Source organism: Tasmannia lanceolata, unplaced genomic scaffold (genome assembly GCF_043159265.1).
Source record: "Tasmannia lanceolata isolate RefF3 unplaced genomic scaffold, GAP_Taslan_0.1 ptg000006l, whole genome shotgun sequence".
Lineage (NCBI taxonomy): Eukaryota > Viridiplantae > Streptophyta > Magnoliopsida > Canellales > Winteraceae > Tasmannia > Tasmannia lanceolata.
The window spans coordinates 29,395,105-29,467,193 of NW_027518683.1; the positions used below are offsets into that span (position 1 = coordinate 29,395,105).

The 72,089-nt window shown below is 42.4% G+C and overlaps 1 protein-coding gene and 1 long non-coding RNA gene across 9 annotated transcripts; both read right to left on the reverse strand.

Annotated features, from left to right (window-relative positions):
- Positions 1 to 38,485: 38,485 nt before the first annotated feature.
- KT2 (potassium transporter 2) lies at positions 38,486 to 52,944 on the reverse strand. Of its 6 annotated transcripts, none has more exons than XM_077383030.1 (11): positions 52,699 to 52,944; positions 51,519 to 51,619; positions 50,923 to 51,157; positions 50,598 to 50,843; positions 50,456 to 50,509; positions 46,998 to 47,258; positions 46,504 to 46,556; positions 46,311 to 46,431; positions 44,538 to 44,792; positions 39,503 to 40,132; positions 38,486 to 39,150 (listed from the first exon to the last, which is right to left on the reverse strand). In XM_077383030.1, the coding sequence occupies exons 2-11, from the start codon at positions 51,555 to 51,557 to the stop codon at positions 38,702 to 38,704; spliced, it is 2,343 nt and encodes a 780-aa protein (XP_077239145.1). In that variant the 5' UTR covers positions 51,558 to 51,619; positions 52,699 to 52,944; the 3' UTR covers positions 38,486 to 38,701. The 6 variants fall into 6 exon arrangements, with proteins under 6 accessions (XP_077239145.1, XP_077239146.1, XP_077239147.1 ...); XM_077383031.1 differs by lacking the exon at positions 52,699 to 52,944 and adding an exon at positions 52,235 to 52,593; XM_077383032.1 differs by lacking the exon at positions 52,699 to 52,944 and adding an exon at positions 51,756 to 51,868.
- A 3,173-nt stretch (positions 52,945 to 56,117) lies between these two features.
- Positions 56,118 to 62,933, reverse strand: LOC143880217 (uncharacterized). 3 transcript variants are annotated; one of them, XR_013251594.1, is made up of 3 exons: positions 60,128 to 62,445; positions 59,923 to 60,002; positions 56,118 to 59,181 (listed from the first exon to the last, which is right to left on the reverse strand). It is a non-coding gene; the product is annotated as an uncharacterized LOC143880217 (long non-coding RNA). The 3 variants fall into 3 exon arrangements; XR_013251595.1 differs by lacking the exon at positions 59,923 to 60,002 and having other exon boundaries at positions 60,128 to 62,933; XR_013251593.1 differs by having other exon boundaries at positions 59,923 to 62,933.
- Positions 62,934 to 72,089: the final 9,156 nt, after the last annotated feature.

Genomic DNA, 72,089 nt, shown 5'->3' on the forward strand with positions numbered 1-72,089 from the left:
CAATGTGCTTTTCATCCATAGGACTTGAGCACAGCAAGCTCCAGCTGCCACATATTCTGCTTCTGTTGTGGACAGGGCTACTGAATTTTGCTTCTTGCTAAACCATGAAACAAGTGATTTACCCAAGAATTGGCAAGTCCCACTAGTGCTTTTCCTATCTACTCTACATCCAGCAAAGTCTGCATCTGAATATCCGATGAGAGTGAAGGAAGATGATCTTTCATACCACAGTCCTAGACTTTGGGTTCCTCTTAAGTACTTGAAGATCTTCTTAACTGCTGATAGGTGAGATTCTTTAGGATCCGATTGAAATCGAGCACAGAGACAGACAGTAAACATAATGTCTGGTCTGCTGGCTGTCAAATAGAGCAAACTACCTATCATACCCCTATACAATTTCTGATCCACAGATTTGCCAAATTCATCTTTTTCTAGCTTAGCAGTAGTACTCATGGGAATTCTTGATGTCTTACTGCTATCCATGCCATACTTCTTTAATAACTCCTTTGTATATTTTTCTTGATTTAAAAATATTCCATTTTTGTATTGTTTAATTTGGAGTCCTAAGAAGTAGGTTAACTCTCCCATCATGCTCATTTCAAATTCATTTTTCATTAAGGTTGCAAATTCATCACACAATTTTTGATTAGTTGAGCCACAGATGGTATCATCCACATAGATTTGGACAAGGAGGATATCATGATTTTCCTTTTTGATAAATAAGGTTTTATCCACCTTTCCCATCTCGAATCCCTTTTCAACTAAGAAAGTGCAAAGCCTCTCATACCAAGCTCTAGGAGCTTGCTTTAATCCATATAAAGCTTTATCAAGCCTGAAGACATGATTTGGATGTTTGAAGTCTTCAAAACCTGGAGGTTGCTCAACATACACTTCCTCTTGGATATAGCCATTTAGGAAGGCACTTTTGACATCCATTTGATATAGTTTAAATCCTTTATGAGATGCATATGCCAAAAGTATCCTAATAGCCTCCATACGGGCAACAGGAGCAAATGTCTCATCATAATCTATCCCTTCCTCCTGATTGTACCCTTGGGCTACAAGCCTAGCTTTATTCCTAGTGATAATTCCGTTTTCATCCAATTTATTTCTATACACCCATCTCGTGCCAATGACTGGATGATCACTAGGTCTAGGTACTAGCCTCCACACTTTGTTCCTTTCGAATTGACTTAGCTCTTCTTGCATGGCCATCAACCAATATTCATCCTTTTCAGCTTCCTTGATGGATTTTGGTTCTAATTCGGATAGGAACGCCAAATTGTTACTCACACTACGATAGTATGATCTAGTTCTTACTGGCAATGTGGCATCACCTAAAATTTGGGATTCAGGATGATCTACCAATGTTCTCCTATCCCTAGGCAATGAGTCATCAATTTCATTTTCTACTTCCTCACTAGGTAATGTATGACTTGTTGATGCATGAGGAGGAGCACTCAATTTTGGAAAAAGATGTTCAATGGGTTCATCCTCATCATGTGGCATTTCTTGTGATGTTGGCTCTCTTTCATCAAATGTCACATGCATGGATTCTTCTACTACTAGGGTTCTCCTATTAAATACTCTATATGCCTTGCTGTGAGAAGAATACCCTAAGAATATTCCATCATCCGATTTCCTATCAAATTTGTGTAGATTATCTTTGATGTTTAAAATAAAGCATTTACATCCAAACACTCTAAAATAGCTTATATTTGGTTTCAAGTTTTTCCAAAGCTCATAAGGTGTTTTCTTAGAAATTGGCCTTAGATATACCCTGTTTATGATATAGCAAGCGGTGCTAACCGCTTCCGCCCAAAAATATCTAGGGAGATCATTTTCATGCAACATAGTTCTAGCCATTTCTTGGAGAGTTCGATTCTTTCTTTCTACTACTCCATTTTGTTGAGGTGTTCTAGGTGCGGAAAAATTATGTTTTATGCCATGTTCATTACAATAAGTGTCAAAATGTACATTTTCAAATTCAGTTCCATGATCACTTCTAATGTGGGAGATGGCAATACCTTTTTCATTTTGAATTTGATTTCACAATGTAAGAAAGTTTTCATAAGTTTTATCTTTATGTCCTAGAAATATGACACATGTGAATCGTGAGTAGTCATCAACAACTACAAACACGTACCTCTTTCCACCTAGGCTACTAGTCTTCATTGGTCCAAAAAGATCCATATGAAGTAGCTCCAAGGGGTAGGAAGTTGAAATCATATTTTTAGGTGCAAAAGAGCTTTTCAATTGTTTTCCTAATTGACAAGTTCTACAAATGTGATCCTTGATGAATTTGAACTTAGGCAATCCTCTAACACTTTCTTTTGAGGAGAGGGTCGAAATGAGATCCATTCCGGCATGACCCAACCTCCTATGCCATAGCCAAGAATCCTCACTAATGGCATTTAAACAAGTCACATTTTGGAGTCTAAGATCATCTAGTCCAATTGTATAAATGTTATCTCTAGACCCTATGAATTTTACTTCTCCATTTATCTTATTTTTAACAATGCATTTATCGGGATTGAAGACAACTTCAAAACCATTATCACATAATTGACTAATGCTAATAAGATTATGGGACAAGCCATCAACAAATAGTACATCATGTATGGGAGAGGTAGAGTTACCTATGGTGCCTTCACCTTTGACGTTTCCTTTCTTATCATCTCAAAAGGTAACGTCTCCACCATCCTTGAGCGATAGGGATGCGAATTGAGTAAGGTCTCTGGTCATATGTCTAGAGCATCCACTATCAAGGTACCATGTGTTCTTCTTGTTATGGCTTTTAAGGCATACCTACATATGAATAGGCAAGTGAGATCCCTTAGGTACCCAAATCTTCCTAATCTTGCTATGTTCATTTGTTTTCACATTAGAGTTCAACTTAATCTTATCTTGTTTAGCATGTAAGCAAGCAACCTTGTAATGACCTTCTAGACCACAATAAAAGCAAATTTTGGTACCGCTAGAAGAAACCTTTTCAAGTTTAGTTTTATAGTTGGATATTGTGGTGTTCCATTTATGTCCAAGTCCACTTTTGTCACTTGATATTCTTTGAAGATTTACAAGCCTATCCAATTTTAATGAACTATTTTCAAATTTTTCAAAAAGTTTCTTTAGTTCATCATACTCAAAAGATAATCTACCATTTTCATGCTTTAGATTGTTGTTTTCATTTGAGAGTTCTTGTCGGTTTTTATTTAAGATTTTGATAGAAGCATTTAACTCATGAATTTCTACTTTGTATTTTTCATTCTTATCATCTAAAAATTCATGATCCTTTTTCAACCAACCAAATTCTTTTGTCATGTTAGCAAGAGAATTTTCAAGAGATGCAATTTTATCAAATTGAATTTCAAGTTCATCATTTGCATTTTGTAGGGAATCAAGAACTTCTTTTAAAACAATAACATCATTTAAAGTGTTTACCTCATTGTTGTCGTTTGTTGAGGCCATGAAGCATACGTTCATTGCTATCAAGCAATCTTCGCCATCATTTTGTTCGCCTTCGCTTTCAATTTCTTCATCCCACGTGGCGGTCATTCCTTTCTTGCCTTCTCTTCTCTTGAAGCGGTTGTTTGAAGTGGGTTCATTGTTGAGTGGACAATCCGGGCGAATGTGTCCAAGCTTCTTGCAACCGTAACATCGTGGTTGAGAAGATCCATCACCGAGTTCTTCTTTCTTCTTGAATGGAGGGTTTGTCCTTCTATTTCTCATCCCTCCCATGTTCCTTTGCAAGAATTTGATCCTTCTTGTTAGGAGGGCAACTTCATCTTCCATGTCTTCTTTTGCATCTTAATTTTCACCTATATTACAAGCAAAAGCAATTCCTTTTCCTTTTTCGATTTTAGTTTCAATTTCGGGTGCTTTTGTTTTGAAAATCATTTCATGGGTGATCAAGGACCCTATTAGTTCATCTAGGTTCAATGTGTTCATGTCCTTGGCTTCGGTGATTGCGGAGGTTTTGGATTCCCAAGACAAAGGTAAGGACCTAAGGATTTTAGTCACTAAATCTCTATTGGAAAATTGTTTTCCAAGACCCCTTAATCCATTTACAAGATTGGTGAATCTAGTGTACATGTCGGCAATTGTTTCATCGGATGTCATTTGAAAGAGTTCGTATTGCCGAAAGAGATGGTTCATTTTAGATTCTTTTACTTGATTGGTTCCCTCATGGGTGACTTCTAAAGTGTCCCAAATTTCCTTAGCCGAATTCAAATTTGATACTCTATTGAATTCTCCGGGAGATAGAGCACAAATAAGAGAATTCATGGCTTTGGCATTATAATTCGAAGCTTGTTGTTCGGCTTCGGTCCAATCATTTAAATTTCTTGTGGGTAAGATGTATTCATTATTAATTGCTCTCCACATTTGATAGTCTTGGGTTAAAAAGATTTTCATTTTGGTTTTCCAAAAACCATAGTTTGTTCCATCAAAATAGGGTGGCCTAGTGTTTGAATAACCTTCATGGTGTTGAGGGTAGTTTGCCATTTTAGAATCTTTACTCTAGACCGGTTAGGGTTTTCTAAAAATTAGAGACGAGGCTTTGATACCAATAGTGTAAAAGAGTGTAAAAGAGGCTTCATGATCAAGCTGATGCATGCTGTCCTGGTAGCATTTCTTGGATTTTAAGTGAGAAATTCAAGTTTTAAAAATCTGTCTTGCATCCTGAGATTTCTAAAACTTGGAAATATGGGAGGATCTACTACTCTCTTGCAGACGGAAAGAAGGGCGAGAAGTCAAACACGAGTAAAAAAACAACGGTTGGTCCGCTTCTTCTCTTGTCTCTTAGCTACAATTTTGAAGAAATCCCGAATTCTAAAATCCGAGTATCCAAACAGCCCCTTAGTGTATCTTATATATGTCCCACGGAATATGATTTTCGCAACATTATGTTGCCAAATACCAACCCCAATTTTTGGTTGAGAGAGAGTTGAGACCCTCGAAGTTGACTTCTAGGGGACAAAGCAACATGGTGAGCCACGGGGGCAAGGCTTCTTGTCCCTTAAATCTTAGCCATAACTCCATAAGGGCGGCAAAACACTACACCTACCCTACAACGACTTTATTTTCGGCCAAGAAAATTCCTCACATACCCCTTAATTTCTAGGCGAAGTTCAATTGGGACATTACCTTGTTGTCATTCCTAGCTATATTTGTTATAGAATCTTCATTACATGCTTGCTTCGCATGGGCAAGTGTTTATTATATAAATAGTGTTTCTTATAATAGTAAAGAGCATTGTAGAGAAGACATGCTATCAGCTGATACACCTAATTTTTCCCAAATTTCAGTTACTCTTGCTTTGTATTCTACTATTCTTTTCTTTTTAAAGAACCTAGGCGGAATATTTCAACATTTTAAGGGCATTTATGGGAAAGCAATGAATATATCTGTTTCGTTTGTCTTCTGAGGACTTTTGCATGCAAGACACTGATAGTGAAATGGTCGAAGCTGAGATTTCTTTAAGAATAAAGTACATAACAAATATTAATTGATTTTTAGTCACCTATTATATAGAAAGAAAACAATACGAATCAACTAACGATTCCCTTAAAATTGAATATTGATGGCGTCTGGATCCGGGTCTGCGATCGCGCGGTCGGTAGAGGGCCTCCGCGGGGTCTGCAATCACAAACAAAAGGGGGTCAGGGGGTCCGGGGTGGGTCCCGGACGACCACTTCGACACCCAAATCAGATCCTTCGACCAGTCAATATAAAGAACAGCTAGAAAGGGAGGGGGTTTTGATCAGGGTTACCAGGGCCGGTGCGCGGGGACATTTCTGGGTGCATAAATGAGTGAGTCGGAGAGGACTAGCAGGGAGGGCAGGATGGGATTCCTAGCCTCCTCTGTTGTTGCCTCGCCTCTTTTTCCGGTATTGCGGGGTGGAGGATGGGTGAATTCCCTGCTTTCAGGGGCCAAAAAGAAAAAGCTCCCTTTCTTCTTCCTTTCCCTCCCCTTTTAAAGGGAGGTGTGCGGCCCTTTTCATCATTATGGAGGGAAAAACTTCCTTTGCAAGATTGGGCCGTCCCTCTGCCTCGCCGGCGCGCGTGGCTTTGGCGGCCATTTCCTTTCCTAATTTGTGATGACGAGGCCTGGGTGGTGAGAGGGCGACATGTGTCATGAATGTGTGGTCTTTGCCGTTTTCCAACACCCTTCTTCATGATGGTTGGGCTATGCTCGTGCATGGATGACACGTGACGATATCTGGGAGCGTAGCCGTATTTGTGCCCCATCATAACTCCCCCTTACTCCTTTGGTCCATTGAATGGGCCAAGGGAGTAACGTTTTGTTCGAGCTAAGTCATGATGAGGATATTTACGAGGGCTCCGGGGTGCGAGGAGACGTGCCGTTTTATCCGGCGGCTGTCCTTGGGAAGCGGCAGCGTCGTTAGGAAGGCTGCGTTGTCTCGAGGCACCAGGATTTCTTTCCCAAGTTTAAAAGGGGGGAATTACCCTGGTGCCTTTTTGTGGCTCTTCGTCGCTCTTCTTCTTTCCTTTGCGGTAGGGGTTCTTTTCGTATATTCTCCAGCAACTTGTCTGGCTCTTCTTCACGAGTTAGGGGCAAGGCCTGTTTCCTTCAGGAGTCGTCGAGCGACCCTGACTTGTCCTCCGATCCGGGGGAGGATCTCGTGGCTCGTCGGAAGAAGGCTAAGAGGGGCCCGGGCGCTTCGTCGGGCTTCCCCCCCTTCGCCTTTCTTCCCTGCCTAGGAAGGACATATTGTCCAGGTCCCGCGTTGCCCGGGAGTGGTCGTTTTTCTCTCGAGCCTATCGTCAGGGAACGGAACTGTGTGGACGTGTTTCGAAGATGGGTCAGGAGATCGAGGACTTGAAGCGGGAGAACGAGGTTCTACAGAAGAAAGTTCATCTTCTCAACGAGCAGCTGTTGGAATGTGAGGTGGACCCCCTGCTGGAGACCTCTTGGGAGGAGGAGGGGAACTCCTCTGGAGAGGAGTCGTTCTCCGATTAAGCTTTGGCTTTTTATGTTTTCCTGCGTGTCTATCCCCTTCTCTGGCGGGGATTTCTGAGGCCTGCGTGCCCTGTGCTGTTTTTTTTGGTTTCCCTTTATTTTTGAGCGATTGTTATTTTCTTGTTTTTGGCAGGAGAGATGTCTTCTTCTGGTGACGTTGGTAAGGGGAAGGAGGTTGCGGTGGTGACAAGGGGCTTGTCGAGCCGTAAGAAAATTCTTTCTGACTTTATGGCCGCGCCAGGCTGGGTCGGTCGCAAGCGAGGCTCGCAACATCTATGCCTTCCAGTCCCTCTGGTCGAGCGGTTGGAGAGAAGGGGCCAGTTAGTTCCTCACCCCCGGGGTCTGAGCATCCTGCCAAGAGGGTCGCCGGCCGCGTGGCGTGTCCTTCAATCTTTGCGGAGGACGTGCCAAGTCGGATGGAGGGGGCGGTAATGACCAAGCTTCTTCTGGAGCGGGCGGAGCTTCCCCCGCAGAGTTTCCAGGTGCGAGGGGAACTGTTTAAGCCTGGCTGGAGGATTGGTGTTGAGGACAGCGTTCTTGCGAATCCCCGGGTTGGGGTGGAGCTAGGGGTGACAACTGCCCTTCCTTGTGACGAGGCTGAGCTGAAGGGCTACGATCGTAGGGCCCTGGGGGCTCAGTATTTTCAATCAACTTCCTGCGTAAGTAACGGGTGGCCGGTTTTCTGATGGTATTTTTCTCTCCTCGCTGTTTTCGAGATTGCATGTTGGAAGTTTTCTGATAACTTGCCTTTTGCAGTCCCAAAGTTATGCCAGGAGGATGGTGCAGTGCCTTCTTGAGGATGAGGCTGAGATAAGTGCTGCGGGGGAGCTAAACCGGCAGTTACGCGAGGAATTGGACAGAGCCCGGGCGGAGAGAGCGACCTTTGATGACACTGTTGCTCAACTCCGGGAAGATCTCCGGGTAACTGTGGAGGGGAGGAGCCGTGCGTCGGACAAATTGGCGCTGGCTCGGCGAACTCATGCCCGGGAATTGGCGAAGGCACGGGAGGAATTGCGCGACTCTGCGGAGTTTTTTAAGGCTGCGGTTGCGTTCAGCGTGGATATTGAGATTGCTGCGTTTGCTGAATGCCGGCGGCGCGTTCAAGAGGTCGATCCTTCCTTCCCTCTCGATAAACTGATGCATGAGTCTGAGGTTGATCCTTTGCCGGTACCGGCGGAAGTGGTGGAGCCGGTAGGAGAGGAGGTGGCCGCCCCGGTGGATCTCGTAGTTGCCGAGACTTCCGAGGGGGCCCAGTGATGTTGTGAATGCCTCGGGGGGCTTGCTCTTTTCTTTTAATGTTCCTGGTTATTTGGTCTGTAATAACTTTTGAACTACCTATTTTTTTGTTTGGTATGTAACCGTATTGACATCTCTGCATATATACGATGCGCCGCGAGGTTTTCGAGTTCTTGCTGTTGGTCCTCAGGCTTTTGCAAATTTTGTTGGTGAGGGTATTCTTAGTGCACCCCGTAGGGCGTCTGTTTATGGGAGGACTATCTTCCCCTCGAATGATCAGTTCGGGGTTAATGGGTCCCGCCTGCCCTTAAAGGGGGAGGTCTTTTTTTTTTCATGGGGAGCGTTTTAGGGTATTCTCGGGGGGATCGGCCCCGATGTTACCTCTGTCTCACTCCCTGTTTTCTTTCGGGTCCCTCATTTATCGTGGGCCGGAAAGTGGAGATGTACGCTGCTTTTGTAGAAGTGCTTTTCCATTAATTTGTTGACAACAATACATCTTTGCTTCTAGAACACAAAAAAAAGGAAACCAAAACACTTGTCATATTTTTAAAAGAAAGACACGGAACTTACCCTGTCGTTTTACTGATAGAACTTTCAGAGGTTGTCCATGCTCCAACTGCGAGGGACCGGGGTCCCATCGAGGCGTTCTAGTTGGTAGGCCCCGGGTCGAAGTGCTCGAACGACTTTGTACGGTCCTTCCCATTTGGGTGCGAGCTTACCCGTGTTGCGGGGGTCTGATACCTCTGCACGCCGTAGCACCAGATCTCCGGGTTTTACCGAACGCTTTTTTACCCGGGCGTTGTAGTATCGTGCCACCTTTTGCTGGTAGGAGGCGGTTCGGAAGAGGGCTTGCTCTCTTTTCTCGAGCACGAGATCGAGGTTGTTCCGGAGGAGTTCGGAATTTCCCTGCTCGTCGTAATTCGCGGTGCGGAAGCTGGGGAGGCCAATTTCTAGCGGAATGACCGCTTCGGTCCCAAAGGTTAAGCTAAAAGGGGATTCTCCAGTTGCGGTTCGTGGTGTTGTTCGATAGGCCCATAGGACGCTAGGGAGTGCGTCTAGCCAGTTTTTTCCGGCTTCTCCCAATCTCTTCTTGAGACTTTGTAGCAAAATCCTGTTAGTTACCTCGACCTGCCCGTTGGCCTGCGGGTGTGCTACGGAGGCGAAACGGTGTTCGATGCTTAGGCTATCACAGAATCTGCCAAATTCGGCGCTTGCGAACTGGGGACCGTTGTCTGTTACAAGGGTCTTTGGAATGCCGAAACGGCAAACGACGTCGTAATAGAAGAACTTCTCCGTCGCTTTGGAATTGGGTTTCACCACGGCTTTGACCTCAACCCACTTGGTGAAGTAGTCGATGGCGACGTATAACATTGTATGCCCCCCGGGGGCCTTGGGGAATGGTCCGAGTAGATCCATGCCCCACATGGCGAAAGGCAGGGGTCCTGCTATCGCGGTGTACGGTGTAGCCGGTTGGTGGGGGGTGGTTGCGTACCTTTGGCATGGGCTGCATTTTTTGACGAATTCCTTGGCGTCCCTAAGGACCGTGGGCCAGAAGTAGCCGTGCCTTACGATTTTCTGGGCTAGGGTCCTGCCGCCTCCGTGGTCTCCGCAGATCCCTTCATGTACTTCTCGTAGCGCGTAGTCTGATTCGGAGGGTACCAGGCATCGGAGGTACGGCCATGTGTATGACCGTTTGTAGAGCCTGGGCCCGTGGACCACGTAATGGGCGGCTCTAACGGTTAGGCGCCGGGCTTCCAGCTTATCTGCGGGTAGTATACCGTCTTTCAGGTATCGTATGATGGGGTCCATCCAGTTTGGCCCCGGTGGAATCTCCAGAACTTGTATCTCGTCGATGCTGGGGTGGGGCAGGATTTCTGTGAGCACGGTGCCGAAGTCATGGGTCTCTTCGGCGGCCATTCTTGATAATGCGTCCGCTCGGTTGTTCATGTCTCGCGGCACCTGGAGGATCTCTACCTCTCCCATCCCCTGCAGTTTCTCTTTTACCTTGTGGAGGTATTTTTTCATTCTGAAGCCCTTGGCTTCGTATATTCCGTTTACTTGGTTAACGACAAGCTGTGAGTCGCTATAGACTTTCAACTTGCCCGCGCCGAGCTCCGCGGCTAGACTTAGTCCTGCTAGTAAGGCTTCGTATTCGGCCTCGTTATTGGAGGCTTTGAAATCCAACCTGAGGGCATATTCCAGTGTGAACTCTTCTGGGCCGTGGAGGACCACTCCCGCTCCGTGTCCTTTATTGCCGGCGGAGCCGTCAACGTGCAGGATCCAAGGGGTCTCGTTGTTCTGCTCCGAGGAGTCCTGCATCCCATCGTCGCAAACCGTGTGCGCAGTGGGGCCCCCGCCGCTCCCCATTGTTGCTGGTTCTTCGGCCGGGGCCGTGAATTCCACTATAAAGTCAGCGAGGGCTTGAGATTTGATAGCCGGCCTTGGGCGGACTTGTATGTCGAACTCGCCCAGCTCGACGGCCCAACTTACCATCCTACCCGAGGTCTCTGGTTTTTGGAGAATCTTCCTGAGGGGCTGGTCGGTTAGCAGGACTATGGGGTGGGCCTGGAAGTAGGGGCGGAGCTTTCGAGCGGCACTGACGACTGCGAGGGCGAATTTCTCTATGTTCGAGTATCAGATTTCTGCACCGTGGAGAGTCTTGCTCACGTAGTACACAGGGTGTTCCTTTTTGTCGCTTTGTTTGGCCAACACCGCGCTTACTGCCGTGGGGCTGACGGCCAGATATAAAAATAGCTCTTCCCCCGGCTCAGGTTTGGCGAGTACGGGCGGTGTCTGGAGGTATTGCTTCAGAGAGTCGAATGCCTCTTGGCAGGCCGGGGTCTATTCGAATTCCCGTATGTTTTTTAATTGTTTGAAGAGGGGTTGGCACTTCTCTGCTGATTTGGGCATGCATCGGCCGAGGGCCGTGATCCGTCCCGCGAGCCTCTATACTTCTACCGCTGTCGTCGGGGGTTCCATGTCTAGGATGGCCTGGATTTTTTCTGGGTTGGCCTCGATCCCTCTTTGGCTGACCATGAACCCCAAGAACTTTCCAGAAGTTACCCCAAAGGCGCATTTCGCGGGGTTCAGCTTCATTCGGGCTCGTCGTAAGGTGTCGAAAGTCTCCTGAAGGTCGGAGATGTGTCTGGCGGCTTCCAGGCTTTTTACCAGCATATCGTCGACATACACCTCTACGTTCCTTCCAATTTGCGTTTGGAATAGCTTATTCACGAGCCGCTGGTAGGTGGCGCCTGCGTTTTTTAACCCGAAGGGCATGACAGTGTAGCAGTAGACGCCCTGATCGGTGATAAACGCTGTTTTCGGGATGTCTGGCTCGTGCATTTTGACCTGATTGTAGCCTGAGAACGCGTCTAAGAAGGTGAGAAGTTCGTGTCCGGAGGTGGCGTCGATGAGTTGGTCTATGCGCGGGAGGGGATAGGGGTCTTTTGGGCAGGCCCGGTTGAGGTCGGTGAAGTCTATACAGGCCCGCCATCCTCCGCTAGCTTTCTTGACCATCACGACGTTTGACAGCCACTCGGGATACCGGATTTCCCTGACGAATCCGGCTTGTAGCAGTTTTTCCACTTCGGCCTTTATGTGAGTTTGGCGCCCTACTGCGAAGTTCCTCTTTTTCTGCCGGACGGGTTTAAGGGCGGGGTTCACATTCAACTTGTGGACGGCCATTTCCTTGGGTATCCCAGGCATGTCCTTGGCGGACCATGCGAACATGTCTTTGTTTATTCTGAGGAAGTTGATCATCTGGTCTCGCAGGGGGCCTGTTAACATGGAGCTTATCCGGACTTGTCTCTCCGGCTGATCTTTGGTCAGGGGGATGGAGTCTAGCTCCTCGGCGGGCTCTCCTATGATTGCGCGAGCCCGCTGCCGAGGGTCTTCACTGCCGATTGTGAAGTTTTCGGCTGGGGCGTTGGTTCCTCTCAGGCTTGCCGCGTAGCACTGGCGTGCTATCATTTGCTGTCCCCTGACCTCTCCTACTCCGTCCGGAGTGGGGAATTTCATCTTGAGATGGGGGGTGGAGACTACGGCTCCCAAGTCTCTGAGAGCAGGGCGCCCAATGATGGCGCTGTAGGTGAACGGTATGTCTACGACCAGGAAGGTGGTCAGGATGGTTTTCTGCAAGGGGTACGCCCCGAAAGTCACGGGCAAGTCGATCTTGCCGTCTACCTGTACGGATGCCCCAGAGAAACCGTAGATGAAGTATTCCGCGGGTCCCAGCCTTTCCCTGCCCAGTTTCATTTCTTCGAAAGTTTCGAGGTGTAGCACATTGACGGAGCTTCCTGTGTCCACCAAGATTTTTCCTATATCGAAGTTGGCGACGACTAGCCTGATGACCAGTGCATCGTCATGCGGGACTTGTAGCCCGTCGAGGTCTTTGTTGGAAAAAGTGATGATCTGGTTTTCATGGGGCGGATTTGTTCGGGCCTTCTTGGAAGGTATATCCATGGAGAATACCCGTTCCGCGTATGCCCGCCGATCGGCTGTTGTCGGCCCTCCCGCCGCGGGCCCGCCTGCGATGATATTGATTTTTCCTATGATGGTAGGCGGTTGCTCGTGAGCCTGTGGCTGTTCGGGGGGCTCGCCTTTTCGGGGGCGCTGGTGGCGGCTCGTGTCGTGTCTGCTGCGGGATCGGCGTCGGCTTCGTGGGTGATGCCTACTAGGGGATCGGTGTCGGCTTGTGGACCGGCGGCGGTTTGGTGACCGATGCCTACCTCTGGGTTCGTCGAGCGGGCGCTGGGCCTTGCATGGGCTTTTGTCAGAACTCCTGAGGTACTGGTTTAGGTGTCCTTCTTCGGCCAGCCTTTCCAGCTGGAGGCGGAGGTGGAAGCAGTGGTCAGTTTCGTGGCCGTGGTCCCCGTGGAATTCGCAGAATTTCCTGGCGGACCTCTTCTTTGGATCTGTGGCCATTTTCTTGGGGGGGGTCAGGAGACCCTGATCCCTAATAGCTGATAGAACGTGGGAGAGGGGGAACTTTAGCGGGGCGGTTCCCAGCCTTTCGAAGACGGGGACAGGGTTACGGCACGTATGTCTTTCATCGGTTCGTGGCCTTATGGCCCTTCGGTCGTCACTTTTTCTCTCGTCGGGGCCGGGCCGATTCTGTTCTCGAGCGCAGGCTTCTTCTGCTCGGACGAACTTATCAGCCTTTGATTCAAGCTCCTGTAGGTCCCGCGGGGGCTTGAGGGTGAGGTGCAGCTTAAGATTCGGATCGGTGGTGGCATGCTTTAGTGTGGCGACCGCTATCTGGACGTCCATGTTGGAGAGTTGGGCCAATTCGGCGTTGAACTTCAACATGAAGTCTCTTAGGGTCTCGTTTCTGCCTTGGCGGAGGGCTAGGAGGGCGTCCGCAGGATCATGGCGGAGGCGGTTGTTGGCGAACCTTGTGCTGAACTTTCGCCCGAATTCGTGGAAGGATGCGATGGAGTCGGGCTCCAATCTCAAGTACCAGTCGTTGGCGGTTTTTCTTAGTAGGGATGCAAAGGCTCTGCACATGAATCCATCCGACGCGCCTCGAAGCATCATTACTCTCTTGAAAGTCTGGAGGAACTCGAGGGGGTCCGTGCTCCCGTCGTATAGACCGAAGCGGGAGAGGTCTATGCCTGCTTCTGCGGGGGTCTTTAAGACCTCTGAGGTGAACGGGGATGCCGTTTCCCTTTCCCACTCATCGAGGATGCCGTGGGCGTAGGGTTTTTTCATTTCTAGTTTTACCTCTCGGATTTGCCTTTGCAAGTCCGCTATTGGATCCAAGCTGGGCGGTTGTGCCGAGGTTGCAACTTCTTCTGCCCGAGCCAAGGGCGGTTCCCGGAGATGGGTATCTTGGACAGGGGGGGGGCGGCTGTTAGTAACCTGTCTCCCGCTGCCTTGCTGGTGTCCCCCGGCTGCGTGGGGCAAGGGGCTATTTGTTGATGGGGACGGCGTTCTGCGAGTCGGTGCTCACTTTCGCCGGGGATGTCGTTCCCCTGATTGTTCCTCGTTGCCTTCGTCGTAGGCTTCTGTCCGGTCCTGTGTCGTCCAGGGCTTTTCCGAAGCCGGAAGAGGCAAACGCTGGAGTAGTTCGTTGCGAAGTTCGTTGAACATCTCCATGGTGGGGACCATCTGCGGCGTGCTAGAGGAGGGTCGGGGTTGGTCCAAAGGCGGTGAGTTTCGCTCTTGGGAGCTTGAGGAGCTGGCTTGTGCGCGCTGGGCCTGACTCCTGGTTATTACCCCTGTTTCTGGCTGTTGGGTGTGGTTTCTCATCACCATAAGGCGTTCAGTTACTCGACGAGTCCCACGGATGGCGCCAATATGATGGCGTCTGGATCCGGGTCTGCGATCGCGCGGTCGGTAGAGGGCCTCCGCGGGGTCTACAATCACAAACAAAAGGGGGTCAGGGGGTCCGGGGTGGGTCCCGGACGACCACTTCGACACCCAAGTCAGATCCTTCGACCAGTCAATATAAAGAACAGCTAGAAAGGGAGGGGGTTTTGATCAGGGTTACCAGGGCCAATGCGCGGGGACATTTCTGGGTGCATAAATGAGTGAGTCGGAGGGGACTAGCAGGGAGGGCAGGATGGGATTCCTGGCCTCCTCTGTTGTTGCCTCGCCTCTTTTTCCGGTATTGCGGGGTGGAGGATGGGTGAATTCCCTGCTTTCAGGGGCCAAAAAGAAAAAGCTCTCTTTCTTCTTCCTTTCCCTCCCCTTTTAAAGGGAGGTGTGCGGCCCTTTTCATCATTATGGAGGGAAAAACTTCCTTTGCAGGATTGGGCCGTCCCTCTGCCTCACCGGCGCGCGTGGCTTTGGCGGCCATTTCCTTCCCTAATTTGTGATGATGAGGCCTGGGTGGTGAGAGGGCGACATGTGTCATGAATGTGTGGTCTTTGCCGTTTTCCAACACCCTTCTTCATGATGGTTGGGCTCTGCTCGTGCATGGATGACACGTGGCGATATCTGGGAGCGTAGCCGTATTTGTGCCCCATCAAATATAAGTCACCCGTGGGCAAACGGGTGCATTTTCTAAATTCTGCATCTATGTTGCTTTTAGATTAAAAAAAAATCGCATGCTATCTGCTAAAAGTTCTTTCATCTCTTCGCTCGTTCCATGTCTTGCTCTGCTTTCCTTATTGGCCATATGTCTTAAATCGGCCGCCTATGTGTCTTTCTCTCTCCTCTCTAAGTCTGAGGAGAGAGAAAGAGACATTGGGGTCGATTTGAGATATTTGGAGGTCGATTTATCACTGCCCAGAAAATAACCCAAAAACAGAAATAAATCTTTATATAATTAAAAAAGAGGAATGCTAAACTGAAGGGCATCCTTGCAAACACTAGAGCAAGAGCGTCTCCAATGGATCCAAGTCACCAATATGCATCTAAAATAGCACTGTAAAAGGTAAAACTAATGTGATAATAAATGCATTTTTGTGACGTGGATCCATTAGAAAAGCTCTTCCCCATGATTTTTTGCAAAGCGGCCCCACAGTATAGCATTTCTCTTCAAAAAACACTATCTTCACTAGTGACCCATGTCGATTCTCTTTAACCATTGGACTCTGGCCCCTACATAGACGAGATACCAAGGCCAAATTTCTCAAAGCTACGATGGCCGAGAAGGTGTGGAAGCTTTGCTCTCTACTACTTTTAGCTATGGTTTTATTTTCTTCAGGCATTGAATCGAGAGATGCTGCTAGGTTTAGAAAAGGTGAATCTCATCTCCACAATTACACAAATATGGGTTCCAGAAAGCCTCTATTTTCTAGGGTAAAGATGGAGGAAGAAAGCCTAGATGAGGCTTCAGTTGTGCAAAGGAATACTAATTTCATTGGTAAACTTTGCAGTGTTCCAAGTCCTGGTGTTGGCCATTAGAGTTTGATGGCTGCTTGTGGAGATGGACTAGATCAAACACATAGGTATTGATGGGGTATAAAAACAGCAACATGTAACAGGCCGAGACCTGTCCAGGGGTATTATTGTAATTACCTTAGAGTAGGTAAACTCAAACCTATAGCAGGTCGACACCTGTCCTGGAGTAGGTGAACTCAAACCTATAGCAGGCCGCCACCTATCCAGGAGTGGGTAATCCCACGTCACCAATTTTCCCCTATAAAAGGGGATTCAAGGTTCAAACCAATGGGTAATGTAATACCCTCTTCTCTCCCACTCTTAAAATTCGCTCTGCAGTCTTGCTCATACTGACTTGAGTGTCGAAGGGCCTGTCCGGAGTAATACCCCGGGTTGGTCTTCTGACCTCGTTTGCCCCTTTGCGCAGGACTCAACGCCTTAGCTCCCTCACTTCAGCTCCTCGGGTCCTCCAGCTCAGCTCTAACATCACTGCAGTACCTGTTACCGATTTTAGGTCTAACAGATTGGCGCCATCCGTGGGACCACGAACTAAAAGCTGTTCGAATCCCTTTACAAAATGGCAGGACGGAGGAATGCTTGGGTACCTACTGCACGGACTGCCCGCGCAGTGCTGCCTCACAGGACCCGGAGTGAGCGACTCGCCTCACAGGTGGTGGCTACTTCTGCTACACCTGAACAGAGCCCGGCTCGTTCGGACCACCTCAATCCTATTCCCACTCCGGACCAAGTTCAAGCTTTTTTTCAACAGATGACTGCCCTTGTTGGTCAATACCAGCAGCTGCTCCAGGCGCCTCTCCAACCTCCTCCAGAGGCTTCGTGACATGTCCAGGAAAGGTCGTGCGCTCACAGGGAAGAGTCAGCGCGCCATGTTGAAGACCGGACTCACCACTCCACGAGACAATCCAGAGTCCGGCACGCCCGCACAGAACCTCACCGCCACCGGAGATCGCGGTCCCGCTCTGCACGAAAGCATCAAGCCCGGGAAGACCGCGCGCCGCAGGAAAAACTCCGGCCTCATCGCAGGAGTCCGGAAAGCCAGTCCGGTTCTACGGCGAGCCAGTCGGTGGAGGGAAATAGGTCACTGGACCGACCAAACCGCAGGGCTGATCCGATGCTACGGAGGATGGAAGAAATTGACCACCGCATACAAGAGCTGGCAAAAGATCATAGCCGGCCAGAGCCGCGAGCGTTCTTAAGAAGGACGCCTTTCACCAGAGATGTCATGAGCGCCCCACCGCCCAGGGGATTTAAAATGCCAACCATCCCGCAATACGACGGGACTTCTGACCCTGTGGACCATTTGGAGACATTCAGAACAATGATGATCCTCCACGGCACTTCCGATGGCTTCCTCTGCAGAGCCTTCCCAACCACACTGACTGGTGCGGCACGGGACTGGTACTCAAGGATCAAACCAAACTCCATCAGCAACTTTGAGGACTTTGGGGACAATCTGGTCCGCCACTTCATGAGCAACAGTAGGCCAAAGAAAACAACATCATCCTTGATGGCCTTGCGGCAGGAGGACAATGAACCTCTGAAAGCATTCGTGAGTCGCTTCAATAGGGAGGCACTCCAAGTGCCAAATTTAGATCCCTCAGCCGCCACGAACGCGCTCATCGCGGGTGCTAGGTCTAACAATTTTCGCCGCTCAGTGGCTTGCCAAAATCCGCACTCACTGGGGAATCTGATGGCCGGGGCTGAGGAGTATATAGCAGTTGAAGAGACACTGGCGGCCCTGGACTCAAATCGGAGAAGAACCTCTGAGGATAAAAACCCTACCAGGCAGCGTAGGGATGACAGAGCCCCCAGGAAAGAGAAGTCCCGCAAAGGAAGGAAGAGAATTTCACCCCTCTCAACACCTCCCGGAAACACATACTGGCCGCTATCAGTAGAGAAGAGTTCGTGAGGTGGCCGACCAGAATGCTCTCCAAGGGAAACAAGAGAGACCAATCAAAGTACTGTCGATTCCACAGGGACCACGGTCACGACACGGACGAATGCTGGCAGCTCAAGGAAGAAATCGAGCTGCTGATTGGCCGGGGCTACTTGAAAAAGTATGTCCACAGTGACGGCCACAGAGCAGAGCGCAGAGAGAAGAGTCCTCAGGGCCGCAGCCCTCGACGGTCGCAGCCGCCCCCTGCGAAGAACTAATCTCCCCCTCCATCTAGTCCACAACCAGAAGCACACCGATCCCAACCCAGGGGAGTCATTGGCACAATTATGGACGGACCCGCCCCTGGGGGCACATCCTCTGCTGCTCGAAAAGCATATGCACGACGAATCAACCCCGTGCACAAATGCAGCAAGAAGATGAAGACAGAGAACGAGATCTCCTTCTCAGATGTGGATCTCGACAACCTGATACTGCCCCACGACGACGCCGTGGTCTTAACCATGCTCGTCGCAAATTGGGAGTTGAAGAAAATTCTGGTCGACAATGGGAGTTCGGCCGATATTTTGTACTATCATGCTTTCGAAAGGATGATGATAGGAGACAACCGCTTAAGGTCGGCGAACTCAGATCTTTTCGGTTTCTCAGGGGAGGTCGTGAAAGTGAAGGGACACATTGAACTCCCAGTCCTCGTCGGAGAGCCGCCCTGCCAAGTCTTCGCCATGGTCAACTTCCTGGAAGTGAGGGCCACTTCGGTCTATAATGCTATCTTGGGCCGGTGTAAGCCCAAGGGTCTACTCTCCAATCTTGTTTTGATGATTCTAAACATAATTGATTGTGTTTTTTAATACTAATCAATTTGCTTTGAAGTGTTGTGTTTAAGATAGGATTGATCGTTGAAGAAACCAACACTCAACTTGGTCATGCTTAAAGCTGTACCAAACAAGAGCCAAAGGAGCTAAGTGTAGCTCACATCATCACTCAAGCAAGCATCCAAATATGGAAGATCATTTGAAGACCAAAGCTAAAGAGGGATCGAAGATTACATAGGTATCATTGTACATCCTTTCTCTTTAGAGTTTCAAGTCAAGGCAAAGTATTTTTAAAGTGTTTTCAAAATTGTTTTTCAAATAACACTTAAAGATCTTCAACGGTTTAGTGAATGCTTATGTGGTGGACCAACATGTTGGGACCCTCATAAACATTCCAAAATTATCATAGGAGTCTGAAATCCAAGTAGTGACTTGGTTTGGTAACCTAGAGGGGGGGTGAATAGGATGTTTATAAAATCTTTACCTTTTAAAAACTTTTCCTAAGATTTCACCAAAAACTTATCCCTTGTTTAATTAAGTTTGAAATAGTTGAACTTAAACAATATTACAAATTAATATAAGTTCAAAACCCTTGTTGATTAGCAAACTTAATTAGGTAATTTTAATATAGCCTAGTTAGCAAGGTTAAGATATTTAGGTTGATTATCAATGCTAACTACTCGCTCAATTCTAAGCACAAATAATCAAATAAGAGAGTGAGAGGGAGTGAGAGAAATACCAATCACACAAGTGACACAAAGATTTATAGTGGTTCGGCAAACGGCCTACTCCACTCTTCTCAAGGTCGCACTTGAGGATTTCCACTATTGAGACCTCCACGACACCCGGCTCCGAGGCGGTTACAATTCCAAGGGATATTAAAACAAGGATGCCCTTACACCTTTACAAAGACTCTCCTTCTCCGCCGAGTTCTAAGCGGTTGCTCTCTAGGGAATTAAAAACCGAATGCCCTAGCCACCTATACAAGATATGAAGATTGAGTAGCTTGGCTTCTTCTTGAAAGCTTGATGCTCTTTGTAGATCCTTGATTGCTCTTCAATGATGGTTGCAAGTGAAAGCTCTAGAATCCCAACTCAAATAGATTTGCAAGTTGCAAGGCAAGTTTGGGGAAAAACAAAATCTCAAGCAATAATAGGTTGCAAGTTTTCTTTGATGCTCAAAGATGTTTTCAAATGATCAAGAGAGTGAGAAAAACTTCTCTACATATTGTATTTATAGCCTCTCCAAAGAATATGACCGTTTGGGGGTGGAAATATCAAAATACAAGAATTAATTCAAATCCCAACGGCTATATTCTGAGCTGTCGCAGGGTTCTCGGAGTTCCGAGAATCATTCTCGGAGTTTCGAGAATCATTCTCGGAGTTCCGAGAATTCTCGGAGTTCCGAGACAACGGCCAGAAGAAATAAAATTTCTACTGGACCATTTCTCGGAGTTCCGAGAAATTTTCTCGGAGTTCCGAGAAAATGTCCAGACGCTACTGGACCTTTTCTCGGAGTTCCGAGGGAACTCTCGGAGTTCCGAGCTCGGAGCTCCGAGAAAAATTCTCGGAGTTCCGAGAAGCCTAAAAATCCGCAGATTTTGATTTTTATTGCTTGTTTGATTTTTAGCTTTTGGAACTCAACTCCTATGGTTATTTTGGAATGTTTATGAGGGTCCCAACATGTTGGTCCACCACATAACCATTCACTAATCCATTTTAAGTTCTTAAGTGTTCTTTGAAAAAACAAATTGAAAACACTTTGAAAACGTTTTGCCTTGACTTGAAAATCTAAAGAGAAAGGATGTACAATGATACCTATGCAATCTTCGATCTCTCTTTAGCTTTGGTCTTCAAATGATCTTCCATTTTTGGATGCTTGCTTGAGTGATGATGTGAGCTACACTTAGCTCCTTTGGCTCTTATTTGGTACACCTTTAAGCATGACCAAGTTGAGTGTTGGTTTCTTCAATGATCAATCCTATCTTAAACACAACACTTCAAAGCAAATTGATTAGTATTCAAAAACACAATCAATTATGTTTAGAATCATCAAAACAAGATAGGAGAGTAGACCCTTGGGCTTACAATCTCCCCCTTTTTGATGATGACAAACAAAATTGATTATGAGGTGTGTGTGGAGTGACATAGTAGGCAAGTGAATACTGGAACTCCCCCTCAATATATGCACACATATAAATGATACAAGTTATAAGCAAGTGGTGCATATAGTCAATTGAATAGATAATCAATTTCAAACTTCTCCCCCTTTTGGCATTAGCAAAAAGGAAGGATTAAGCATTTAAGCACAATCACATAAAGCATCAAAGATATTCAATGAAAATATGATGCTCCCCCTAACTTCTTATCATGAGTTAGCAATTAAAATCAAAGTATAATCCAAAGTATATATGGCATGATAAGAGACAATCAACATAAGAAATGAATAATCACAAAACAAATCAAGCCTATGTTGGCAAAACAAAGAGACATTCCAATTTTAGCACAAATTTTTAGGGTGTATCTTAGTATATATATAAATCCAATATAAATCTACCCTATGACCCGTAATATAATAATAGATTAGCAAGTTAAAGCTTATATTTTACTTATCATGAAAGAAAAATAAGCAAGTGTATAGTTTAGCATGATAAGCCCCCCTTTTTAAAAAAATCTAATGATATGCAATTTTTAGCATAATTAGTGAGGAAATGTTTGAATGGATAGTGTTAGCATCTTACAATGATCCATATAAACATAAAGATAGCAATAATTAGCTCTCCCCCTTAGTATTTGTCAATGGCCTTAGATAAACCTAAGATTTAAGGCATGACATGACATCATAGGCCAATGATATGACAATGGAATACTTGGCCACCAAAACTTATTCTTGGAATAGATGATATCATATTTGATCATCCAAGATAAGTTACAAGCCTAAAAGGATATGACTCTAAGACCTAGGCTATGGGCTTCTTGTCTTAAACTCTAAAACACACATAAAAGCACAAGACAAGCCCGAACAACTCATGTGGAGCAATCATGCTCCAAATGAGTGTACTTATCATATGTGAGGTGATAACCACATTAAGAATCATATGATAAGTAACTAAAGACAAATTTACCTTTAAGCTCCCCCTTTGAAAATGAATCATGCAATGCATGAATCCAAAGGGATGTCCTTGCATAGACTCCAAAGGTTTTTGGATATATTTTCTAAAAGATACCAAGTTAAACTCAACCCTTGGGCTATAATGACACTTACTCTCCAAGTGTTAGTTTATCATGATAAAATGATAGCCATAGTCTAGCTCATCATGATAAACAAGCATAGCACAAAAGATTTTCAATCTTTGGCTCATGCTCCCCCTAAATGTGATATAATATTTTAAATTCAAGCTTTACTTCCCTAAGTATGTAATATACATAACTAGATAGGGAGATCACATATAAATGTATACCTATTCATGTTTGAGATGTTGGCACAAGGCCAATTTGTTAGATATTTTAATTAATGTGAATGTACCATCTCCCTCTTAGAATCTAAGAAGGCTAAGGGCACCAATTGAGTGACTTTTAAGATTAAGGTTTAACATCTCATATGTGTAGATATTATCAAACAAGGGGTGATAACTATAGAATATGTATAAACCAATTTTAGTTCAATTCTATAGGACCAAGACATAGTGAGCATGGTCGATAAAGTACCATGTCTTAGAGAGACATCCATGATTCATGAAGGTGAGAGTATACCTTATGAGAAAGATATGATCATCAAGGTTTCCATGGATAATCTACCATGTTTGGACACAAAGGACATGACACATAATGTGCATGGTCCAAACATTACATCTACATCCACAACCACATGTAAAATGACAAGGCATTAGGCACGAGGTGCATAAGCCTTATTGAAAACCAAAAAATGTGTGGGAGGTACATGTTCCCATCACAATCTAATACATACAACCACCTTAGTGAATTTTAATTTTACTCAAGTGAGTAAATGCCCAAATATGATTCTAGATTTCTATGATATTTTCATTTCAAGTCATACATTGAATCTAGATTCATGATTTAACTTTCCTATATAATATATATCCTTTTATGAACTTAGGGAAAGATCCAAGGATTTTATAATATATATGTATCAAATGATGCAAACTACCTTGGACACATGTATTCCATTTATGAACTTTCATGACTACTTGAACAAAATACATATAACATATCTGTACATATTAAGGTTCATCTTAGTCATGAGATTATCCAATTAAAGCTCTTTGGAAATACACTAATTTTTAACCCATCTATGATTCTTATTAGATTTGATGAAAATCATTAAGCATGTAATAGAATGGATTTTGATAGGACAACTAGGTGCATGTTCGTTCACCTAGGGCACAAAAAGTTGTCTAAGAAGGGATTTGAAGTGAATTCTTAGACATAGCATCTAATACCTTAGTTTTGCTAGAAATGATATATTAAAACAATTAAATACTCAATTGTCTAGCAAGTGCCATGTTTGTCCAAAATAAAGTTCAAAGAATAGTACTTTGGCATTTTCTCAATTTTTGCTCAAATACTATTTGATTGCCAAAAATAATTTCATTTAAGTTCAAGCCTTAAAACCTATGGTTTCTTTTCTTTTGGTTTTTCTAGAATGATGTGATCAATTAGCCTAACTCATAGCAACTACCAAAACGGGTTCAAATTTTAAAGATGTACTTGAAGCTTTTAATTTGAACACATGGGCAAGAGATGTTGTTGTATATTCTATAAGGATCAATTTATGGTTTTCACATTGAATGCTCTATTGTGGTTGTCATGTGGATGAATGACATATTTTAAGTGTATGGTGATTTTTAAGTATATGTGGGCACTTAAACTAGGAAACTCAAAATGATATTCAATTAGGCTCATCATATCAAAGTCTCAAATTAATTACATTTAATCATATAGAGTTTGAATTTTAAGGTGATATATATAGATATATGTTAAGCAAATATGAGCATATGATATCTATATACACATGTTTTTGAAATGAATTTCAATTTTAGGCACAACATGTATTGATACAAAAAAAATTAAACAAGAACAAGCACATTGTATCAACAAATATATTTTCAAATGATATTCAATTAAAGCACATCCCCTAATCTAAAATAAACACAATATAGATCATGTTAGGGGTTTTGGAACCCAAACCATCTTGGTTCCGAGCAAGTTTGTCCTAGGTGATAAGTCCTTTTTAACCCAAACAAACTTACTACTTTTTACAAGTTTAAAAGTACATTTAAACTTGTAATGTCCAAATCTACCACAATAGTCACAAGATGCATAAGAGTAGGTAGATGGACGGGATGAACATGATGAATTACAAGAGTGATCATGATGGTAATTGAATTTTACATTCTCTTGTAACTTATGATTTTCCAACCTTAATATTTCATTCTTGATGTTTAAGTCATTGATTTCCGTTTTAAAATTTATTAATTCAAGAGATGAAAGCATTTTGATTTTCTCTTCTTCTTCTTTAAGGAGTTGATTTTCCTCTCTTAGTGAAGCAATGGTATTACTTAGTTCAATAAAATCTTTTTTAAAAATTTCATTTTCTTCACTAAGATGTGCATGATCTATTTCTAGTGACCTAAACTCCTTGTGAATACTAGCTAAATTATTTTTCAAGTTTGAATTCTTAGCTAGTTGATCCTCAAGTTTCTTATGTAATTTTTGGACATTTTCAACAAGTTCTTCAAGTGTGAATTCGGCATTATCCAAGGGGTCTTCATTAGATAATCCCATTAAGCACATGTTTTGATTTTGAAGATTTTCAATAGAGTCCAAAACATTTTTAGCATTTTTACAAGAGGATACTTTCTCATAAATGTGTGGTGGTAATGCACAACATGTTGCAATTAGGGCTTTTGTATTTAGTAAAAATAATTTTTTATTATATTCATTTAATCATTTAGATCTAGCATTTAACATAAATCCATTTTCAATTATCTTTATCATATCTTTATCTAGACCTTTTAAGTATCTCTTCATATGGATCAACCATGATCCATAATCCGAACCATCCAAAATAGGTAGTCTAGATCCCATCTTTTAAGTTGCCAAAAAGTTTGATCTTTTAACTCTTAACCGGTTAGGGTCTTAATCAAGAGCCCAAGCTCTGATACCAATTGAAATCCAAGTAGTGACTTGGTTTGGTAACCTAGAGGGGGGGTGAATAGGATGTTTATAAAATCTTTACCTTTTAAAAACTTTTCCTAAGATTTCACCAAAAACTTATCCCTTGTATAATTAAGTTTGAAATAGTTGAACTTAAACAATATTACAAATTAATATAAGTTCAAAACCCTTGTTGATTAGCAAACTTAATTAGGTAATTTTAATATAGCCTAGTTAGCAAGGTTAAGATATTTAGGTTGATTATCAATGCTAACTACTCGCTCAATTCTAAGCACAAATAATCAAATAAGAGAGTGAGAGGGAGTGAGAGAAATACCAATCACACAAGTGACACAAAGATTTATAGTGGTTCGGCAAACGGCCTACTCCACTCTTCTCAAGGTCGCACTTGAGGATTTTCACTATTGAGACCTCCACGACACCCGGCTCCGAGGCGGTTACAATTCCAAGGGATATTAAAACAAGGATGCCCTTACACCTTTACAAAGACTCTCCTTCTCCGCCGATTTCTAAGCGGTTGCTCTCTAGGGAATTAAAAATCGAATGCCCTAGCCACCTATACAAGATATGAAGATTGAGTAGCTTGGCTTCTTCTTGAAAGCTTGATGCTCTTTGTAGATCCTTGATTGCTCTTCAATGATGGTTGCAAGTGAAAGCTCTAGAATCCCAACTCAAATAGATTTGCAAGTTGCAAGGCAAGTTTGGGGAAAAACAAAATCTCAAGCAATAATAGGTTGCAAGTTTTCTTTGATGCTCAAGGATGTTTTCAAATGATCAAGAGAGTGAGAAAAACTTCTCTACATATTGTATTTATAGCCTCTCCAAAGAATATGACCGTTTGGGGGTGGAAATATCAAAATACAAGAATTAATTCAAATCCCAACGGCTATATTCTGAGCTGTCGCAGGGTTCTCGGAGTTCCGAGAATCATTCTCGGAGTTCCGAGAATTCTCGGAGTTCCGAGAAATATTCTCGGAGTTCCGCAGATTTTGATTTTTATTGCTTGTTTGATTTTTAGCTTTTGGAACTCAACTCCTATGGTTATTTTGGAATGTTTATGAGGGTCCCAACATGTTGGTCCACCACATAACCATTCACTAATCCATTTTAAGTTCTTAAGTGTTCTTTAAAAAAACAAATTGAAAACACTTTGAAAACGTTTTGCCTTGACTTGAAAATCTAAAGAGAAAGGATGTACAATGATACCTATGCAATCTTCGATCCCTCTTTAGCTTTGGTCTTCAAATGATCTTCCATCTTTGGATGCTTGCTTGAGTGATGATGTGAGCTACACTTAGCTCCTTTGGCTCTTGTTTGGTACACCTTTAAGCATGACCAAGTTGAGTGTTGGTTTCTTCAATGATCAATCCTATCTTAAACACAACACTTCAAAGCAAATTGATTAGTATTCAAAAACACAATCAATTATGTTTAGAATCATCAAAACAAGATAGGAGAGTAGACCCTTGGGCTTACAGAGTCAAGTTCCAAAAGCCAAAAATCACACATCAAAATATCAGATTTTTTAGGCTTCTCGGAACTCCGAGATTTTTCTCGGAGCTCCGAGACTGGAGCTCGGAACTCCGAGAGTTCCCTCGGAACTCCGAGAAAAGGTCCAGTAGCGTCTGGACACTTTCTCGGAACTCCGAGAAAATTTCTCGGAACTTCGATAAATGGTCCAGTAGAAATTTTATTTCTTCTGGCCGTTGTCTCGGAACTCCGAGAATGATTCTCGGAACTCCGAGAACCTTGCGACAGCTCAAAAAAGAGCCGTTGGGTTTTGATTTAAAAGTTGATTTTTGTTATCTACACCCCCAAACGGTCATATTTTGAGGAGAGACTATTTATACAACATCTAGAGGATTATTTCCTCTCTCTTGATTTTTGAAAAACCCTCTTAAGCACTCAAGCAAACTTGCAACCCTTTTAAGCTTAAGATTTTTGGTTTTTCCCAAACTTGCCTTTCACTTGTGAACCTATTGAGTTTGGATATTTTAGAGCTATCACTTGCAAATCCTTGTTGAAGAGCAATCAAGGAACTACAAAGGGCATCAAGCTTTCAAGAAGAAGCCAAGCTATCAATCTTTCATATCTTGTATAGGTGGCTAGGGCATTCCGTTTTTAATTCCCTAGAGAGCAACCACTTAGAACTCGGCGGAGAAGGAGAGTCTTTGTAAAGGTGTAAGGGCATCCTTGTTTAATATCCCTTGGAATTGTAATCGCCTCGGAGCCGGGCATCGTGGAGGTCTCCAATAGTGGAATCCCTCAAGTGCGACCTTGAGTAGAGTGGAGTAGGCCGTTGGCCGAACCACTATATATCGGTGTGTCATTTCTCACTCTTGCATTTCCATTATTGTTTGGTTTGGCATTTCTTTTTATTTTTCAATTATATTTGCACTAACCAAATATTTAATTAAGTGAAGAAAAATTCCAATTAGGATTCATAGGAAATATTAAAAAGGCCTAATATTGAGATAAATTCAATTCACCCCCCCCCCTCTTGTTTATTTCAGCCGGCCTGGCCAGAACCTAATCCGCGCAGTCGCTTCAGCGTATCACCAGAAGATGAAATTCATAACGCCAAACGGCGTGGGTGAAGTCCGGGGAGACCAACCCCAGTCCAGGGAGTGCTATACTATGGCACTCAAAGGCAAGAATGCAATGGAGTCGCTGCCGATTGAGCTACTCGACCTGAGGGACGAAGCTGAGGGAACTCAGCCCGCCAAAGACCTCATCTCCATCCTTCTGTACGAGGGTGATAATGAGAAAGTCGTTCAGATCGGCTCTTCTCTAAGCAGCAGCGTCCAGCACCATCTCACCCAGTTTCTTCAAGGCAATGCAGATGTCTTTGCATGGGCTCCCGTTGACATGCCCGGCATAGACCCGGAGATCAGCACGCACAGACTTGGTGTTGACCCAACCTGCAGGCCGGTGAAACAGAGAAGAAGGCATTTCGCCTTTGAGAGGCGGCAGGCGATAAAAGAAGAAGTAGAGAGGCTCTTAAGCGCTGACTTCATCAGAGAAATCCAGTACCCGGACTGGTTGGCAAACGTGGTCCTGGTAAAGAAGACTAATGGGAAATGGAGGACCTGCGTTGATTTCACTGATCTGAACAAGGCCTGTCCCAAGGACAGCTATCCGCTCCCAAAAATTGATCAGCTCATTGACGCCACCGCAGGCCACGAGTTATTAAGCTTCATGGACACCTTCTCCGGATACAACCAGATCAGGATGTATGAGTCAAATATACCAAAGACTTCCTTTGTGACAGATCAAGGGACCTACTGTTACCGTGTCATGCCCTTCGGTCTAAAAAATGACGGGGCCACATATCAGAGACTCGTGAACAAGCTCTTCCAGAATCAGATCGGCCGCAACATGGAAGTCTATGTCAACGACATGCTAGTCAAAAGTCGGAGCTCACAAGATCATGTGTCCGATTTGGGAGAAGCATTCCAAGTCCTAAGAAAACACAACATGAAGCTCAACCCCACCAAGTGCACTTTCGGCGTCAGCTCGGGAAAGTTCTTGGGATTTATGGTAAGCCGAAGAGGGATAGAGGCCAATCCAGAAAAGATCAAGGCCGTGGTGGAGCTCACTCCACCAAAAACCATCAGAGAAGTACAACGGCTCACAGGAATGGTGGCCGCTCTGGGGCGCTTCATTTCAAAATCCGCAGAGAGGTGCCTGCCCTTCTTCAATGCCGTCAAAGGACTCAAGACTGCGCCCTGGACAGAGGAGTGCCAGACTGCCTTCGAAGAGTTGAAGCAGTACCTGTCCTCTCCATCACTGTTGGCAAAGCCTGAACCAGGTGAGGAGCTACTCCTGTATCTGTCCGTGAACCCCACGGCTCTAGCAGCAGTCCTAGTTCGTGAAGAGCACCGCTAACAAAAGCCCGTCTACTATGTCAGCAAAGTTCTCCAAGAAGCCGAAATCAGGTACCAGCGGGTCGAGAAATTGGCTTACGCGCTGGGAATGGCAGCCAGGAAGTTGAGGCCATATTTTCAAGCCCACTCAATAAAGGTCCTGACCGATCAGCCGCTCAGGCAAGTTCTCCACCGACCAGACACATCGGGGCGTCTTGTAAAATGGGCCGTGGAGCTAAGCGAATTCGACATCCAGTACGTGCCTAGGCCTGCAATAAAGGCTCAAGTCCTGGCAAACTTTGTGGCTAAATGCACCATCCCCCAGCCGAGCACCGAACCTGAAATTGTTCAAGACCCGGCTGCGGAGATGGAAGCCACGACTGAGGAGAGAACAGGAGATGGGACTGAAACCGAAATCACCCCCGCGCCAGCAGAACAGGATCCATTAACCGCCAAACCGATTTGGGAAGTGTACGTCGACGGGTCTTCGAACAAGGGTGGCCGTGGAGCCGGTTTGATTCTCACAGGACCTGACAACTTCACTGCAGATTACGCCCTAAGGTTTGGATTCCGCGGATCAAACAATGAGGCAGAGTATGAAGCCCTCCTCGCCGGAATGAATCTTGCAGCTCAGGCCAGCGCCCAGAGGCTTAAAGCATACTGCGACTCCCAGCTAGTTGCAAACCAGATTCAAGGGGTCTATGAGGCCCGCGACGAGCGTATGGTCAAGTACATCTCCCAGGTCCGCCAACTAGCCAGCAAGTTCAAAAGTTTTCAGGTCATTAGAATCCATAGAACAAAAAATACAAAAGCAGATGTGCTATCTAAGCTGGCCGCGTCCGGATACACCACTTTGGAGAGTATATGCATGGAGTTTCTACAGAAGTCCAGTATCGAAGGTAAGGCCGCTGAAATAATGTAGGTCGAGCACGAATCCTGCTGGATGGATGAGATCATCGAGTATCTACGTAGCGGGAAGCTCGCCGAGGCGAAGAAGGACGCCCACAAAGTGACACAGAGAGCAGCTCGGTTTTCCCTTGATGGTGAGAACCTGTACAAAAGGTCATACACCCTCCCATACATAAAGTGTCTTTGGCCAAGCAACGCCGCATACGCCCTGTAGGAGACGCACGAAGGGATTTGTGGGGAACATCTTGGGGGCAAGGCCCTGGCAATCAAAGTGCTGCTGAGAGGCCTGTACTGGCCAACCTTAAGACAAGACGCACTGAATCTGGTTAGAAGGTGCGAGAGATGCCAAAAATTCTCTCCCACCATCCACCAGCCTGCTCTATCCATAGCCCCAATTATCAGCCTGCTCCCCTTTGCAGTATGGGGGATGGACATCTTGGGCCCCATTCCACCGGCCTCCGGAAGACGCGCGTTCGTAGTAGTCGCAATTGATTATTTCACCAAGTGGGTGGAGGCTGAACCCCTGGCCCAGATCATAGAGCAAAACGTGCAGAACTTCTTCTGGAAATTAGTGGTTTGCAGATTCGGAATCCCCCGCGTCTTGATAACGGACAACGACAGACAATTCGACTGCAGGAACTTCCGAAAATTCTGTTCTGACTTGAAGATCGAACAGAGATTTACCTCGGTGGCGCACCCCCAGACAAATGGGCAGACAGAAGTAACGAACAGGATCCTGCTTCAGGGAATTAAAAAGAGGCTGGACGAGAAAGCTGGCCGATGGGCGGATGAACTTTATCATGTCCTATGGGCATATCGTACCACCCCGCGCACATCCACGGGGGAGTCCCCATTCAACTTGTCCTTTGGGACGGAGGCCGTAATACCCGTCGATATGGGCTCCCCGTCTCCAAGAGTCACCAACTTCAATGAGAAACTCAATGGAGATGGGCTCCGTGCAAATCTGGACTTACTGGAAGAAGCCCGAGAAGAGTCTCGAATCAGGGTCGCCGCCTACAAGCAGAAAGTTTTCAACTATTATGATTTGAAGATACGCCCCAGAGAATTCAGAGCGGGAGATCTGGTCCTAAGGAAAGCTGCTGTCTCCCAACCAAAGAAGGTCGGAAAACTCTCCCCTACCTGGGAGGGCCCGTATCGAGTAAAAGAAGTGATCCGCCCGAAAAGTTATAAACTGGAGACATTGGAGGAACACCTGTTACCCCATGCCTGGAACTCAAAGAACCTCCGAAAGTACTATCAGTAGTAAACCACCCGGCGTGAAAGTGACTTTGTAAATATATACCGAATGTGAATAATAGAAACTCTTTCGCAAATCTCCTCGAAAGACTATTTGGAAACCCAGTTCGCTAAAAGTTGGGTACTTGCTATCTGAAAACCCAATTCGCTAAAACTCGGGTACTCGCTGCTTGGTTCGCCACGGCTCGTCTCCGTAAAGATCGGGAGCCCACTCCTGGTCCGGAACCAGTCCGGATGCAAAAACCAACGCCGCTTGGAAACCAAGTTTACTAAAACTTGGGTACTTGCTATCTGGAAACCCAGTTTGCTAAAACTCGGGTACTCGCTACTTGGTTTGCCACGGCTCGTCTCCGCAAAGATCGGGAGCCTACCCCTGGTTCAGAACCAGCCCGGATGCAACAACCAATGCCGCTTGGAAACCCAGTTCACTAAAACTTGGGTACTTCCTATTTGGAAACCCAGTTCGCTAAAACTCGGGTACTCACTACTTGGTTCGCCATGGCTCGTCTCCGCAAAGATCGGGAGCCCACTCCTGGTCCGGAACCAGCCCGGATGCAAAAACCAATGCCGCATGGAAACCCAGTTCACTAAAACTTGGGTACTTGCTATTTGGAAACCCAGTTCGCTAAAACTCGGGTACTCACTACTTGGTTCGCCATGGCTCGTCTCCACAAAGATCGGGAGCCTACTCCTTGTCCGGAACCAGCCCGGATGCAAAAACCAATGCCGCTTGGAAATCCATTTCACTAAAACTTGGGTACTTGCTATCTGGAAACCCAGTTCGCTAAAACTCGGGTACTCGCTTCTTGGTTCGCCACGGCTCGTCTCCGCAAAGATCGGGAGCCTACTCCTGGTCCGGAACCAGCCCGGATGCAAAAACCAATGCCGCTTGGAAACCCAATTCACTAAAACTTGGGTACTTGCTATCTGAAAACCCAGTTCGCTAAAACTCGGGTACTCGCTGCTTGGTTCGCCACGGCTCATCTCCGCAAAGATCGGGAGCCTACTCCTGGTCCGGAACCAGCCCGGATGCAAAAACCAATGCCGCTTGGAAACCCAGTTCACTAAAACTTGAGTACTTGCTATTTGGAAACCCAGTTCGCTAAAACTCGGGTACTCGCTGCTTGGTTCACCACGGCTCGTCTCCGTAAAGATCGGGAGCCTACTCCTGGTCCGAAACCAGCCCGGATGCAAAAACCAATGCCGCTTGGAAACCCAGTTCACTAAAACTTGGGTACTTGCTATTTGGAAACCCAGTTCTCTAAAACTCGGGTACTTGCTGCTTGGTTCGCCACGGCTCGTCTCCGCAAAGATTGGGAGCCCACTCCTGGTCCGGAACCAGCCCGGATGCAAAAACCAATGCCGCTTGGAAACCCAGTTCACTAAAACTTGGGTACTTGCTATTTGGAAACCCAGTTCGCTAAAACTCGGGTACTCGCTGCTTGGTTCGCCACGGCTCGTCTCTGCAAAGATCGGGAGCCTACTCCTGATCCAGAACCAGTCCGGATGCAAAAACCAACGCCGCTTGGAAACCCAGTTCGCTAAAACTTGGGTACTCTAGAAACCCAGTTCACTAAAACTTGGGTTCTTGCTATCTGGAAACCCAGTTCGCTAAAACTCGGGTACTCGTTGCTTGGTTCGCCACGGCTCGTCTCCGCAAAGATCGGGAGCGCATTCCTGGTCCGGAACGAACCCAGATGCAAGTTTATTAAAGCTTGGGTCCTCACTGGTTAGGTCGCCTCGAACGTCTGCCCGTGGTATTCTTGGCCCACTATATCAGAATCAAACGGTATTAACCAGGGACAGACAAGTAGAGAATCGACAACAAAATATAATTTCTATTCACGAAAAAGGTTGGGCCTCCAAGGGCCATTATAAAAGATAAGGCCTCGAAGGGCTGTTACAAACGTTGGGCCTCCTAAGGGCCATTACAAAAAAATCAGAGCAAAAAGCAGAAGGAGAGTAAAAAGTAAAGGTAAGAAATGAAGGGTGGAAACCCTCCTTTTATAAGCCTTGGCAATGGGGGTCTGCATTTAATGAAGTGCACGCGAGTCGAGGGCGCCCACATGTGCCACGTGTCTTTCATTAATGACGGGCACGAACTTCGAGGCAAGGGCGTGAGAAATACGCGCGTATCTCCAAAAGACTAAGGGCATCTGTGAAGTACCCGCGCGAAGGATAGCTCTCAAAAACGATTGAGTCCATCACAAAAATGAGTCCGGCCCAAGCCGGACAGGATATGGCATGTCCGCTACGCGACAAAAATCAGTCATGCCCGGCCGGACTGACAAATTTCCGGACTGACCCCAGGCCAGACTGACAACTTTCCGGACTGACAAATTTTCGGACTGACAAAATTCCGGACTGATTCCCAGGCCGGACAAACGGCTTCGCCGGACAGACTTCTCCCGATCAGGAATGTGACTCACCACACTTCCCCAAATCACTACGATGACTTGGAGAACTGGGGGGCAACTGATGGGGTATAAAAACAGCAACCTGTAACAGGCCGACACCTGTCCAGGGGTATTATTGTAATTACCTTAGAGTAGGTAAACTCAAACCTATAGCAGGTCGCCACCTGTCCTGGAGTAGGTGAACTCAAACCTATAGCAGGCCGCCACCTGTCCAGGAGTGGGTAATCCCACGTCACCAATTTTCCCCTATAAAAGGGGATTCAAGGTTCAAACCAATGGGTAATGTAATACCCTCTTCTCTCCCACCCCGGGTTGGTCTTCTGACCTCGTTTGCCCCTTTGCGCAGGACTCAACGCCTTAGCTCACTCACTTCAGCTCCTCGGGTCCTCCAGCTCAGCTCTAAAGTCACTGCACTACCTGTTACCGATTTTAGGTCTAACAGGTATGATGCTTGAATGTAAACACGGTTATATTATTTTATGGATTTGGTTTATTAGAAAGAAAATCTTTCATATGATGCTAGCATGAAATGGATTGGTTCTGTTTTAAAATTTCTTTGGTATGTGTTTTTCTTTTTGGAGATGAATTAAACGGAGGTACGACTGAAGAGGTCGAACGAACAAAGAAAACAAAAAGAACAAACAAATCATGGAGGTAAGAATGTGAATATCTCTTGATCAACTCCAGCCCGAGCTAGTCTGTTCGCCTCTGCATTAGCCGACCGCTGAGTACGATGGAACCTAACCTGTGGGCCTCCATAGTGTCCAATATTTCGTCAATCATCTTTGAGAATTACCAACGGTACGTGTGGGTGACTCCAATCTAACCGTCTGATTACGTTAAGAGGATCTCCCTCCATAATAATATTATCCAACTCCCTTCCATCGAGCATCCATGTGCCCTAGAGAATGGCCCTAATTAACTTCTGCTTTGTAGGAATGCGTTGATCTTGTAAATTTTAACAAAAACATGATATTATATATCATGACGAAAATGATGAGTTTCCCACCTAATTTAAATACATCCATTCTTAAAAAGACTAATTAAAATGTGAGATGCACCTGCATAAAACACCGGTGACATAGCCTGTGATTAGTCTCCAAACTGTAATTAACCAATGGATTTGAAGATTTTAACGTGAGTTATTACTTCATTTTATTTTAATTATCTATCTGTAAGCCACTTCTTGTTCGTCACGGTCATTTAATAAAATATCACAATGGGGAGCAAATGGTGATAGGTCTGAGATTTTTTATGATGTGTGGCAATATAAACCTGAATTTTTAAAAAAGTACGGAACTATCCACTCCATAAAATGATCCAAACCATCCATTTGTTGGGCCACAACATAAATAGGTTGTGCCACAAAAATCATTTCGAGAGGATTATCTTAATCCTTCGATCTCCTATTCTCACGCCCCAAACCACCGATGTGGCTTAGAACATAACAACGCGACACACCTGTAAAGTGAACTCTACAAGCATGCAAGGCTAGGAGTGTGACAGAACCCTGCTCAGAATCACTAGATCAAATTAAATCCACAAATCATCCATAAATTGTTTCAATCAAATAATCCTGAGCATCAATCTCTCACTCTCCACCCAATAATTAAATAAATCATTAGCAAAACATATCCTTCAAATACTCGCCCAAAACTAAATTAAAATAAGTTAATCAAAATCCTCCTCCTCGTGGTAATCTCCCCTCGCCACTCCAACTCCAAGCTGGAATCACACATCGAGATCTGAAATTTGTAAACCACAGGTGAGCCAAAGCTCATGTGAAGTAATAAAAACTATACTAACAAATGGAGTATCAATAATTGGAAATAATCAAAAGCAATCTGTCAAGGTCAAATTCCAATGATAGTTTAATATGTATATCAGTGTCAGAAATTCAATACATCTTGGGCTCAGAAAGAGCTTAGTTTATTATTTTTTTTAGAATTTCATTTGTCGGCATTTGTCTACAAATTATTCACTGCCCACTGACCAGGGTCTAGAATTGGCCAATATTAGTTCAAATTGTTCAATCTGCCAATGAATTATGCATTCCCTGCTAGCTTGGGTCCAGAAATAAACTTAAGCTTCCCAAAGATGTCAATAATCAAAGAGTTCAATAATCAATAAGGGTTTCAATAGCTGAAAAGACTTTGAGTTCAATTCAATAGGGGATCAATAGAAACAATAGGGGGTTATACCCTCAACCAGTCATATTTTGTTGTCAAACAAGATTCAGAATTCGATTAGGGCACAAACATCAGTAATCTACTATGGGTTGAAATCAAAAGAATTCAAATTTCATCTTGCAACATAAAAAGTGGTTTGAGAATAATCCATTAGAGTACTCACCTCGATCGGGGTTCGATGTCAGTTTAACAATTGTTCTTCAATCACCTATGATCACAATATAAGGGTTTCGTAATCAATTCCTTTGGTGTTCTTTGGTCAATTACTAGCTACGAAATTCGGGATCCAAAAAATGAACTTTCGAATTTCAGCGGGTTCAGATGCCTGACCAATGTCTTCGGCGGCCGAGCCTCTCTTCGGAAGACCCTTCGGACGTCCTTGAGAACTTCCGAAGAAAATCCAACTCTCAGGTTTCTTATCATTACACGTTCGGGTGCCCAACTCGGGCATCCGAACACCCCTTCAGGCATCCGAATCGCGGGCTGGGTTTTTCCACGAGAAGTCATGTTTTATACCTAATTTCATCAAATCTTTGGGGAGTCGTTTCTTCTTTGTTTGATCGCCATTTCGCACGAGGTTGGGTACGATGGACTCCTTGCAACGAGAGGAATCCATTAAATCCAAACTTACGCACCGAAACCCATGATGCAAAGATCAAAGTGAAACCTTAGATCTAGGTCAAAACCTACAAAATCTTAATTTCCAAAGCCACAACGCCTTGATCTTGAATTCGTTAGGAATCGAGAAACTAAGCGATCTTAAGAAATCCAAGAACAACCGTACAAATCACTTTTAACATGATTCAATCATCAAAGTCTCCCCTTGGCTTACACACTTGCTTTGCCCCCTTCTTTGGCAAATGTTCACAGCGTGTTTTATGTACCAATGTTACGGAAATACATGCCAGATCCTAATCATATTGTTGCATTACCGACCGTTCAATTGTGAGAAGATCTGTCTTTTGAGGAACGACCTATTCGTATTGTTGATCGTAAAGATCAGGTTCTATTCCTTACGTCAAAGTCAAATGGCAAAATCACACAAAACTAGGCCACCTGGGAGCTGGAGGAGAAAATAAAAACCAAATATCCTTTCCTATTCGATGATTCATGTACGTAATAGATTAAATTTTGAGAACAAAATTTTTGTAAAGGGTTTTGAGGTATTTCACCTATATCATGTAGGGTCCTTTTAAGGAGGGACCTGCAAAGAAATGCTTCACTATTGTGTTACATGAGGACTCGTGTAATAGTCGAGTGTCAGTTATTAGTGAGTGGGTCCCACCTTTAGTTAGGTCCTTTTGGCTTTGGCTCTCCAATAGCTAACAAATTATGTTAATCAGATCATCCTAACATCATACTCTATCTATTTTAGGCAGCTGATTGTCGACCTTTGCATATACTTATTTTTGACAGCCCATGATCAACAATTTGAAGTAGATATAACTTCATGTTCGGAACATTTGGTTGTCGAGAATTCTGGGCCATTCAAGATCCAACATAGGGAATATTAGATGGATGGATAAAAACAATCAAAAGTGAAGCCTGCTGGGTAATACTTCATGTTGCTCTCTGTAAATGGTAATAGTGTTTACACCCATTCTTGAAACAACTGGTTAATAATTCGTTGGAATTGGGACACAGTTATTTCTTACGGAATAGAATCTGAAATTTGAAATAGGTAGTTGAAGAAGTTTAAACACAGGTTTCCTCCAAGGAGAAAAGATCCCAACAATTACGCTTATTTGCTAATGAGGCATTAAAGTCTCTTTGGAAGCTATTAACTACATTTGTGTCAAAGCTATTATAATCATTAAATGCAAATAATCATATTTAATTCCAAAACCATGTGCAGATGTGATTATATGCAAATATCTTTTGGAGGATATCAAAAGAGGTTCTTAACAGACCATTTAAAAGTCATATATGTCTTCCCTTGGGTCTTCCAAAACTCAATATCAAAGGTCATACTCGATTGGGTGGGCGCCTTCCATGGATGCCTGGGGCAGCAGATTTGGATGCTGATCCCATACGCTGTCATATGGCACATATGGCTGGAGAGGAATCATAGAATCCTCAATGATGAGGCGAGAAACGGGCTGCAGATTGCACTTGATATCAAACTTAAAATTGTCTCTTGGTCCAAACCTAAGGGCGGTATTCCCTACTCCGTGGGGTACATCCTCCGACACTGGCAATCGGTGATCACATAGAGGAAATCTCAACCACGAATTAATCCGATATGGTCTCCACCTCCAGAGGGCTGGATGAAGCAGAATTTCGACGGGAGCTCCATCAGAAATCCTGGGAGGGCGGGTATTGGTGGTGCAACTCTGGATTTGGATGGATGGTCAGATTGTTATGTCATATTCTGGGCCTGCAGGGGTGTGCAACGCCAATGAAGCTGAAGAATCTGCCTTATTATTTGGTTTGCGGTGGTATGCGAGACACAATTTAGGCCCTCTGATTGTGGAAGCTGATTCCCCAAATACCATAGCTTGAGCTTCTAGCAAGTGCTGCAGGCATAATACACTCAAAGAGATATGGGACTTAGTTCAAATACTACATCCCCAGTTGAATCACATGCAGAGATCCGCAAATATCCTCGCAGATGGCCTGGCAAAGGCGGCTGTTGATCTACATCAGACTATCATCACAACAATGCAAACCATGTAGGATCTCTAATGCTGGGCTTGGTGGCACTCACCGGTTTTTACAAACTGGTATTCAGTAGCTGTATTTTCTTTTCCTGGGCACATCTCGTCCCTCTGTAATGTTTGCCACGGTTATGAAATAAAATTATATATATATATATATATATATATATATATATATATATATATATATATGATTGTCTTCCCTTTCTACAATTGGAAGATTGAGACTAAAAGATAAGACTTCTAACAATGTCTCTGAGATTCCAAACTTTTGTGTACATCACAAATTGCGCGGTAACACATCTTTAGAATATCGTCTGCACTGTGTGCCGCACATCATGAGTGGGCTTACAACTGCTAAAATCCATACATACAATTTACAAATAGCCTCCACACATGCGTTGTTAAGTAAACAATAATTCATGATCAATCATGGGTCACACAATGTATACCATGCCGACTTCCAGGAGCGAAACAGGCGGCACCTTCAGCGCTACATCAGGCCCTCGACAGTTCCTTCTCAAGAAATTATACCCAAAATCAATCACTAACCGCTTCAAGAGCGAGGAACCTTGCTTCGCCTTCACATGTGAATGCCCTAGGATGAAAGCAGTCCCCGCATTTTGAGCAGCAATGAGCTCCTCCAGCTCTTCTCTTACATGATCATCCATTTCAAATCTCTCATCCAGCATGAACCTCACCCTTCTTTTAAGACCAATTGGTTCCATCTCCATCATTTCCCCCACACTCTCCACTGTTTGGAACCCTATTGACACGCTCTCTGGCTGCACACTCTCCTCAATGTCATAAGCTGGGGGGCCTGAGAATGATGTTGTCCCAATCACTGCAAGTCCCCCCTCGTCTGTGGACTCGCCAGAATGGGATCCTGTTGAAGTATAAACGATTAAATAATAACATAAGCTTTTCGAGTAATTGGTTGTTCACATGGTATTAGAGCAATTGCCTCACGGCAGGTCCTGGGTTCAAAACCCAACAACTCCGTGATATTAAAAATTCACATGTAAGACCAACCAGAAAGAAGGGCCACATGTGCCACGTGTAGGGTCAACCCAAAAAAAAGAGGAGCCACATGTGCCAGGTGTAGGGTCAACCCAAAAAAAGAGGGGCCACACGTGAGGTGAAGTGTTGAAGTATAAATGATTAAATAACACCATCTCTAGTAGCTTAAGCTTTTAGAGTAATTGGTTGTTTCACAGATACTCCCATGATGAACTTACTCTTTTCTTCGTAGCGAGATCCATCATATCGAATGAAGTCAGCCAGCCTGGCTACGAGTTCGGACTCGAATGAATCAATGTCCTGGTGAACATCCCTATAGCCATACCGGACAATGCATCGGTAGGACCGATAAGCCGGAGGGCCCACACGGCCCATCAGGTACCTTTCAGCAGGGGGAACATAGGGGACAGTAACGGACTTCACACATACAAAGATAAGAACTCGGTGGAATGCAGGGAGGTTGGTGACAAAACGGGAGAAGTTTGCAGGTATGCCAGAGATGAGATCGGTGTAGACGAGGCCAATGCCGGGGACACGGGTGATGCCAAGGCTGGGGCCGAGGGCCAGGAGCCAGTCTAAGGAGACCTTGTTGTGGAGGTCGAACTCGTATTTTTTTATGGTGCCGTAGTGCCAAACAAACATAACAGTCATGAGGACAAGGGCTAGGAGGATTGGGAGCCAGGCTCCCTCAAGGAACTTAGTGAGGGAAGCTGAGAAGTAGAGGACTTCAACGGAGCCGAAGAAGAGGAAGAAGGCGAGGGCTATGAGAGGAGACTTGTGCCAACAGAGAATGATGACTAATGAAGTGAGGCAGGTGGTTACAAGCATTACTGTCATCACTGCTAAGCCTGCAATAAATACAAACCAATTCGTCAAAGACAACACAGGAATAGAAATACACTTGCTGAGGAGCTCAGATTCAATTAACAATTGGATCGAAATAGAGGGGATATTCAGTTTCTTCTTTTTTTCTTTGTTTTCAAAAGAACCACGAAATAGGCAAAACCAGCTCATAGCATAAGCTTAAATAATATAAATACTCAAATGGAGTACTCCACTGAGTCTTGAGGCAATGGAAACTTGGGCTCTCGTTTACTTCCAACCTCAATTTGTTTTTTATGAAATTGCAACCTTTTATGGACTAAATTAACGAAGGATAAAGTAAATTAGGTATTGTTCCACTAAACTCATTATCAGTATACAGGATATTTTCTAAGTATAGGTGAATGCATCTCTAATCTGTCTGGAAAGATGACTGATTCATCGTAAGTGAGGTTATATACTTATAGGTTAACTGCAGGCCATGCTAGGACTTTGGATTGCAGAAATTTTAAAGAAATGTCTGGACATGAAAAGCATTCCAAAATTTGTTATGTTTTAATTGTTTGATTGCACATGTAAAAAGTAGGAAAATTTGTTAAAAAAAAAAGGCAAACATTTGGTGAAATTGTCAATCAAGGGTAGAGTCTTAAAAATTGTAAAAGAGGGGCTGTCAAGTACGGAAATATTGCTTTTAGGACAAGAATACCCCCCTTGCTTTTCTCTCCACCTTTTTGGCTCAAATCCTCATGTACTTTTCACCTACCCATGTCACCTTTTACCTTCTTCTTCTCCAAGCTTTCCAAACGTGAGAAACACCATTGCCATTGCCATAGCCATACGTTAGAAGCTCCATTGCTATTCACAAATTTATATTTGGGTGATAAACATATGCTCCGGTAGGTCCATTCTCCTCCACTTGCTTAGGTTTTACATCTTCTTTTCATGTTTTCCTGTTTTTATGCTTTGGTTTATTTTCATCCTCATTATAGTGGCCTCTTTGTTTGGTTACCACTTCACCTCTCTGTCTGTCTCTCTCTCTCTCTCTCCCTCTCTCTCTCTCTCTCTCTCTCTCTCTCTCTCTCTCTGAAGAGAGGGAAGCCCGAATGGAATTCCTATTATACAATCACATTTGCTTACATGTTTGAACCAATTTTTAAACCTAGGAATCACTTTTTATACCCCGGAACCACTTCCAAACCAATAAATAGTGGTTCCTAAAGTAGACAAAGTTGTCCTGAGTGTCTACATACACTCATGACCATATCTAATTAATATGAGGCACTATGTAAACAGTGAGAACTTATATTTATACACTTGGAACCATTATGTAGGCCTCGGAACCACAATTTAATGGTCTTGATTGGTTAAATAGTGGTTCCAAGAGTGCAAGTAGTGGTTGATACATTGTAATAGTATTGCATTGGTTGTAAGAGTGTATTATTGGTGTATGTATACACTTGAAACCATTATGTAGGCCTCGAAACCACAATTTAGTGGTTTCGATTGGTTAAATAGTGGTTCCAAGAGTGTAAATTATGGTTCCAAGTATGCAAGTAGTGATTGAACATTAGAATTGGTTGTAATAGTGTATAATTGGTGTATGTATACACTTGGAACCATTATGAAGGCCTCAGAACCACAATTTAGTGGTTTTGATTGATTAAATAGTGATTCTAAGAGAGTAAATTATGGTTCCAAGTGTACAAGTAGTGGTTGATACATTGTAATAGTATTGCATTGGTTGTAAGAGTGTATAATTGGTGTATGTATACACTTGGAATCATTATGTAGGCATCGGAACCACAATTTTGTGGTTTCAATTGGTTAAATAGTGGTTCAAAGAGTGTAAATTATGGTCCCAAGAGTGCAAGTAGTGGTTGATACATTGTAATAGTATTGCATTGATTGTAAGTGTATAACTGGTGTATGAATACACTTGGAATCATTATGTTGGCCTCAGAACCACAATTTAGTGGTTTCGATTGGTTAAATAGTGGTTCCAAGAGTGTAAATTATGGTTCCAAGAGTGCAAGTAGTGGTTGATACATTGTAATAGTATTGCATTGGTTGTAAGAGTATAATTGGTGTATGTATACAATCGGAACCATTATGTAGACCTCGGAACCACAATTTAGTGGTTTCGATTGGTTAAATAGCGGTTCCAAGAGTGTAAATAGGGGTTCATACATTGTAAAAGTGATCATGAGTGTATTAATAGTGGCTTAGGCACTCATAATCAGTATGTATAGAATCAGAACTATTATGTAGACCACGGAACCACAATTTAGTGGTTTCGTTAAATAGTGATTCCAAGAGTGTAAATAGGGGTTCATACATTGTAAAAGTGATCATGAGTGTATTAATAGTGGCTTAGGTACTCATAATGAGTATGTATACAATCAGAACCATTATGTAGACTTCGGAACCACAATTTAGTGGTTTCGATTCATTAAATAGTGGTTCCAAGAGTGTAAAGTATGGTTCCAAGAGTGTAAATAGGGGTTTATACATTATAATAGTATTTCAATGGTTCCAAAAGTGATCATAAGTGCATTAATAGTATTTCGGGAGTCCGAAGGCACCTTCGGACTTCCGATTGGAGACCAGTAGGTTGCATGAAAACTGCATTCCAATCGGAAGTCCAAAGGTACCATTGGAAGTCTGACTCGAAAGTCCAAAGGTACCTTCGGACTTCCTATTGGAGTCTAGTAGAGTGATTGAAATCAGGATTCCAATCTGAAGTCCGAAGGTTACCTCGGATGTCCGACTCGAAAGTCCGACGGTACCTTCAGACTTCCTATTGGAGTCTAGTAGGGTGGTTGAAATCTGGATTCCAATCATGGAATTATTGGGGCCCAACTTCTATCAGAGGAGGGTTAGGATCATCCTTTGAAGATAATTATTGGGGCCCAACTTCTATATAACATTTGGATCTTCTAACAATGTGGCTCCCCACTATCTTTTACACCCCTGTTTGTTGGGCCCGAACATAACTTATTACTCAAACCATCCGATCTGTGAGGGACTGTAATCAATGGCACTGACCTATATAAACATTCTACCACAGCGACAACCATATACAAATGGACAGTTCAAATCATCCTATAGAAATGTTTGCGGGGTGCGGCCAATTTGCGTTGTGGCCCACCAATTGGAAAAATAAGATCATCCCATGAAAATGATTGGGGCCACGACCAATTTACATTTCAGCCTATCATTTGGACGATTTGGATCATCCCAGGGAATCGATTTTTGGAGGTGCAACGAAATCACGCCATGGCCCATTAAATGGACAGCTCGGATCAGCCTAGAGGAACGATATTGTGGCTTGTTAGTTGGACGATTTGCATCATCCCACTGAAATGATGCAGGGGGGCACATCGAATTTCATTGTGGCCCATGAATTGGACAGTTTGGATCATCACTGAGTCTTGAATTTTATTTCTAAGTGGGGCCCCACCTTTGTTTTGGAGAAAAAACAAATTCCCTTCAAAGAAGGGTTCGGTCAGCAGGGAAAGTGATAAAGTCCTCTTGAGATTCAATCACTATAGGTAGGACCCATTTGGATTTGGCCTTTAGATTGGGTGAAGTGCTGTGAGAAGTTGAAAAAATATACATTTGGCTGCATATTTATGGGTGAGAGAATGGAAGGGAGAAAACCCAAAAACGATGGTCAAAAGGTAAAAAAAGGGTGAGAATGGAGAGCGAGTGGTCAAAAGGGAGGAAGGGTATTTTAGTCCTCTTTCATGCTCTGACATAACTGACAACCCCTCTTTTACAACTTTTAAGACTCTACCCTTGATTCACAATTTGAGCAAATGTTTGCGTTTTTTTAACAATTTTCCCTAAAAAGTAACATGAACCACTGCAGTTCAAGTTTTATTCAAAGTACCTTCAATTTATGATGATATTCCTCTAAATAAGCTATAACTATAATGCTTTCCTCTACGAAACCTTTGAAACAGAAATATTTTACTATGAAAAATTATCTACAAGAAATAATAACAAGGGTTTGATTCATGCATGGTATGGTATCACAATGATTAAAATGGTATATTGGAGTCATGATGCTTTGCGGTTAGTCACTAAACCGGCAAAGTTCCATGAATCTATGGGTTTTCAAACTGCTTATACTGAAAATTTGCTAGTGGTGACTACAACTGATAACTGTGCTCTCAAGATCTATGGGTTTTTAATAGCAGCATACTTCGAAAATCCAGTGGTGGTCATTACAATTGAAACTGTATGGTCAAGATGGTATGAGTTTCAAAACTGCATACACAATCAATTCATTCCTAAAATATGAGGGAAGGCAAACTACCAAAGATTGATTATCATTATCAAAGTCAAGATAATCAGGAACTAGACCTTTTTTAAAGTCAAAGGATTATATACTGAACTTTTGAAGATAAGAAAATGAACCAAGTGTACCTGATGCATTTCCCATGTGTTTTGTGTTTCTGAATCCAACGGCAACGGCAATGCAGAGGATCATGAGCATCCAATTGATCTCAGGGATATAGATTTGGCCATGTATTTTGTCAGAAGTGTGAATAACCTTGACCCTTGGGAAGCAACCAAGCGACTGGCTCTGATTGATGATTGAGAATGTCCCACTAATGATTGCTTGGCTTCCCACTACAGAAGCAAGGATGGCTATTACAAGCACTGCCCACCTCACACTCTCTGAAAAAAATGGTTCAGAACATCAGAAAAAAGACATTAAAATATTGAAGAGAAGCATGAACATCACCATTTATACTAGGGGTAAAGGGTGACTCTTTCATCTTTACTTTTCACTGGATAGCAGCAATCAAGCATTGCAGAAAAAGAAATTAGAGTTTGTGTAGGACTTGAGAAATTATACTATAGACTTAAATTTTGTATTTTGAACTAGTAAAACAAGATATTTGATTCAATTTGGACTTGGGCCATCATCAAGTCCATTTTGAGTTCAAGAGCAATGGTACAGTAGTTACCACATTGGTACCAGCCTCCCACAATTTGCAAACTACTGTGAGGGAATCAATTAGCAGGCTATTGTGAGTTGAGGATACTTATTTAGATGCAACCACTACTATGATGACAAATTTATCTACTCTCAGCAAAAGAGCTAAAGGGTACTCAGTATCAAGTTTGGCAAAGTAAAATGGTACAGTAGTTACCACATTGGTACCAGCCTCCCACAAATTGCAAACTACTGTGAGGGAATCAATTGGCAAGCTATTGTGAGTTGAGGATACTTATTTAGATGCAACCACTACTATGATGACAAATTTATCTACTCTCAGCAAAAGGGCTAAAGGGTACTCAGTATTAAGTTAAATTTGGCATATTAAAATGAGGAACACTGTATTAGATAACACCATTGAATTTGCAAGAAAGTGCTGTTGTGTCAATCAAACATGTAAGGTTCTTTGGAGTTGGGAAAGTATACAATAGTATTGTACTTTGAAGTGAAGAATGAGGTGTCTTTACTATGATCTATGGATGGGCATCCATAAAGTCTTTTCTGTTCAACTGACCCTGGGGTTATTCATTTGCATGACCACTCCTATTTGCAGTCTTGATGGGTGGCATAAATCAGTGATTTTAGCTATGGCATTAAACATTGGAAGAGTGATGTATTATATCCTCCTGTAAGTATTGAAGACCCAAGAACCAAGACATGATCCAAGAAAGAGGACTATTCATGACTTCAAGTTGGATGTTTGTGGGGTCCACTTCTCTAGTGGACTATTGGATACAGATGAGAGCCATTCCAACGAGATGCTGAGTTACAAGCGCACTCCAAGGTGTTTTATTTCCATTGGAAGTCGTACATGTTTAATTTCCATTGGAAGTCTTAGTTGTTTTATTTCCATTGAAAGCCCTATTCGAAGTAGAACTTTGCTTTTAGGTGTTTTGATTTCTGTGAAAATCTACTCCAAATAGAATTGAAATTCTATTCAAGTAGAAAAACTATGTTTTTTCAAGATGTCTCAAGCAAAAAAAAATTTAAATTTTTTATTTTTCTTTATTTTTAATTTTATTGAATTTTGTGAGGTTTAAGCCTCACACCTAAAGAGGAAAAATGCCTTGCCTTATGCTTCTGCCTCTAAAAACAACTCGTTTTTACATGCTTAGTGTGTTGTTAACCTTCAGCATCAAGGAAATTGTATTCTTATGATCTGAATGTGTTTAGTCTGGATGAGAGAAAAATACCTGGAACTGACACATAAAAGCCAATCTGATAACTTGTGTATATATGGTGCCTTGACAAGTAAGCAGCTTGACCCATGTATGCCAAGATCAAAGCCGGGTAAACTAGAAATGTGAAAGCAATCTGTGGTAGAATGAAGAGAATAAGAAACTCATAAATCAATAAATAAAACACCACAAATTCTGGAAAGAATACCTGAATTGCAGTGTACGAGAAGTGGCCCAGATCTGCAAACATTGCCTCAGAGCCTACAAAAATTGTCATACAACATATTTAGACTTATTGGAAGTAGTTTTTTCAACGGAAAAAACAGTGAAGCAAAGGAAAATGGTTCAGAGCATATTCTATCGAGAGTTGGTTTATAGCAAATTTTATCTAGAAACCTTTCCAAAACTTCAACACCCCTGGGTACAGGCATGCCCTTACCTTCAATCTTTATAACATGGAAAAACCAGTTGTTTCTCTAACTTTTTTCCACTCATTTCAAGAAAAGACCAAAGTAATTGCCATTGTCTTTCAATCGTAAAGGAAACCGCTACTTTACAAAAAGACCGATAATATTTTTGATAGTTAAGCTACCTATTTTATCTTTGAGCACTAATATATATGCATGACTGAACATATCACATGCAGTCTGAATCATTAGCACATGAAACGTGAATATTTCTGCTTGTGTTATCTAATATTACCTGTTATGCATAGTAGAATTCCGCCCAAAGACATCCAGCCACCTTTCCTTGTCTTCTTCAAGAACTTGTACATGTAGTATGGAGAAAGCGCTTGATAGACATGTGGGTTCCAAAGAATGATATTGTATAAGCCAAGAGCACTGATGCACAGTAGCCAAACCAACACAATTGGTGCAAAAAAGAACCCAACCCGGTGTGTGCCATAGTGTTGTAGGGTAAACAAGCAAACTAAAATGAGGCAAGTGATTGGAACCACGGCATCTGCAAATAGTGATTGCATCAATCAGATCATAATGGATACACTTAAGGATAGAATTCGTATATACAATCATTATGTACTTCGACTTGCTACTGGATAGATGAAGAATTTAGTAATGAATCATGAATTCCCTGTAATGGCGCATTCTGAATAAAATCCAGATGATGGTTTCGATCATTGTTACCGGAAATGATAAGCTTGGATGGATTTGTGTACTCAGTCCCAAAAAAATGTTTAAAATATCCATTCTGTTATTTGCGAGAGAAACACAACAAAATTCATGCTCACATAATCATAAAATAAATACATAGTAACTACATGTATAAATGTGGTTCTAGTTCTATAGCCTTAAACGCCTCAGCCTCTTGGGTAGCCCTAAGCTCCAATCTTTTTAATATCTCAAACTGAAATTATTGAATCCTTAAACCAGATATCCTACACTTATAGTAAATCTTGAGTTTTAAAGGAGACAGATAAAATTCAATGTAACATTCTAGTGATGGATCTAAATCAAGATCCAAGATAGATCCAAGAATCAAGACACAACGCAAAATGTAAAATATTTCTACAAGCACAAATAGATTGAGCATATGTACCATTATTGAATAAAGAACTGAAATTTAGAAAACCATATACTTATCTCCTATAGAATATGAGATAGATTTCCTAAAGAAAAGGAAATAGATATCCTAATTCTTGGAAGAAACACTGTGAACAGGGACAGATATGATACACTAAGTAATGAATCAGGAGTTCAATGGTACGGATTCTAAAATTAGATAGTGAGTTAAAATAACGCAACAAATCTTGAAAACAGTCCTTTAGATGTTAATCAAGCACACATTTGTCAGAATTTCACTGCTATGTTTGCAGCAATTCAACCGTACAACAAAATGGAAACTTATAAATGTTGAAAAAAATTCATGTAGGATTTCTGTATAGAAAATTTCAGGAACAAAAAATTTGAGAACCTATGAAACTTAAAACAAGACAAGTGAGGAAAATTATTTAAAGGTTGAAAGCCATGATAAAGTATATGAAACTTCATCTTGAATACACTGGACCAAAAAGAACAAACTATAGTTACCGAGTTCAATAGTACATCAGATGTGGGTACGGGATCCTTATTCATGGTCTGCTACTTGGTTATAAGTCTGAGATGCAGGGTATTATTAGGCATTCACTTGATATGGTTTGGTTCGATAATCCTGTTTGCGTAGTTTGGTTTGTTAAAAAAAATTCATTTATAATAAAACGTAAATTGAGATTATTATTGTGGAACTACCAATTACTCCAAAAGCTTAAGCCATTGCAGATGGCATTATTTAATCTTTTATACTTTAACACTCCTCCTAAAGTGTGGCCCCTCTTTTCGGGTCGGCCTACACGTGGCACATGTGACCCCTCTTTTGGGCTGGACATGTGGATTTTTAATATAAAGGAGTTCTGAACCCCAGACCTTTGCTTTGATACCATGTGAAACTAACAATTACTCCAAAAGCTTAAGCCGTTGGAGATGCCGTTATTTAATCTTTTACACTTTAAAAAAATATATCTTGGAAAAGCATCAATTTAGAACAATGTAGGACAACTTGGCCAAGTAATAACCCTTTCATCCAATTTACAGGGCCTGCACTTTCCATATCTACCGTCCAGTTTTACTAATTGAACCGTCTGATTAGCTTCCAACAACAGTTTTGTTAAGTACTCACTGCAAAATCTCTCCTTTTTAGACAACTTAATATTTTTCCTTGACGGTTAGTTCAGATCTGATTTATGAACTTTCTTTTTTTTAATGGTCCGGTTTATGAACTTTCTTTATTTGTTTTCGGACAATTTGTTTTGATAAATTTGATTCACACTAGTTAGTTAATATGACATGATTATGTATAGAATAATTTGTTGTCCTGGCTTTAGTTTATACCAACTTTTAGGTTTTTGATCCATGTTAGCCATGCCAGTTGATTAAGTACAGTTAATTATTGTAAGCTCAATTTACATTTAAAAGTTATATTCAACGGTTGAATATTAAACATAAAAACCGATAGGCATTGGTCTTGCTGATAGGAATATAGCAAGCTCATTCACATGGGACCTCACATGGGACCAGAAACATGTGTCTCCTAGTTATGGCTCACCAAATCTATGGTCCGGATCACACAAATATGTATGCAAATTGTTACCATATGCATAGTCAAACTTTTACTTTTAGAATTGGAAGCTTAGATATCATGTTTGCAAAGCATTAAAAGTAGGGAAAACACAATTGTTAGCTTCCAATTAGCCTACCTATGAAATAGGTAAACTTGTAGTGGTGTAAGTATAGCAAGTCGGTAGATTAAATTTAAGGAATTTACTGAGTAAATTAGAATAAAAAACTATACACACATATCAAACAAACCAGATCATTTTTTAACCGTTCTGGAATTCAGTGGTTTTTAACTCAAGTAGGTTTCTTTGTATTAACAGAAAAAATTTCCCACTAGTAACTATTGCTGTTCATATACTTTGCAGAAAAGAAACTTTTGTTGTTCAACTGGTAAAACATAATCATAACCCAAACTTTGAAACCAATGATGTCTCTATAGCATTTTCTCCTTATAGACAATTGGCATTGGCATAGAACGGTGACAAAATGATGCACAACAAGCATGAGTGCGAAGGAGGCACAATTTCTTCAAGCCCATGGTACACTTCCGTTCAAAGGAAACTAGTTCTATAACTAACTTGATGTTTTCCTTTGACATCCACCATTGTTAGGAGAAGGATTTTAGATCCCAATACTTTGCAAAATTCTTATTCACGCACTATTTCTGTTATATAAACCTGTCTAGATCAGAAGTTAGAGCATCACATTTATAATGTGATGGTCCCCAAAATGTAAAGAAATTCAGTTCCAAAAGTTCAGCAGAATAGCGTGGTTTGTATAATCTAGAAACCCACTTGATATTTTCCAATTTTGATAGTAATACACTGCAAGAAAGGAAAAACATTATACATCAAACTTGGATGACGGTATGAAACTACGGGGCCTTCACCTTTATTTTAGTACTAGCGCAATAGGATATTGAGAACTACTAAATACTTGTAGTCAATTGAAAGTTACCCAAAAAAAAGAAAAAAGAATCCAAGATGCTAATCAAGATCAAGAGCCAAGAAGCTTACAGATGGTATCCAAGATCAAGAACCAGAAGCTTACATTCATGGTGTGCTTTGGACATGGATAACTCAAGGCCTGACACTGCCGAGAAAACTTGAAAAGGAAACACATAATCTGAGGGTCAATAAAATCTGAATGAAACTGTAATGAAGAATGATGTGTGAACAGAGCTGAACAGTACCAGAAATAGCTGGAGTAAGGACACCATCTCCAATCACCATACAAGTACCAAGCAGAACCACAATTAGCAAAGCAGTGTGCAATTTCTTGTGTTTCTCAAGCAAATTTTTCACGCTTGAACTGTTCTTTGCCTCAGGAGGACACTCCAACTTATATGTAGAAAGTTCTTCATCTGCAACTTGCCTGTTAGGCAGAAGGCTAACTTTTGCGTGCCTACATATTAAAGAATACAGAGCAAAAGTTCCACCTGCAAAATCATGTACAAAAAGAGTTGAAATGAGCAAATTCCACTATTTCAAAATTATTAAAACTATTCTCATGCTTACCCTCTCCATTGTCATCAGCTCTTAGGACTATGAAGACATACTTGAACAGAGGTAGTAGAGTTAAAGTCCAGAAGACAAACGAAAGCACGCCAAAAATCTCTTCATTTGTCTCAGAATGTTTAATGTCCTCTGCAAATGTGCTCTTGTAAACGTACAAAGGTGATATGCTCAAGTCTCCATACACAACACCAAGGCTCTGATATGCTAGGAGCAAAGTGTTCCTCCAAGAGTTCTTCTGAAACCCAGTTCCACATTCAAATAATCAGGGATCTAACAGTTAAAAAATGCAAAATAACAACCCAAAACTACAATCACACTTGCATCCATGTTCTTCATATTTGATAAACTAAAGAATGATTCAAAAGATTAGAAGGAAAAATAAGGCCCTGTTTGTTTGAGATTATAACAACCGATGGTGAGCCCTCAAACCAATTATTGGAGTGAAATAATTGGTTTGGGGGCTCACCATCAGTTATCATTGGCAAAATAAAAACTAATTCGGTGACATTGGCAAAATAAAAACACCTAAATCTATCTTATAATCTCTTCAAAACTACAGATCCTGGCCTTACAGTTACAGAAGTGAAAGGACAAACCTTTGAAGAACTCCAGCAAATTCCACGCTCGGGATCCATGCTTTAGCAAGTGCTCAATCTTGAGGATAAATTTTTGTTTCAAGCTGCAGCCATTCAGAGATCTGCACCAGAAATATCAGAGATTTGTAAAACGATTCATACTCACAAAAAAGAGGGGGCGGGGAAAGCACAAACAGAGATTTATGATAAACTAAAAAGGGGCATGAGAGAGACACAATTTCAAACTAATGTTATCACATTGATCTCCATATCTTCACCCATAGCTATAGCTGTGTTAAACTTATATTTCTAGAAAAATTCGTACATAGTCTCCTTTTCACCATTTCTATTGCTCTTATACTAAATATAGCTTGCTTTCTGTGTACAACAATGAGTAAAGAAGGAAAATTGTTAGGAAGCAAAAGCATGTGAGAGGTTCTCAAAATTTTCCAAAGTTACCCAGATAGACCATAAATTTGACACCCAGTTCTCAAAAAAAATTTCCATGATAAAGGTGAAAAAATAAAGTAGAACCATTGTGGATAGGGTAAAATGAGGTAAAAATACAATCACATAAAGGCATTGAATTTCTTCAAACAAAACAACAAAATGTACTGGGGCACACCAATGTCACACCAATAGCAGGCAATTAATGGTGATCTGAAAGCATTGAAAAGAGCCCAATTTGAACTCCACTGGAAATGAGAAAAAAAAGGCATTTTTACATTATTACATACCTTCTTATTCCTCCAGGATCTGCATTCAAAATAAAATGCAAGCAGAAAACTCAGGACAAAATGGTTAAATATATTATAAGAAACAGGCCCCTTTCACCATCTTTGTTGCGATATTACTGAATGTGACTGCATCCTTGTTTAAAAACATGGGTAAAGATAAAGAAATGGGCTCAAGGGAAATGGAGAAAATATAAAACCATTTAAGCAAAGAGGCATTTTCTTTATTTACTATTAAAAATCAGGAAAAAAGAGCATGTAAGAAAAATCAAGAAAAACCCAGTAGAGTCGTGTAGGTAAGAAAAATTAGAAAAAGAACTATCACGTGAACTGGAAGACATCAATTCCATTCCTACCAAAACACCAACCTCACAACCCAAAAAGAAAATAAAAAAAGTAGCAGAAAAGGAATTAAAAGAGAAACAAAACAAAAATGCAAGTTCTCATAGATGTTTAGGGAGACTTACCAAAGAAATCAAGAGAATCTTGAGAGAACAATAGATATGGAGTGGTTTTTGAGGTTCACAAGTAAGAGGCAGAAGAAGGAAAGCCGTATAAGGATGGGAATTTCTCACATAACACACCACGTGAAGTGTTGCTTTTTGTCCGTAGGAGCAGAAAACGCTCTTTACTACCCACCATCTGACAAAAGAAAAACAAAGCTTTTTCGTTTCCTTTTCTCTATATTGTATACTTTGCTTTTTTCTTCCCTCCCTTGTCTTTCTCTAGTTTTAACAAAATAAACTTTCTCTGTTCAAGTCCATTTATAACGCACATCACGGAGTCTTTTTACGAGTTTTGATATGATGGCCGACCGTTAAGTAGCGTCCAAAAGCTACCCCCTTGATATTTGATCCAACAACAGCCCACATTTTAAGAGGCTGCTGTTGGATCAAATATCAAGGGTGGTACTTTTGATTTTTGAAGTACCTCCTTGAAGCTACTTCACGGTTGGGCACCATATAATTTCTCGGATTGTGTCCAAGTTTTCATATCTAATCTTGTAAGAAAATAATAATAATAATAATAAAACTCGTCTTGTTTCCCCATCGGGTATATCTTGCAGGAAAAACTTACTTCTCTTTATTACTGTAAGATAATAAAGAGAAATTCCCTATTACAGCCATAGTTTCAAATTTCAGTTTCGGAATGCATTTTTGTCCTGGAACCAAAATTTTGAAATTTCGGATGAACTCCGACAAAATCAAATAAACAACTATTTTATCTCACTCAGAATTTCGCCCGAAATTACCGAAATTTCTTTCAGCAAAATATTAAATAATTATCAAAAATTGAGATTTTGGGTGAAATCCCTTAAATTTCGTACTAAATTTCAAAATTTCGGCCGAAATAAGCAACCTTGCTATTACCGTTTTCGGTTTCAGTCAACACGGAAACCCAAAATTTCAGATTTAGGTGGAATTTTAAAACCACGATTACAGCTTATGACACTTACAGATCCATACAACGGAGAGATTGCTTGGCATTGTGTTGGTGTCCTTTTCAACCCCTTGTTTTTTTACTCAAGATTTGGCAAATAATCACAATCATTTAAAAGAAGAACCAGCTTAATTTTAGAACCATGAATTAAATGTGCTTTTTAAATTGATCTACGCAAGAAAAGATGAAGCGGAAGAAAGTTATTTTAGTGGAAAATTTCCCCAAATGTGCTAAAATATACCTGGAGACCAAAAGATAAGTAAGATGGAATGCTTATCTCTTCGTCATTATTTATTTTCCTCTGGTTATTGCCTCCCATATATTTATCTTCTCGGACTTCACGCAGTTCTATATGCAAATATTTCATCAGATCTGAATGTATAAATTGGCCATTAGATTTTTGAGATTTCTTAATCCACCAACTTTATCAAATGGAAATTTCGATTCGAATCTTTAGAGGTTATGAGGTCACAGTAGATTTCTCAGAAAAGTACAGATTGAACGCGCAGCACTTTTGAAGCTTCAGGTATTCGAAAAATTAATTTTAGTGGCCCATATTTTATGCTTTACCAAAAGAAGATATGCTTTAAACCCTCGTTGATGAAGACAACCCTGACAATAGTGATTTTATCTCATAAAGCCAATACGATATTTGGGCAGGCCTAGATAGAATGTTAACATACCAACTTCTCCAAAAGCTTAAGTTGTTGGAGAAAGGCGTTATTTATCTTTTATACTTTAGCACTCCCCCACATATGGCCCACTTGGCAAACACGTGGCCCATGTGGTCCCACTTTGGGCCGACCATCACATGTGGATTTTGGCTATTCGAGAGGTTGGAGAAAGGCATTATTTATCTTTTATACTTTAACATAGAATTTTCTAAAGGAAACAACGAATTTAGGATAAAAAAGGGATTAAAAGAAGAAACACGAGCAGAGAGAGAGAGCATAACAATGTTCAGTTTTGTATTTGGTTGACGCAAAATCCGACGGTGACGAAACGAATGTTCTACGTTTTGAGGAAAAAAATTCCACGCGATCGAAACGGCTACTCTCAAGCATGTATCTTCCTGCGCATCCTATGTGCCAGGACCAATGGACCAATCACGACAATGGTAGTTAGAACTTGATGCAGTGGTGGATGACCCAATGTAGAATTTGAATCGACCACTAGAGTCACTTATTTGGTTTTTCAATTATGGGTAAGCGTGTAAACGAGCCGAGCCGAGCTGAGCTTGGCCCAGCTCGGCTCGTTAAGCTCAACACTTGAGCTCGGGCTCGGCACGATCAAGGTCGCGAGCCTTACCGAGCTCGTTAATGGGCCAATTGGGCCCTAAAATCCTACACATTTTGAGCTATTTTGAGCTTTTTTGGACCTGTCATGCACAATCAAATGATTCAAATTAAATAATTACATAATGATGCAGGAGCATCTCACCAGATCGCACAGATCATTGGCTAAAAACTTTGGATGTGTAATCGGATCTCTAAGGGCCTCAAGATTGATGATCGGGCCGTTGAAATGTCATCATTAGAACACTCACCGTTTGGGAATGTTTTCAATTTTGCTGGCAAATCCCAATTTCTAATCTCCTTAGGCACAAGTTGATTTCTTTCGAAAGGGCCATCGGAGGTGCTTTCTATTATTAAAATTGTTAATGTTGTAGAAAGTGCATGTGAAGAGGCAAGCTTTCAACATGATGCTATTATTAGCCTTGGTGTCATCAGAAGCAAATCAATATTAGTTTTGTCAAGTTTACAAAATGATTCAGTGTTTTAGTAGTATAGAATAACTTCTAAATTATTGTCTTAGTACTATAGGATAGTTTCTAAATTATTATCTTAGTATTATAGGATAGCTTCTAAATTATTCTTCTTTGTTTATTGCGTTGGCTAAAATAGAATTTGATGAATTGTAAAAGAGATGGATGGCTGAATTTGGAGAGCTAGGTTTTTTGACAATTAAAGTATTGAATGAAAAGTGTTCTTTTCTTGTGGAGAAAGGGTGTTTTTTACACTTCTTTCTTAAAGTTTCCCTCCAACATGGGTTAGCTTTTGGGCACCACAATTATCTTTTGTTATTTTTTTTAGATCATCATCGCCGTTCTCGATCACGTGCCCTTCCGGCGTCAATTGGTATCGGAGCTAGGCTCTGCATGAGTTCTATCTACTGCGGATCCAGGAAGGTGATGATTCTCTAATCTATGGAGCAATTACAACTGGGTGAAATTCCTATCTTCTATGGTGATGGTGAGTGCGAGTGCACTACTTGGATCGAGGCTATCGAGGTGTGTTGTGAGCCCTACGGACTAAGCCAACAAGATTTGATTTGGTATGCCAAGGAGACTGTAGCCAATCGTGCCAAAACCTTATGGATACTCATGGAACAAGAGCGACGCAAATTGAGAAAATGGTACCATTCGATAATTGGGAGGAGGTACGTGGTCGTTTCTTGAAAATATTTGCACCGATAACTTACCAACATGCCTTAGATTTTCAGTTAGAAAACTGCGTAAGCAAAAAGCCAGAAAGGCCAAGGACTTTGCCAGAAGGAAAGCTCCATGCCTTACAATTCAAAAGACATGGCGAATATACCAGGCTAAGAAGGAATACCGAAGTCAACTTACTTCCGCCACTATTATTCAAAGTTAGGTTCATCAAAACATTACCCGTGACAATTACTTGAGAATCAAATGGGTTACATATGTCATTCAACAATCCTGGAGGAGTCGGATCACTTGGCACAATTCTCGTGAGCATCAAGGTAGACCTATGGAAGATCTGCAAATCACCAATAGTAAACTGGAATGTCAAGTAGAAAATTTGACACGTCAGTTACATGAAGAGCGGGAGTTGCACCTGGAAATGGAGCTTTCTTTGCGAGACCTTAAGTGTAAGTTAGAGGCCTTGACGAAACGCTTGCAAGAATCGGAGAGCTACGTAGACTTGCAGATCTATCACATGTAAGACGAAAATTGGCCCGACCTCGATGATTGTCCGGCCCATAATTTTGAGAGTAGTGAAAGCTTCTTTTTGTCTCCACAATTCCGGTTCAACGAGCATATCGAGAGAACATTTTCTAGCATAATTAAGTTCCATCACCCACCCAAAAGTGTTAGACTAATAGCACGACGGAAGTATTTGATTCGCTGGAAAGGACTTCAGTTCGAGGTAGGGGCGAGAACTATCTCCACTATTGTAACTCAGATCCTGTACTAAAAATCTGAATTGGAACTCGTGGACAAGTTTTTTTCCAAGAAGGGGGGTTTGATGCAGGAGCATATCACCAGATCGCACAGATCAATGGCTAAAAACTTTGGATGTGTGAGCGGATCTCTAAGGGCCTCAAGATTGATGATCGGGCCGTTGAAACGTCATCATTAGAATACTCACCGTTTGGGAAAGTTTTCAATTTTGCTAGCTAATCCCAATTTCTAATCTCCTTAGAAACAAGTTGATTTCTTTCCAAAGGGCCATCGGTGGTGCTTTCTATTATTAGAATTGTTACTGTTGTGGAAAGTGCATGTGAAGAGGCAAGTGCATGTGAAGAGGCAAGGTTTCTACAGGATGCTATTATTAGCCTTGGTGTCATCAGAAGCAAATCTATATTAGTTTTGTTATGTTTACAAAATGATTCCGTGTTTTGGTAGTATAGAATAGCTTCTAAATTATTGTCTTAGTACTATAGGATAGTTTCTAAATTACTGTCTTAGTATTATAGGATAGCTTCTAAATTATTCTTCTTTGTTTATTGTGTTGGCTAAAATAGCATTTGATGAATTGTAAAAGAGAAGGACATCTGAATTTGGAGAGCTAGGGTTTTTGACAATTAAAGGATTAAATGAAAAGTGTTCTTTTCTTGTGGAGAAAAGGTGTTTTTTACACTTCTTTCTTGGAGTTTCCTTCCAACGTGGGTTAGCTTTGAGCACCACAATTATCTTTTATTATTATTTTTGGATCATCATCGTCGTTATCGATCGCGTGCCCTTCCGGCGTCAATAATGATGCAGAACACAGGGCGTTGATCAAATCTTTTGTTTTTTATTTCTTATTTTTGTCATTTTATTTTTACTATTTGGTGTTTTTAGAAAGATTTTTTGATTACCTATCTAAAGAGCCCAAGATTATGCGATTTGGACTTGATTTGAGTAAGTTGTAGGTAGTTTTAGGATAGGGTAAGTGTCTATTACAGGATTACTATTTTAAGATTATCTTAATCATATTTCTTGCTTTTATTTTTGTTGCTTAAAATAGAAGATAGAGAATAATTGTTAGGCAAGTCTTTAGGGTTGCTATTCTCAGGTTTTGCCTCTTTATATGATGTACATGAGGAAAGAGGAGAGATTTGAATAAAGTTTATTTTTGGTGATATTACTTGTGAAGAGAGCACTGGCTCTTTCACGTGGATGTAGGAGCTTCACCTTTCACGTGTTATGTTGGAGTTTTTCTCCAAACCGTGGCTTGGGTTTTCAAACCCCCACGAGATTATTTTAGTTGTTGCTTGTGTTGATCTCCATCTTGTGTTTCCGCTCCACGCTCCCTGTGTCAGTTGGTATCAGAGCAAAAGGGATCACCGTCGAATGCACGACGGGATGAAGAAGTTGTTGCACCTAACGTCGGCCAGCCTGATCTAGCCGCGGAGAACGAAGATCTCCAACAATGGGTGAAGTCTTTCACACAGTTAGCACTACTCGAAGCCCTCATCAATGAGAAGACGGCCATGGATATGAGAGTGCCTTCGAGAGCCCTTTTCATGACTATTCTTCATGTAAGGGATTATTATCCAAAAAAGAAGAAGCTTCATGTAAGGTATCAAGAGAAGATGAAAAAAGAATGGAAGGTTGGTGCAACGCCGGAAATCCGATTTGGAGAACGATGGCCTAAAGTCGAGGTCAAGTATTTTTCAAGCGGGGTGAATGATGCAGAACACATGGCGTTGATCAAATCTTTTATTTTTTATTTTTTATTTTCGTTATTTTATTTTTAGTATTTTTTTGGGGCGTCAAAACTTGTCTATTTAGCATGATTTTGGTGTTTTTAGAAAGGTTTTTTTATTACCTATCTAAAGAGCTCAAGATTACGTGATTTGGACTTGATTTGGCTAAGTTATAGGCAGTTTTAGTATAGGGTAAGTGTCTATTACGAGATTAGGATTATCTTAATCATATTTCTTACTTTTATTTTTGTTGCTTAAAATAGAAGATAGTGAATAATTGTTAGGCAAGTCTTTAGGGTTGCTATTCTTAGGTTTTGCCTCTTTATATGATGTAATGGCATGAGGAAAGAGGAGAGATTTGAATAAAGGTTTTTTTTTTTGGATATTACTTGTGAAGAGAGCATTGGGTCTTTCACGTGGATGAAGGAGCTTCGTTCCTTTCACGTTTTATGTTGGAGTTTTTCTCCAAACCGTGGCAAGGGTTTTCAAACCCCAACGATATTATTTTAGTTGCTGCTTGTGTTGATCTCCGTCTTGGTGTTGCTGCTCTCACGCTTCCAGCGTCACATAACCTGTAAGGGATTTAGGGTTATAACTTGTAAAATTATATATATATATATATATATATATATATATATATATATATATATATAGAGAGAGAGAGAGAGAGAGAGAGAGAGAGAGAGAAGTGTTCCTGCGCAGCTACTCAAATAGCTTATCTGAGCAGCTGCTTCAAAAACTCATGTGGCCCCACATTTTTGGGGTGATCGAAAGCATTCATTTGGAGGGCCCTTCCATGGATAGGGTGTGTACAAAAAATGAGCCCTTTAGGATCATCCTAACCCTGCCATTTGTGGAGGGAAAAAATGGTCAGAAACAGTGTCTGTCCATTTTCCCCTCCATGTTTGATTGGGTTAGGATGATCCTATAGGGCTGATTTTTGGTACACACCCTATCCATGGAAGGGCCTTTCAAATGAATGCTTTGGATCTTCCCAAAAATGTGGGCCACATGAGTTTTTGAAGCAGCTGCTCAGATAAGCTATCTGAGCAGCTGCACGGGAACACTATTCTCATATTCTCATATATATATATATATATATATATATATTAAATTCTTAACGAGCCGAGTCGAGCTGAGCCTGGCTAGCTCAGTCTCAGCTCGTTAAGGATTCGAGCCGAGCTTGAGCGAGCTTCCGAGCCCGAGCCCAAACTGACACCCCTAATTCTGGTATAGTTCCTCAAAGAATGTTCTATCTTAGATAGAGCCACAAGAGATTCGCATGCCAAAATAGCGTCTTATGGTGAAGGGACCTGTTGCGGTCCAGAATCAATGGAGTGCCCTGGTGGTCCTTCCTCCAAACGCTACTGGGTCCAGAGGTTCCACAAGGGACCTGCAGTTACACACAAAGGGTTAAGGCCACCCTAAGTTTGCGAACTTCGAGGGAACCTTTCGAAACTTAAGTCAGTTTTGGAGGTAACACATGCAACTAAGCTTCAAACAAGGCCTTAGGCGTACCTTGACTTTCGCTTACTTTCTTCCCCTACAACCTCTCTAGAGGTCCTCCCACCGATGATACTTGTTGGGACCCGAGCAGGGTTTGGGATCGTCCCGCTCTCGGTGTTTTTCTCCAAATCGGTTGGGCTATGGTCTTTTTCTAGGGCCACCTATTCCATGACGTTGATGTACTTCTGGTCTCGAGTCATCAAGTCTCAACGGCAGGCTTTTTGGCAAGGAAAATCTTCAGCCTGGTATTGGTGATACCCGTTCTCATGGACAGCACGTCGAGCTCCTGAATTTCTACTGCCTCAGCGTTAAAGTGAGCAACATATTGTCTCAACGTCTCACCTCTTTGTTGCTTTATGGCAAGGAGGGCATCCGGCACCTTCGGGCGAGGGCGACGGTTGGCAAAGGGGGTCACAAACTTTCATCAAAGCTGTCGATAGAGTTGGTCCAGAGTTTAGAATATGATGTGCACATCTCTTATTAAAGAGGTTAGTAAGGCTTGGCAAAGTATCACGTCAGTGGTGTTGTGTAAGGAGCATAGCGATCTAGAAAGACTTGACATGCTCTACCGAGTAAGCGGTTCCGTCGTAGGAATTGAGAAAAGGAAAATGGAAATTCTGGGGGATTATTTCCCTCAAAATTTCCTAAGTGAAAGGGTTTTCTTCATCATCATCCGCTTATTCGAGCGGTCTCCTTCTTGTCAGCGCTTCTCTGATTATTTCCCATATTTCGTGATGAAGGCTGTGAGAGATAGGGGGTCACCCCTCTGGGTATACTTGGCAATTTGGCTACTGGCAAACAAGCAGTTATAGGTTTTGCCTTTTGAGGTGAAGCCTTCCTACTGGACTAGACTCAGAGGTTGAGGAACCGCTGGGACTTCTCTGCCGGGGAGTGGCTGGTGCTTTTGTTGCTAGCTGGGCTTGATGCCCATCCCTGATGTGTCAAGGGGCGCAGCTTCAACCCCCTGGACATATCTACAGAGAAGGCTGGAGAGGTCCGCCGCTTGGATTACGAAACAGCTATATTCGCTCATGGCAGCAGTTGATGTTGATTTAGGAGGTGATGGTGGTGGATGTGGCATCGGGGCACATCTACTAGCAGTGGATGAGAGGAAGAAGGCGACTAGTGGTGAGTGCTAGTTGTGGCCATGTTTTGCACGGCCGTCGCACTCCGCGTGCAACTTCTTATATCCATGGGACCCATACTCTTGTCATGGTTTAGCTCCATTCAAATGAGGACACAAATGGGCCCCACGATGGGCGCCAATATGTTATGGTCTAGAATCAATCAAGTGCCCTAGCAGGTCCTTCCTCTTAGTTCTCCGGGGTTCAGAAGTGCTACAAGGGACTTGCAGTCATAGATAAAGGGTCAAGGCTACCCAGAGTTTGGGATCTTCGGGGGAACCATTCGACACTCAAGTTAGCTTTGGATGTATCAGATGGAAATAAGATTCAAACATGACCTTAGGCGTACCTTGGGTGTGGACTACCTTCTTACCGTCCTCCTCCTCCTCCCGGATGCTAGGTGCAGGTTCCCTTTTATAGATGAAGTTCCCTTGGATTGTGAGTGTTTTGTGCGTCCCCTGTGAGGGATGGTATTGGTGCCTTTGGTCTGCTCAGCCTTTCAGGGTGGCTCTGACCATGGACTGTACCTTTCCAGTTGATTTTCGTGATTAGCACTGGTGTGCTTATTTTCAAGGTTGGCTTGTGGCCTCTGAATGGTATCTAGGGGTGGCGTGTGGCCTATTGAGGATGGGATGATAGAGAAGATTGTGGTGTGTACCCGGGGGATCATCATAGCCGGGGTGATGTGTTCCTCCAGGTGACCTCAAGGCCTCAGTGGGCTCAGGGACTGCTGGGAGGACATGCATCGCTAATGTGGCCTCAAGGCCTCTATGGGGCTCAGGGACCAAGTGGGATGATGTGTCTCACTTACAGAGGCCCTACGTGGCCTCAAGGCCTCTGTAGGTTCAAGAGCCAGGTGGAATAACATGTCATGCTATGCGAGGGCTCAAGATTCAAGTGACACTTTGTGATTGGTGCTCGATTTTTGCTGCCACCATGACCAAAATGCCCATTTCTTCTTCTTTAATTTTTATTGTTTCTAAACCTTAGTTGATGGGGTCTGGGCATATCATGAGGATCCATGGACGAATTTCAAATCCTGGCCATGGGAAGCGAAATATATTCAGATCGGGACAGGGCACACGTGAAAAATTCTTCGGAAAGTCTCGATTCGTAATTTTTCCCATTTTTTCAATATGAGATGATTTTTCTGCCCCTGTAGGATTTTGTGCACCTCTTTCAACGTGAATTGTGGGCAGACTTTATAGCATTTTGATGTCAAATCATGCTTAAATGGGGGCTCATAATCCTACAGGGGTGAGAAAATCATCGCCCATACCAAAAACACCCTTAGTTTTTTTTTTTTTTTTTGCAATGATAGTTATTATAGAAAGGGTATTTCCATAAAAAGAAACATAAAATCGTGATTCGTGAGATTCGTTTAACTTTCCCAATTTCAAATGACTCTCTTCCTTCCTTGAGCCTTTATTCTGAATTTCTCAAAACCCTAAATCACAAATCCAAATCTTCCTTCACATATTTCGGTCGCCGCTCATTTTTTTCGTAACCTGTCTCTTGCCATTGCAGCAACCTCGTTCCAAGAACTAGCGATATTCTTTGCAGGTTTTACCTCTTTGTAGGCATCCTACCAGTCACTTTTTCATCTTGGCATGTTACGATTTTCAGGTTTGGATGCATCAATGACAACAACAGATTTTGAGTTTGTGGTTTAGGATTTTTACGTGAGTAATGGATTTTTGGTCGACTGGGATAAGGGTTTATGGTTTGTTTTATCCTATAGATTTAGGGCATGTCTAGCTAGCATGCAATTTTTTTCATGATAGATTAGCTTCTCCAAGTTGTGAGGGAGGGGTAATGTGGGTGAGAGAAGGAGAGATTTGAGAGGGCGTGAAGGAGTTGAGGGTGAGAAGTGGCTCAAAAATAATCAAAAAGTTGATTTGTTTCCTTGTTTTCTGGGCTTTTCTTTCCCACTCCTCAGTTCATCCCTCTTGTATCTATTCTCCCAGCCACCCTCATAACTTGAAGAAGCTACCTCTTGTATCTATTCTCCCAGCCACCCTCATAACTTGAAGAAGCTAATTTATCATGAAAATAAATTCATAGTTTATGCCTTAAAAGCCTGTTCTTATTGTATTGTTCTTATTGCATTGAAACTATCATTTAAATAAGAATTCATTGTATCATGACATCTGTTGAGTACTTTTCAGGAGTGTCTTATGTGCTTCTTAACACACATCTGTCCTTAGATAATATAGTAGGATGGGTCATGAACATAGAGATTATGTGACAGGGAGATATGACCTTTCGATTCTTTGCAGACTTAGAATGTTCTTGGCTGGGGTTGAGATTGGACATCTCGTACCTATACAAAACCAGAATCGAACTTGCCTCTGAACACGCATTGAAGTGGCTTATCTCGGTAACTGGGTAGTTGACTCTAAGTAGGTGGAATGTGTGCGATGATTGGATCATGCACGGAACAGATCAGTGGATGAAGATGAGGATAAGGTTATTCTGTTAGACAAGACCCTCAGATCTAAAGATCTGAGGGGTCGTTTTGCTCTGTGGGTGTTCTTATAGTTTTGGTTTATCTAACAGTAAACCCATGGGATCAATAGTGATGCCCAACAAGGAATCCTTCACCTCTCTCGTAGAGGAAAGTCAACTACATTTTCAATCTCAGCTAGGCCCTTTCAATAATGGCTAGCTAACCTGTTTGATAAATTGTTTATTAAAGGTTTTGTGAAAAGCAATGGTTATTTTCATTGCAAATGCATTTGCATGCTCAAGCTGATAGATTGAAAGGTAAACCATTGAGTAGGCCAGGGGGCAAATATATATCCACCTCCCGTAGGACTCAAATCGGTAAATATGGATTGGAGGAAGGACGTACACGTTGGATGTGATAAGGGTAATTTGAGCTAATGGGCTTCTTCAATGTAATGTCCTAGTGGGGGCCACTTCCCTAATGCAATCATAGTTGGACTACTTGTGTGAGGTCACAATGGGGTTCATAGTGGGTCCTGCAGGATCAACCATTGGATCCCTACATCGATCCCACTCACAACTCGTTGGACCCTTATGGATTGTTGGACAATCCGGGTTCCGAATTTGATCATGCGCATGGAATGGATTGGATCCATTGTATGTGATATAGGGAGGAGACGCACCATACATAGGGTGTGTGCACTTTTATTTGAAGAGCAGATACACCATATTATGATGTGATACAGGGAGAGGATGCAGCACTGGCTCATGCTTGAAACTACCGGTCAAGTTTGCATTCGCCCACTTTTGAGAATTTTAACCGTGTAAAATTTAAGTAGGACTTACTAGGACACTCTGATGGACTGTCCAATTTTAAATGGATCGTGACTGTGACATAGGAAGTAGGTTACGAAGAAAACTCCGTGTCTAATTTGACCGATTAGAGATTTGAATGGATTGTGACTAAGAGATAGGTGGATCCAATCCGAAGTGGATCCGTTTACACCTCTAATGGATGTGCACGGTGAACATTTGGCCTCACAGGACTCTTTGACCTCAGCCCATGGTTTGTATGGACTTTAAATTACTAGTTTGTAATTAATTTAAATTCAAAATTTATATTTTTTCTATTTCTTCGTCTTTGATGTACTCCCTCTGGGTGGTTGTGTGGATGACCGGTTTCCATGGAGATTCCATTGATGTATAGATCATATAGTCTAGAAATAGAAATTTTGTTTTTCGTTGGATCGAGTCATTGGATGCGGAACCCGAACCGACGAAGGATCAATGGTGGGAATCAGCCAAGGGCATTGGATACACCACGATGGCATCAACAGACATGACTTTTCATTGTACCTATTGATCAGTTTCAATTGTCTAATGAGATGAATGAGAATTTTCTTCATATTTGGGTTTTTGTGATTTCTTCGGATTTTGACCAAAAATCAAGATAAAAAATTCCTTAAATACCAAATCAATCGTTGTAAGGTTTTTTGGTGATTCTGGACTCATTGGAATCGAAATCAAAGTGATATTCCAATCGTTCGAATTTTAACCAAAATCCCCCGAAGGGAAAGTTCTGCTAATCATTGAAAATCATAGACAATCCTATGTTTAATAAACACACAATCGATCAACATTCTTAGATAGTGAGGAATGGGCTCTAGGCTCGTAGCAGATTGCCGCATGATCTATCCTTGGTTAAGAGATAACATAATCTAGGGCACTGTTTTGCTCTGATACCATTAGTTAGTCGAACAAAGAATCCAGGTGCAACGAAAGAGGCCGTGGAAACTATGAAACAAAATTTTTCCTTGTTCTTTATCCCATAATTCCTAGATTGCTAGATTATTAATGGTGATCAAATAAAATATAGGAGATCAAGAAAACAATGCCGATTTGGTTACCCGACTAGTAACCTCTGATTCATCCACTCCCCGCTCGGCTTCTATGTTTCTTAAACAGAAAGCCCCCAAAAGTTGGAGAGATGGATCCTCTTGATCACATGAACACTAGAGGATTTGGAGAAGAAATATTCTTCTATTTTTGGGCTCCAAGCCAAAGAGAAAATATGGAAATCCCAAATCAAAGAGAGAAGAGAGAGTTTTTTGAAAAACTTACAGAAGGGAATGAGGAAGAGAAAAACATCCAAGTCTCTATTTCCTCCCATGTTTTCTCTCCTAAAATATCTCATATTTCTTTTTCAGCAATTATCTTCTTTAAGATAATGTCCTGGTGGGGGCCACTTGCCCATTGTGATCATAGTGGGACTATAGTGAGTGAGATCGTAGTGGGGCCCTTCTTGGGTTCTGCAGGATCGGCCGTCGGATCCCTGCATCTATCTCACTCATAACTCGATTGATCCACTATTCATATACAATGTGTACGTCCTTCCTCCAATCCTCATTTTTGGGCTGGGCCCTACATAGGGTTGACACTGACTGCCCCTGGACCACCCAATGGCATACCTTTCAATCTATCAGCTTGGGCCTGCAAATGCATTTGCATAACCTCTTCGAAAAATAAATATTTATTTTCTACAATATTTTGATAAACAATTTATCAAATCGTGTGGCCAAACATATTCAAAGGCCTACGCTTAGATCGAAACCATAAATGACTTTCCTCTTTGACAAAGGTGGAGGATTCATTGTTGGGAATCCCTATTGATCACATGGGTTACCCTAAGACCCAGTATTGCCCGTAAATGATCTCGAACCTAGGACCACTCTGAGATAGACCAAAGCCATAAGGTGGGTCCACCCACCAATATGACCCCTCAGATCAAAGGTCATATAAAGGGTCCTGACTAACAAATATCCTTATCCATATTGGTGTCCACATGAAATTCTGAAAATGATCCCATTACGTGCGTGAACCATTCATCGTACCCGTAAATGATCTCGAACCTAGGACCACTTTGAGATAGACCAAAGCCATAAGGTGGGTCCACCCACCAATATGACCCCTCAGATCAAATGTCATATAAAGGGTCCTGACTAACAAATATCCTTATCCATATCGGTGTCCACATGAAATTCTGAAAATGATCCCATTACGTGCGTGAACCATTCATCGTACCCATTCTACCTTCTGAGGGTCCACTACCCTAGTGGTCGAGATAAGCTGCCCCAATGTGTGTATAGAGGCAGGTTTGATGCTGGTTGTGTACATGAAGAGATGTGTAGTCTCAACCCCAACTAGGAACTTCTATGACGACAAAGAACCAGAATGCCATATCTCCCCGCCCCTTAGGATCTATAAATCCATGGGCATGACCATTCCTACGAGACTAACCAAGGACAAACGTGTGTCAATAAGCACATCATACACTCCTGCATAACACCTAAGTAAAAACGCGTGTCAATAATAATAATTTCAATACAACAATGACTCTAACACGTTTAGCTTTGAATCTTGAAATCCATGATGGAGCCATTACAAACATGTGATGAATCGGCTGATCCTTGATCATCCTTAAACTCAGTGGCTCCCACATTTTGGTCCAAACGTGTACAATCCATTTTGCTTTCATGAATCATGCATTCGAGAGCAAGATATTGTTCGACCATTACTTGACTCATAGGATCATTTGGATCGTTGACCTATCAAAAACCAAAGAGCATCAAGCCTATGGAATGGTTTCTCATTTCTATTGTGCTTCCTTCTGTGACCACATTGGAACGTTTAGTCTCACTGTCTACAACAACCCCCTTACCTTGATTATCTTCTTTCTTCTCATTTGAGGCTTTATTATGGATCTCTTTCACCACTTCCAACTCTCCTGAACTTGTGAATAATGTTTCTATTGAAAATTGTTAGAGTGATGTCCTGAGCCTAATTCAGCTTGTTGACATTTGATGCTAGTGGGAAATTCGACAATACGATCTAGCAACATAGTCAAAGGGATACAGGTCCCGGCAGCAACCAGGTTCTTGCTATTTTTATCCTTCGAATTTATCACTTAAAAACCTAATTCATGCTATAATCCAAGAATTGTTGGTGCTACTTGTAAGGCCCTGTTCGTTTAAGATTATGACGACCAATTGTGAGTGAAACTGACTATTGGACTGAAATTTAAACACAATTCTGAGTCCAATAATCAGTTTGTCACTCACAATTGGTTGTCATAATCTTAAAAGAAAAGGCCTAAGTGGGTAGTGACTGACTATCAACCCTCCCTAAAGTCTACACAATGAAGGAAAGAGAAATGGGAGTCACAATCTCTGAGCCTAAGCAAATGGACTAGTGCTCCCCCCTTTGATTAGCATTCCTCTTGACGTAGGTAGCATTCACCCAGTGAGCTAATCCCTAGAAATTCTGATCTGCTGGTGCTACAATACACAGAATTTGTGTCCTGGGAAGAAACAGAAGAGTCACCTCTCCCTGAATCCATTACATTCATTAAGTCCTAAGCTCAGTTCCACTTGATGAACTCAGTGCCACCACTGCCCTGAGCAACTATTAGCTTGCCAAAATTAGAGTTGGATCCCCAAAGTTCCACAAGGACTCTATTCCCAACTGAAATGATAAATTCAAGCACTACTCTTCAAACTGCACATAATGATATTGCTTAATTGTTGACAGGATTGCCCACAAGTTTTCCTCCCCTTCTTGTATCAGATATTGAATTGTTGACAGGCAGTATTTGTTGAGAGCTTAGTACTCCTTGGACTGGTGTTACTAAGCCTTGTCATGGACCCTTCACCAAATCAGATTAATTCTTGAATCTTCTGTATCTTTGGTTTAGAATGGTTGTTTCATAAGTATCATGTGGTGTAATTCCTTGGCTATAGTACAATTTTTTCCAGATCACAAGTAGATCAGTGTTTCTTGCTCGTGTCTATGAGCCATCATTGTTATCTCAGCAGTGACATGATAGGTCTTCCAGGATTCTTGAATCCATTGCTCCCTCGCTCCTAAAACTTGATGACTTTGCGTATATACTTGTCTTAAGACTTGGAGGTTCTGCTATTATAGCTTCCTCTTTAATCCCAGGCCAAAAGACATTTTGAAATAGATGACCGATGTAGCACTAAATTGCTTGGTTAAAACCAGGAGTACTTGAAGTTTTGGCCAGTCAAGGAGAGTGGTCTAATAATGGATGAAATGGGAGAGACTTTTCACTTACCATTATTCATTATGAATAGGGAAGGCTCTGAATCACTCCAAAACATAAAAAGACAAAACTTTCCAGTGAAGCCTTCACTCAGAAAGTTCTCAATCCTATTCCAAATTTCCAAATTTAGTCAAAACCTGAAGGAAATTGGTTAGAATCGAGATCCTCTACTTGATGAGCAGATTGCTACCTTGATATGCCGCTTGTGTTTTGACTAAAATTGTTGATAGTGTTGCCAAAACGTGTTTGAAACAAACTGAAAGCAGTTGATGAAAGACGAGCTGCAGCTATATTTTCTGTGCTATTTCATTTGATGGATCCAATGGTAATTGAGTGAAGCGGACTTATGATGAGCTGAATTTGAGGTTGGTGCTATCAAGACAATCTATTAAATTAACCCAAAAACAAGATGACATCAGAGCTTCCGTGTGATCATCACCTGTAACAGAATCTCACTAATTCTATTCATGAACAATCTTTAAGTTTGAAATTCCAATGTATCCTAGGCACATGGAAAATGAGATTCTCCAATTGTCTCAGGGCTCCATCAGGAATATCCATTTGCTTGAGGATAAGAGGACCAACGCATTTGGGTGGCATGTTGATCAAAAGCATAGTGTAAAGGGAACTAGGTGAAGGCTTAAACGTGGGAAAACACTCTTTCTCTCTGCTTCTTGCTGGAGTAATTCACAAAAATGATGAAGAAAGGCATGGCCAGGGTATGAGTTGTTATCACAAATGAATGCTTGAGATTGCTGGTTCTCCTGCACAGACTAGCATTGCAATGTTCTGCCCGTGGAAGGCTTGGTGGCTCACAAGGTCAAGGCCTCACTATTTTCACTGTTTTTGGGTATACAAACACAGTAAAGTCTACTTCGGTAAGCTCTTTATCAGATGGTGATCTATATAGTGATGGATTATTTGCAATGGTGGATCCTGTACTAAGAATTGTGATTCTTCAATCAAGGAGAAAAGTGCTTCTTAGTGATACAGTTGGTTCTATCTCAGAGTTACCTGTGCAGTCAGTAGACACATTTCATGTGCTCCTAGAAGTAAATGGTAGAAGCAGACCTTCTGGTACATGTGATAGACTCCGGTGTATTTAATCTTAATGAGCCACATCCAACTATATATAATTGAAGTTCTGCAGTAGATAGGGGTCTTTAAGAAAGAGATCCAAAATATAATTGAAGTTGGGAATGAATTGGTTCTTCAAGAAAAGAAAATTGGAGCTGATGAACTGCTAGATGAAGGTGAGAGTTTCTCAAAAGCAGAAAATAGTGGCATGGCATCTGAACTGTCACCTAGAGAGCATGATGACGAGGTAGAAGTCGCATCTAAGTTATCACCAGGAGAGATTGCTGATGATAAAACATGCAAGTCCTTAAAGGACTTGAAGGAATTGATGATGTTACACATGGTGAACCTCAAATTGTTCACCATTTGGAAACATCTGCTATTATGGGAGTCAGCTTGCTGCCCATCCTAATCAGTGCAAACAAATCCTTCTGTTGCTTATATTCAACGATGCTTATATTCAACGAGGACTGTTCTCCACTTTTATTGTAGCAACAACATGTTAACTTAGCAACTTCTCCAAAAGCTTAAGCTATTGGAGAAAGGCGTTATTTATCTTTTATACTTTAACACTCCCCCGCACATGTGGCCGACTTGGCAAACACGTGGCACATGTGGTCCCACTTTGGGCTGACCATCGCATGTGGATTTTGCTATCCGGGAGGTTTGAACTCGAGATATTTGGCTCTGATACCAACTGTCACAGGCCTAATGTTTGAGCAGCGGAATAACCCGTGCGGCGCCCCAACATGCACGAATGTTAAGGCAAGCCTTCAATCGTGGAAGCCTTTGTAGGCCCTACACGCTAACACCCCTTGATGCTTCGAATGTGTACACAGTCTTTAAGCTGTTCATCAAGCTACTTGGCTCAGATCTTGACATGCGCTTCTAGATACCCACTCTCATGATCAGCCTACATCATGAGTACATCGAACATCAGGCCTTAGAGCCCAATGCAAAGTCCATCGAGTACGAGGCATGACGATGCCACGCACCAATCCGCCAAGCACTGGGGCTTGGTCATCCAAGAAGCAAGATGCCCCATGGACTGATCCGCAAGGTGTACACCTCGCGAGGGTAACAGAGGTCGCCTCGGCACGAACTCATGGAAGACTTATAGATTAACCTACCCACAAGACGTATCGCGATGCAGAAGGCAAACAGTATAGCTAGCCCCCCTCCACCGGTCCATACGCGCAATGCATGTGGGAACCCAACCCAACATGCACTGTCTTTGGCCCCCATCCTCGACCAAAGAAACTGGAGCATCCTTGTGGATAGCTCACAGTCCGCACCCAAAGCTCCCTTAGGTCACGCCTACGAGGTGAAGTATGATTCTGTGTCACATGCACAAGCAAGTCCTCTTGCAACTCATGAGCAAACTGCCAAGGTTCCGGCTCACACCTGCTAGGCCTATCGGGGGAGGAGTCAACAGATCACGGGGATGACTCTCCCTGTAGAGTTTGGCCAACCAACCCTCTCAACCAAGAGTGGCAACCAAATGTGCTATTAGAGATGACTTCTCAAGACTCAACAAGACGAGGTATGTTTGGATTTTAATACCGGTTGTGTCTCCGAACTATTTCCCCATGACACTCCCCCACCTAATAACGTCGACGCCCTCGTCGACACTGAGCGCTCTGTGAAGCTCAGTTCCACAATAGTAATGACTTCACATTCTCGAAAACAGCTGCGATTGGTACATCAACAATTAGTCTATTTTGACTTCTGCTGCATACCACACTGCCTCAAGTACTGCCAATCACTGCTTCATACCTCTGCTGGAGTTATCTTCAATATCGATGACTTTCTTGGACTCCATCAAACTAAGCGAAGGTTTTCTGACGGCCTACAAACGCTGCAGAAGGTTTTAGATAACCTACAACCGGATAACGCGCCATCACTTTCGGCACGGGAGGTTTTAGCTAACCTACAACCGGATAGCGTGCCATCACTTTCGGCACGGAAGGTTTTGGCTAACTTACAACTGGATAGCGTGCCATCACTTTCGGCATGGCACTTGCCACTTGCAGAGTGCGAACGAGCTCCAGGAAGCAACCTACGTTCCTAGGCGAAAGGGACTGCCATAGGTCCCGCCTCCTCGTGAGGCCAAGAATCCCCTGGTGGGATCGATCACCACAACGCACCCGCTACTTCTTTAGGTGCAAAGATCATATGGGGAACCAAGTACATCCCCATCTGACGA

Coding starts and splice junctions, on each gene's coding strand:
- KT2 (XM_077383030.1), bottom strand. CDS start 51,557: ATGGATCCCGAGCGTGGAATTTGCTGGAGTTCTTCAAAG. Junction 46,432..46,503: donor TCTCGTACACTGCAATTCAG/GTATTCTTTCCA, acceptor ATTCTACCACAG/ATTGCTTTCACATTTCTAGT. Junction 39,151..39,502: donor ATCTCGCTACGAAGAAAAGA/GTAAGTTCATCA, acceptor ATACTTCAACAG/GATCCCATTCTGGCGAGTCC.